The 72,089-nt window shown below is 40.5% G+C and overlaps 4 protein-coding genes across 5 annotated transcripts in view; 3 read left to right on the top strand and 1 right to left on the bottom strand.

The window, feature by feature from the left end:
• LOC123762667 (serine/threonine-protein kinase Nek3) overlaps nt 1-5,660 on the top strand; it is a 10,467-nt gene extending 4,807 nt beyond the window's left edge. For both annotated transcript variants that reach the window (XM_045749322.2, XM_045749323.2), the window contains exons 5-10: nt 1,188-1,335; nt 2,756-2,899; nt 3,337-3,463; nt 3,646-3,776; nt 4,256-4,307; nt 4,787-5,660. In XM_045749322.2, the coding sequence (XP_045605278.2) occupies nt 1,188-1,335; nt 2,756-2,899; nt 3,337-3,463; nt 3,646-3,776; nt 4,256-4,307; nt 4,787-4,945 (761 nt within the window). In that variant the 3' untranslated portion in view covers nt 4,946-5,660. The remainder of the gene's footprint in view (nt 1-1,187; nt 1,336-2,755; nt 2,900-3,336; nt 3,464-3,645; nt 3,777-4,255; nt 4,308-4,786) is intronic.
• A 2,502-nt stretch (nt 5,661-8,162) lies between these two features.
• RpLP1 (Ribosomal protein LP1) lies at nt 8,163-13,563 on the top strand. The gene is made up of 4 exons (XM_045749321.2): nt 8,163-8,342; nt 12,474-12,666; nt 13,300-13,368; nt 13,498-13,563. The coding sequence occupies exons 1-4, from the start codon at nt 8,271-8,273 to the stop codon at nt 13,509-13,511; spliced, it is 348 nt and encodes a 115-aa protein (XP_045605277.1). The 5' UTR covers nt 8,163-8,270; the 3' UTR covers nt 13,512-13,563.
• A 6,413-nt stretch (nt 13,564-19,976) lies between these two features.
• On the bottom strand, nt 19,977-31,579 carry LOC123762665 (elongation factor 1-alpha). The gene is given in 4 exon segments (XM_045749320.2): nt 19,977-20,800; nt 21,304-21,548; nt 21,551-22,089; nt 31,460-31,579. Coding segments are annotated over 3 exon segments (1,383 nt in total). The 5' UTR covers nt 22,056-22,089; nt 31,460-31,579; the 3' UTR covers nt 19,977-20,167.
• A 105-nt stretch (nt 31,580-31,684) lies between these two features.
• On the top strand, nt 31,685-45,631 carry mRpS14 (mitochondrial ribosomal protein S14). The gene is made up of 4 exons (XM_045749317.2): nt 31,685-31,840; nt 37,894-38,055; nt 40,598-40,701; nt 45,284-45,631. The coding sequence occupies exons 1-4, from the start codon at nt 31,688-31,690 to the stop codon at nt 45,360-45,362; spliced, it is 498 nt and encodes a 165-aa protein (XP_045605273.2). The 5' UTR covers nt 31,685-31,687; the 3' UTR covers nt 45,363-45,631.
• Nucleotides 45,632-72,089: the final 26,458 nt, after the last annotated feature.

Raw genomic sequence — 72,089 nt, 5'->3', positions numbered from 1 at the left:
AAGAGCCAGTTAAACCAGATTACTACACACTGTACTCGCTTCCTGAGGACTCGTATCCTCGTTGAGAGGCGTGAGTGTTATACAAAAAAATATTCCCACATTCGCAATATTAGATACTTAAATCCCCTCAATTATTTGTAGTATTCAGAATGAGTAGTGTTCCAGGGAAAATTAGTGAGTGAGGCTTACTATGAGTTACTGGAAGGGGAAGCATTCAGCCCAGCCCGTTCTCGGGGGCGTTTCAACGTCATTAAACTATATAAAAAAAAAAAAAAAACTCCCAGCTCAAAAAGCTCAACCCAAATTCTCGTACTCGTGAATTGAAACTGGGACGTCAAATTAATATTGTGAGCCGCTATGATTATTAGGTAACCGGTTTTTGGCTTAGGATACCGCACCTAATCTATAAACTTAAATAATTTCCTGAATATCTAACCGAGCCTTACCTTATCCAAAGTTTATTATAAGAATATTTTTTGTTTAGTTTCTCTCCAAAGCTTCAGAATGCATCTTATAAAATTCTCGTGCATTTTGTTTTCAGTGTTTTGGATTATCCTTCAGTTTCTCCTGATTGGTTATAAATCTGACTAATTTTTGTATACGTTGTTAAAATTCTTGAAAGTTTAATTATTGTAACTACCTTGTAGTTTATACAAAGTTTAACGTTTACGCTTGTATGCGAATACTGCACTCTTACATCTGCTGAAGGCTTAGGCTTAGTTTTAACGCGGATAAAAAATTTAAATACAAATATCTTAATGGCAATAGCATTAATAAGTCGCACAGTTACTAGTCTTGCTCCACACCCACCCAACAGCTTTATCTTCATCATAGATGTAAAGTGCCTTTTATAGTGACTGTTGAGCCTCTTGTTGAATCACTTGTGACAAGAGATTATTGATGTGTGTGTTTGTGTGGGTGATTAAATGTATGTATATATGTATACGTATGTACATGTATGCATGAGTATGTGTACATGTATATATAACATTAATAATTTTGTAACTAGCGTCAAGATTTATTTGCTTAGCTAAACGAACTAGAGGGTTCAGTTCCTGAACCGATTATGTGCCTCTGTAATCCTTTACACCACCGCCCACGGGATGGGTATGGGGTACATAATAAAGAAATTGAATTGCATTAATAACACATTTTTATATAGTGATTATTTTTCCTGGTCATTACAGATTTAAAGACGCAAAATATATTCCTGACGAAGAGCAATTTGGTGAAGGTTGGGGACTTCGGCATAGCGAGGTTCCTGAGAGGCAGACAAGACCTGGCTACGACGGCCGTGGGCACACCTTACTATCTCTCTCCTGAGATATGCCAGCGGTGAGGCTTCGTTTTCTCAGTTTTCCCTCTTCCCAAAATGTTTCTCTTCCCCCCTTTCCCTGATCTCTAACCTCCCACTATTGGTAACTGCCCATGTTATAATTGACTACTGATGACACGGTATATCAGTATGTACTGTCATGGCCAAGCTTTATATCGTGTTATTCCTCGCCTTGTCCAGCCTATCCTCGATATTGTTAGTACTTAAAGCGACTATATATTGTATGTAAAGGAAAATCTTATGCCCAAAAAAAGCAGCTAGTGCAGTACACCTTTCTTTGGCCTGGTATAGTACGAGTACTAAATTTGGCCTCACGCCTTATATTTGGCTTAAGATTTCTTATTTGGGTTGTTTTTTAGTTATTTTGTATACCAAAAGCTAATTTTTTTTTAACTATAGGAAGGATAAATGTTTGGAGGATAGATAACCACCTTGCACATGACGTCACTCTGCATTGAATGTAAACACGGGGAGCGGAAGTCTCGTTACTGTAACCGCTCTTGGTGACATACGCCCTGTACCAGCAGTTAGGCGTGGACAAGTCGCCCAACACGGTTCAGTGTCCTGGTAATTGATGGAAATGTTGTATAAAAAAATTTTTGAAAAATTCGTGTATATACTGTTGACTAATCCCCCCCCCCCCTCCCCAAGTTATTTATTACTTTGTTCGGTATTTTAAAGTTTAATTCTTGTAGCGATCCACATTCAGCACTTATATTGTGTTCATAATATATGTGCACTGAATTAGTAACGTAATCTCATTAAATATCTTTCTCATGTATAGCAGCATATTTCTATAAAAAAATTGTATATATATATATGACCACCTCGATCACTTTTCCATCCCACACCACTAATTGTTCATTAATTACAATATTTGGACGCTTTGTACCTAATCGTTCCTCGTTCACTGATGGGCGTGATGTAGCGGCACATTCTTAACGCTAAACCTAACGGTATAATATCATAATCGGCCGGTGATCACGGGTGGTACAGTCGGGTTCGTTCTCGATTCACAATCTGGAATTCTGGGTGCGGATCCCGGCCTGGACGGAACTGGTTGGGCGCATTTCCCATCACATAATGCACCTGTTCACCTAGCAGTAAATGGGTACCCAGAAGTTGGCTTGCTTTATGGTTGCATCCTGGGGAGGGTCGGTAATTCTACCTTGCGGGAGAAGGAATAGGGCCCTCGATATAAACCTAAACACCTACATACACTGGCTGGTTGTCCCCCTTACACAATGAATTAGTGAAGTTAGTGTCACGTTGGGCCCCCCTCTTCCCACCCCCCCCCCCCTCACAATGATGGCATACATTCTCGTAACTTTAGAAATTTTAATATTAAATATGGTACGTATGGGATGTGTGTTCACGTTGAAAAGTTTTGATTCTATTAATAAAGTTGCATTTTTCCAGGCAGCCGTATAACCAAAAATCTGACATGTGGGCGGTGGGCTGCGTGTTGTACGAGCTCGGCGCCCTCAGACACCCATTTGAATCTAACTGTTTTGAGGACCTCGTGATGAAGATCCTCAGAGGCAGCTACCGACCCTTGCCTCAGTGAGTCCTGCCTCGCCACCTTGCCTTTGGTAGTACCAATTATGTAGATTTTGGCTTGGCATAGTTCTTGGGTCCACCTTCTGGAAGGTTAAGGCACCACGATAGCTGGCTTGCAAACCATTAAGTATAATTTCGTCCTTAACATTGTCCAGAACTAAAGTAAACTCTGTACAACCAAACTTTGTCGCCACTTTTTATTTTTTATATATAAAAATGAAAAGACGGTATTCTCATTGGTGTTAAGTGGGCAAATCTTGTAAGACAAACTAAGCAAAAATGCTCCTCATACAAGTCTTTGAGAATAAAGTCCTCTACTAGTCCGTTTTGTTATTCATAGAACTATTTACCACTGGTTCTCTGACTAAATCTAACGATGAACGTTATTGATCCTAATGTTATTGCTTGGGGGAAATAATGCTTCATTTGTCATGGTACAGGAAGTTCTCTAGCCTAGTGCAAGACCTGGTGCAGGTGATGCTGCGGACCCAGCCCCAGCGGCGCCCCTCGGCCGACGCCCTCCTGGTGCTGCCCGCTCTCAAGCCTTATGTCGAGAACTACCTCAAGGTCGGCATCCACCTTCGCTCTGTAGTTTGTGACTTGAGTGATTCGGTATTCTTTCAGATTCTTCTCGTTTAGATTTTTTAGTTATATAGAATTTGAACTTGTTGAAACGCTGTGTATAGGCCTGTGTATAAGATTCATTTTTCCTGGTAGCTGGAGGCTGACTGATCTAATTTCCCCAGCAGCACGAGGAGGTGATCTCCCAGTGCTCCAGGCCTCACTGTGGGAGCGGTGGCACTGAGGAAAACAATAAGGACACTCTCAGAAGACAGAAACTGTCTTGCATCATTCCCAGGGTCCAGGCACTCAAGAAGAGGTGAGTGGGGGGGGGGGAGGGTGTTTGTGGCGCTGGGACTATTGACTAATCGTCCTGGTAAATGAATGGGGCGTCCCGGATCCTCAGTCATCAACGCAAGATTTTAGGAACCTGTGCATCTTTTCTCGGTCTTTGACGGCTTTGTTTACATATATTAAACAGTTTGAGTTTAAAAATCTGGGAAGCTGTTTATAACAATATTTGGCGAGTTTAGATGCTCGTAAACTGTTTAATAAATATAAACAAAGCCGGCAAAAGATGTACAGGTTCCGTAAGTTGATGCGTAAATGTTTACCGAGTCCTGGCTCTGTTTATATAGCTAAAGTATTAAACACAGCTGCATGCAAACGGTAGCCATAGTCTGCTCTAGGCATAGCGGTGTGAGCCTAATAGTGTACTAAGCAGTCTTCTAAAAGTTTTGTGCCACTGTTATATCCGTGTATTGCAAAGTCCATGTGTTTCCTTCTCTCCCGGGACAGACCGCGGGAGGGTCATGGCAGTGTTGACCTCGGCCTCCTCTGCCCCCGTCAGGTAGGTGCTGACCTCGTCTGCCAGTGTTTTATATTGAGTATACAAGCATTTGGGAAGATTTTTTTTCACAGTATTACACAGCCTTTATTAATTTGACTATTACAATGTAAATATTATTAATTACGGAAAGGTCAGTATTTTCTAGAGTTTATGCATAAGTTTCTTTAAGTTTGACTATCGAGACTAGATTTAACAACTTGAACTAACTTGCTGCCAGTGGCATACTCTAACTTTTCACTGCTCGTTACCAAGAAACTTGTATATTGCATGCTTCAACACAATTTCGCAAAGATAATTTTTTTGTTAAGCTGTTCCATAAAATTTAAATTGCATTCTTTAACATTGCAGTAACCTTAAATTCAATAATGCCAGAGACCTACTGAATTCACCTTCAGGTTACAAGCGGTTTTGAAAGATAACACTTGTAGTATTTGTGTGTTAGAATTACTTGTATACGCTAATCCTGTGTGGGGTTGCAGGAGGCAACACCAAATGAAGATGCTGAAAATTTTGCTGCTGCTGCTGCGGCGTGCATTGTACGACCACGTTGTGCCTCTGACTCGGCTGTGGGGCGGGATCCCCCACACCCACACCCACACCGACCACCGTGGCCAAGTGTGTGCCAAAGCTGGGATTAGAGGGTGACCACGTCTTCCTGACTCCCCAAAGAATTTTACCCCGAAATAAAGTTAAAAAGAGAGTGGACACACCTGTGCCTAAGGGAAACGGAAGGGACTACTACCCTTCCTGCCTGCAGCCAGAGGAACTCAACCAGCAGCAGGTGGTGGTACAGCAGCAAGAAAATCAGCAGCAGCAGCAGGTGGTGGTACAGCAGCAAGAAAATCGGCAGGTGGTGGTGCAGCTGCAGCTAGAGAGCGAGAGGGGGGAGGAACAACATTCCTACGAAAGGCGGGACAGCCTAGCATGCCTGCAGAACATTCCCTCTGAAGGTGAATGGGTTGGTGGTGGAGACGGCGTGCCAAAGTGTTCTCGTGTAGGTTTCGGCGTCACCTACGTGGTGAAGAGGTCCTGTGAAGCAGAGCCCTGCCAGTGAGGCAACACTGAAGGGTCACTTTCTGCACTGCTCACTGTGTCACGGCTTTAAACACTAATAGTCAAATTTCAATGGGATGAAAGTTAATTTTTATATGCCTGCTGTTCAGACATTTTTATTTATGAAAGGTTTTACGAAGTTTTTTAATGTTAATTTTATCCTAATTTACATATTTTATCTATACATGTTAAGTAGGCTATTGTAAGCACTCTTGACGTGTCGGTCATGTGTATACCCATGTGTCTTAATTCCCTTAAGGCAAATAAACAGTTTGATGATTAATAAACTACTACTCAATGTCTCGTTGTGTAGTCTTTACATCTATTTTTCCCTCTGACGCAGTCACGGTCTGTGACGCAGTGGTAAGCAAGCTCGGGTCCCTGGTCAAAGTCCCGTGGCAAGACAAGGTATCGCTGTGAGGCTCCCTCCCCCTCCAACAATAAAATTAGGCTGAAAATAGTACATAATCTTCCCGCCTTCGATAATTACTTAGAGCAAAATAATTCAGTGGACAATGGGGTGGCGAATTGTCAGTCCCTGCATTGTTAAAACTGCTTGAAAATAATAACTGGAGACGTTCAGTTCAACATGTAGTGAGTAATCTTTATACTCGCTCCATTATCATCTTAATGGCATAACTAATTAGCACTAACTACACAAGCTATAATCTTATCCCTAATTACCGGTAACTTCTCGCATCCTCCTATCCTAATAGAGAAAGGTGAGGGGTAGTCACCAAATATTGGGAAGCGATGTGAGAATAGACAACAGTACAATTTCCAGTCAAGAATGTAGCACTCGGCGTAGGCAGTTCTAATCGACCCCAAGACGCTACAGCTTCGACACAGAACAGGCAGCAGACTAGGACTGCATCCAGCTACAACGCTCTCCCACAGAGCTCCACGACTCTGGCCACACTCGACTCTGCTCTGCTCTAAGCTCCGTCTCAACGTCTACGACACTGCTGTATCCAGGACTACTAAATAAATATGAAATTCGCTAAACACTGTATCTAATCTACCAAACAACGTAACATAATCGTACGTTACAAACACAAGTGATTCTTTTGTTAGTACAATAAATTGTATTGGTCCCATGATCCCCCTTAATTCTTCCATGTCCCATTGGAGGGAAGGGGAAGAACATAGACTAGCTTACCGGGCTTCCTGTACCTGACAAAGGAACAGGAAGCGCGATGCCACCATAATACTTGTGGATCCCGGTAGTTCCCAGGTTTTATATATCGTTACCATATCGTAGATTAAGGAGCGCGTCTAATGCTAAGACGCTAGTTCGATCCTCTTCTTGTTCCAATGATCTCGCATATATCACGTTATTCAGACAGACTCGTACATATGAATTATACTCGGGATTTACTACCTAACAATCTTTCCTCCATAGTCTCCCCTCCCTCAACTTAAGCCCAACTAATACAGAAAACAAAAAAGTATTTCTTCTAACCATATACTAATGTAAACTCAACAAGTGGCTTGGCCCAGTTCACCTGATTTACCTGAGGGTCACTAACCATAGTGGCCTCGACGAGGAAAGGAAACCGGTGGCTTGTCGAAGGTCCTCCGACATTTGCCTTAATCTTTTCCAGGTATATTTTAAAACTCAATCTGCTGCTGCTGCTGCTGCTGCTAATCTGACCAAAACACGCCCCGTCCCCGTACAGCCAGGCATTCAGAGGGATCCGCGACTTTCTATACCATTTACATCAGCATTTCTTCTACAAATTCTTCTCGAAAAGGGATTACATCAGTCCCCCCCCCCCACGAGTCTTCTCAAAATAACAGTGATCTTTGACAGATACGCATTGGTGATGGAATGGTGTCCATGGCTGTTGAACCAAAATTCGACGTTAAACTATATTACACTTCACAAAATACTCAAAGAAACTGAACATTCTTAAAAATCATACAATTTAATGTTTTGGCATACTTTAACATCCGACGCAGCTGATGTTGAAAACGATCAACTTGATGTGGTGTTTTTTAAAAAGCACATACATGACGAACTTACAAAGCTAGACATGTAAACACTAAACATTTTACAACATACATTCGTCGAAACACTGAACTACCAATGGAAGACCTGACGCGACTTTTCAGTTACGTTACATACCGACGTATCTCATAGCAGACCTAAATAATTCCTGTTCTCGGGAAGCTTATAAATCAAGAACAGGATATTCAAAAGTTCTTTAAGCTAAGCAATTTACATTTGTAATGCATAGTTTTCTTTTACATCAAAATTAAAAGCAAAAACTTGCTGCAAGTTCACCTAATAACGAAACGCTGCGCGTACTAGTGGATTTACAAGAATGTAAATACTGTACTATCCAATGTATTCTCACAAACCCAATGTACCTTCTTGTATATATATAAATAAATAAATAAATAAATAATATCCCCATCTCTTTAGTGAGTCATACATAGGTCAGCCTGATATGTATGAGATAAATCTTATAGATATTAAGATATTATATATATAATATCTTAATATTAATATAATATAGATATTAAGATATTATATATATATAATATTTTAATATCTATAAGATATTACTAACGAGATACAGTATAATATTTGAATTATATGACTAAAGTAAACACAGCATATATACACCAATACACAGAGTACACCTCTCGGTGTATACATCTCCTCTTTATTATAATTATTATGACCTTAAATTTTACATTGCGTATAAATTATTTAGTAATTATATTAGATATATACATGAAAAGCAAAGCGTAGAGGCATGCGCATGCGCAGGTGACGTGCGGCGTGCAGGCGCGCCCGAGCGCTCTCTCCCTCCTCCCACAACCTGCTTCTCCCCGCTTAGGGATAAAGGTGGTCCAAAATCGCCGAGTTGCAGGGACATCCGTCTGTTTTCACCTCTCATCATGGCCACTAACGACGAGTTGGCGTGCGTGTATGCCGCCCTTATCCTCATGGACGACGACGTTCCCATCACGGTGAGGATATTGGTAGAAATATGTGGAGGTGTTGGACATTGTTTACATGTGAGGTCGCCATGAGTGTGTCGGAGGGGTGGATAATTTTGTTCTTATTTGTCTTGAGAATGTTACGAGAGGGATATGTATATAGGCGTTAATAATATCAAGCAGAGGAATATGAATTGTTTAGGTATGTGATGAGTTTGCGATATTAAGCTAAAAAAAAAATATATCGATGTTAATGTTAAAATATTTGCAGTTTTTTTCTTAAAATCTACGTATGGAGCCTTGTAATGACGTGTGGTGAAGTATTGGACCATAGTGGGGGAGGGAGGTTATGGTGGGGGGGCCCCCGAGGGCACGTGGGCCGCCACGTGGTTGGGGGGCCCCAGCACGTGGTGGGGCCCCGGGCCACCACCTGTGCCAGGTGACCTGCTCTTAGCTGTTGTCCTGTTTTGAAATTGGCAGTTTTGTTCCGTGTTATTCTGGTAGTGCATATTTCCCTTGGTTCGTTATGAGTAGTGTTGTGAGGTGTTGCTCGTGGGGGGGGGGGTAATGGTGAAAGTGTACACTAATATTCTAAAGCTCATTTTCTGTGTTAACATGTTCTTAGGATGTTAGTTTGATTAGGTAATTATTAAAATCTGTTGGTGGTTGTGTAATGACGTGTGCTTCAGGACGAGTATTTTCTCGTGTGGGACCTCGTCTGGCTTCTTCCAGCTCCATTATTATATTTTTGCTTTCACTGGCTTTGCCATACCTTATGTACACTATAACTTAAAAACTTTTAATTTAGAATGTAGTAACCAGTAGGGTAGTAGAAAACTCTAAACCCTCTCTTAAGTATGCTCCAGGTAACTATATATATATGATTATTAATTTTGAGTTGGGTCACATTGCAGTTTTTTAAACATGGAACTAATTTTTAGTCACATGGGGAGAATCTATCCCTTCAGGTATGTCCTTCACACACAAGGGATAAGGTTGTCCCCAATACCTGTGGAATGTCACCAATATCACCCCCCTGCTCATAGGTTTCTCATATCTTGTAGCAAGGGTAGTCCTTCTATCACCTACCCAGTTTGCACATTTTGTACACCAGGTTAATTTGTAAAGAGGGTTTCCTATCCATCAATTCATGCTGGTATGGCTGTTCTCTTAAGATTTACTTATCTAATTCTTATGGTATTTTCAATCATTTGAAGTGATTGTAGAAGAGGTCTTGTCCGCTTGATTTATTCTACTTCGGTCCCTGTGGTGCAGTAGTAAAGCACTCGCTTGGCACTTTGCGAGGGCTTTGGCCTAGATTCATATCTTGACTAGGGAGGATTTACTGGATCTACCTTTGTTTCAGCAATATTTCTAATGCTTGCTTGGAGGGTGTTGGAACAGCTGTGGATTTCTGTTTGGTGTTGTCGGTGGCACACATACTCTTCACTAGTTCTATTCTGCACTTTCTTCCGTATCTTTCATTCTAGTATGTTCTACTGTGCAAATTTGGGACCTGGTCTTTATCTTCCTTGTGTGTTATTTGGTACCTTTCTCGTCTCCTTTCCAAGGAGTACATTCTCGAGCTTCAAGGTGGTCCTAATAATTTAGCTTTGTTTCTATGCATGCTGTATATGTTCTGTATTCCCTCTAATGCACAGATCTCTCCTGCTCTGGAAGGGTGGAAGCGAGTACCGAGCATTACTCTAGACGGCACAGCCCCATTTATTTAAATAACATTAGCATTGCTGTGGGATCTCTTGATTTAAACGTTCTCATAATCCATCCTATGTAAAGTCTGTGTATACATGTGATTTTATCATATGACACAGGATCTTCCCACTCTAAATCTATGTTGTCCTGTGTTTAGTTTATTATTTTCCATAAAACTAGAAATTTGATTCCTAAATACTTTCAAAAACTTGATAGTGCAACTTATAATTTTTTGCCAAAGCTTTACTACCTCCCTTGCTATATCTGCTGGTATATCTCCTGAATTCAGGCTCTCTCCATATTACATTGAGGGCTCGTGCTACTGGTACTATACATTTCTTTGTTAAATTCGGTCAACCTGGGGATGAGTGCATATTGTCAATTTTCAGTCTTCCGTGTGTTATCGATTATGTTATCTAGAGCTTGGATGTCGTTCATAAAGAAGCTGTCTGGATTTTCAAATTTCATGTTTAACCTGCTTAATGGGGTTCTTTGAGTTTTTCTCCCCAAGCCCGGCACGAGGCCAGGCTTTACTTGAGAATTTGGTCCACCAGGCTGTTGCTTGCAGCGGCCCGCAGGCCCACATAACCACAGCCCAGTTGGTCTGGCACTCCTTGGAGAAAATTGTCTAGTTTTCTCTTGATGTCCACGGTTGTTCCAACAATATTTCTTATACTCGCTGGGAGGATGTTAAACAACCGTGGACCTCTGATGTTTATGCAGTGTTCTCTGATTGTGCCTATGGCACGCCTGCTCTGGTTCTACTGTGCCTTTTCTTCCATATCATTCACTCCAGTATGTTATTTTACTGTGCAGATTTGGGACCTGGCCTTCAGTATCTTCCACGTGTATATTATTTTATCTCCCGTCTCCTTTTTAGCGAGTACATTTAAGAGACCTTTCAGACAATCCTAATAATTAAAATCCGGTTAAATTTTAATTATTCATTAGGGTGCTAAACATGGCATCTACTGACTTAGAATTTTACATCTTTTTCCTCGGTGTATGCCTTCAGTTGTAATTAAAGGTCCAATACTGGTGGAGGTTTTTGGTTTTGCATGTGTAAAAAAGTGTATATTTTGGATTTTTCTTTTGTATAGCTTTGTTCCATTTCCAGACTCGTATGATAGCTTCAACTTCTCTATTTCTGTTAATCTCCCTGTGTTGATTTTTCCTTTCTCGAGTCTTGTCTGTTTAAGCATTTCAGTTTTTTTTCTATACAGTCTGCAATCTTTCTAATGGTCTTTGACCCCTCTTCACAGGCACATGCTTCGGCAGTCGGTTGAGCTATCCCCTGTGCAAGTTTTGTCGCTGTTTCCATTGAATGTTTGCAATGTCTTATTTAATTTTTCCCATTCGATCCTCTTATTGTTGAAGTTGAATTGATTGAAAAACCTTTCTCATTTGTTGGTTTTCTTGGACCTACTACCTTTATTAATGTTAATTTGTACTTCAATGAGCTTATGGAGCCTTTAACACCTAATGGTGTTAAAAGGCTATTGAGGCAAGTTCTCTTTAAGGGTTAAGCCAGATTATAATTTATTCCTTCATTCACCTAGCAATGAATGTACTACTACACAAATGTAAATGCATGTATATAGTATGTATGTAGTGTATTAACAGCAAAAAAAAATATGTTAGGAGGAGCTAACAAAGGTGGTGTAGTCTGCTGACTGGAGTGACTTTGTGTAGGGTGGCCACTATGCCATTTGGACACTATACCAACTTAAACACACATACCTCGCTTGACACTAGCATCATTTAATTGGATCCACATTTATTTAAATTTGAAACCTTTTTGCTTTTTTTCAATGCCCGGTTATGGGCATTGGAGTGGATTTAGACTGCAATAAAAGTGCTTCTTGGCTACAGTATCAGTAATATGGAAAGACCCTTACCATCTTTTATCTGCTTTATTCAAATTGGCCAGAATGACTAGAAAAATTCAGCTGGATTCATTTGTAATTTTAAAGTTGAATTTAAATTTTCATTTCTATTGTATAACAAATGTACAAGCTGGCATGATATAAAGGGAAACGATGAGAAACTGAGAATGTGCTGTATTTACAGCCTGACCCCTCTACTCCTCTGTACAGTTTGCATTGGGTGAGCATAACCAAGGGATTTTTTAATTTTCCTAAACCACTGGCATTTTTGTGCCAGCATAGATTGCATAAAAGATATAGTACATTCAGTAAGAATGAGTTAGTATGAGGAAAATGGGATTATGTATAAAAATTAGGAAGCCATTTTGAATCGACCAGTTGTTGTAATTTTTTGGGGGGGGGTTGAGAAGTTGTCGGTTCATTGCACAATTTTTTTATTTAAGTAAAGTCTGTGTACTTCTTGGATATATAGTTATGAAATTAAATGTGTATTGGTTATTGAAATTTGGATGGTTACTAATTGCTTTTAAAATTAAAATGCTAATACCTACTATTTTTGCAGGCCGAGAAGATCAGTTCAATTTTGAAGGCTGCCAATGTAAATGTTGAGCCATACTGGCCAGGCATGTTTGCTAAGGCATCATCTGGCCTAGACATCAGGTCAATTGTGGGCAATGTTGGCACAGGTGTTGGTGGCGGCGGCGGTGGTGTTGTAGCTGCTGGTGGCGGCGGTGCTCCTGCTGCTGCTGCGTCAGGTATGTACTTGTTAAAAAAAGACCTAAAAGTTATTGCATGGTTTAAAGAATGTAAAACTTGATGAGGTTACAGTACCCTTTTTAACGTTTGCACATTCACTCTGGTGGTTTCTCACTTCAGTTTGTTGGCTAGTTAATCTATAAACTCCCTTGCATTTTCCTAAACAGTGAGGCTGTCTCTTGGTTGCTCGGGCACTTTTAAGATTGTCACAAGTTCAAAGGAAAGTACTTTGTGATTATACTTTGTATGTTGAATGTATTCGTTTCCATGAAGCATCGAGAAGTTTTATGATTGTCGTTGGTAATTCAGGAATTAAGTTCTAGATAACAATGTTCCATTTTTCCTCCAGTATTTGTAATGTATACTTACATTTTTCCCTGCCATTCTTATGACTTGTGGATTTTATTAACTTAAAAATGTCTTGCAAGTGCATAAAAGTGGTAGTTAACAGTTTAGAAGTGCACTTGCAATGAACAAAACTAAGGCCACGACAAGATTTGTTTTATTTATTGTGATGATTACCGTGTTTCACCTGATACTTTGTGATTACACTTTATATTACTGATGGTTACACTTTTAAATAAGCGATGTAAATCTTTTATGTTAGACACTAAAGAGTTCTTTGCCCACAGCACCTGCTGCTGAGGTCAAGAAGGAAGAAGCGCCTGAGTCTGAAGAATCTGACGATGACATGGGCTTCAGTGAGTATAGTCATAGTGTTCACCCAGTTACAAGGATATATTAGTTCTAACTTGCCAATAGTAAAGATTTTAATTTGGTGTTTATTTCCCTCTTCACCTGCATTATCTAACATACATTTTCTTTTTCAGGTCTCTTCGGCTAGGTACCATATATCTTCTATTTCTGTAATTTCGGAATAAAGTTGAACTGTTAAATTATTTTATTTGCCCTGTTAAAACTATTATTTATTAAGAATAGCAACCCTTTTCATGTTTGATGTTCACTTGGGATTGATAATGGTTAAAATTGCTTTCTTTGGCAATTTCACAAGTGGAATGATTTTGTGATTTAGGATTGCAACTGAAAGATAAATTACTGATACTGTATAGTTATACATAATGTGTAGCATTTTTTGACAATTCCGTGGGCCATTTTCCTCTTGAGTTGTATTTGTAATTAAATTGTAGTAATTGGTAATTATGGTATAATCTGTATACAGAATGAAGTGTAATTTATTGAAATTGTGAATTATATTGGGGTACTCTGCTAATCTGGTGGCTTCTGAAGCCCCAACCCACCTGTTTTGCCTCAAGTGGCAAGAACCCTTGTGTGTAATGTAACTTCCTAAAAGTATAGCATTGGAAAAATTTAAAAAGAAAGATCTATGCCTTAACACTACAAATGGAATAACAAGTCAGTGAGGCTTAACAGTTTGGTCACTCAGCAGTGTCTTGGAAGCTTAAGATGGGCAGGAATGCACATACAGTGCCACTATGACCCATTGTAGGGGCAATGTCACATTGTGCAATACCATACTCTTGCACCATTTGTACAACAGCATATGGACACGTGCAAGGAAGTAACACTAACCTTTGCCTGCCCATGGTAAATCCAGACATGAATGAAATGCAAGACATGCTTAGATATTGCAGTTGTGGCAATATTTGAAATTTTGTCCATAATTTGAAGGGTGTTAAAGTCGTTGCCCCCTTAAGTTTTAATTCTTTCGGCAAGCCCATTGCACCTTTACTTTTTAATGGGTCTATTTTGCACTTTCCTGGTCTGTTAAAGAATTATTTGAACCCAGTCCCTCTTAATATTTTCAAAGTTTTCTCTAGTCTGTTACCAGGTCATAAACTTCAGCTTTACATGGGGCTGTTAATGCTAAAATATTGCAACAGTGCTAAGTGTCCCTGTATGACATTGTTTGAAGGATTTGTTCCCAGTAATTAAAAAACATACAGCTTTCAGCTGTAATTAGCTTTGTGCATTTCTGCACTTTTTTATGTAAATTTAAAGATTGAGTTTTTAAAACTTCATTGTTACGTTCTGTGCACCTTCTCTTGTAATGTTTGATTTTTCAGGATCCAATTGTATTTTCCAATGTACCTTTTGGCATTTGTCCCTCGATAAAAATCTGATATTTAACTTTGCTCGTCTTGCCTTACATGGAGTGGGGTTGGATCAAGCTCGCCAAGCTTGTTCCAACAGACTTGCTTGGAGTGGTCTGCAAGCTCACGTCTACAACTGTTTGTGGCTCATCTTGCAGGAGACTAATTTTTAAAAGGTCCACTTTTTTGTTCAGCCATATTTATTCCACTTGCTGGGAGAATATTGAACGTCGGTGGACCTCTAATGTTTAGTGTTCGTAATTGTGCCTACCATATTCACCTCGGTATGTTATTTTACTGTGCAAAGTATCTGCAGATAGTTTTGCAATGTTCTCAAGATTTTTTTTCTTTTTTCTACAATGCATGATATTGAAGTTGACTTGTATTTTTGGTTGTCATAATGAGAACAGAGGTAAGCAAGTACTGCCCTAAGGTACAGAGCATTTCACTCACTACTTGATCTATTTGATCTCATTTTATGGTCCATCGCTGATCGTTTTATCAAATGCCTTTGCCAAGTCTGCATACATACGCATTTTGTTTTGTCATGCTTATTTTGTCGTACTGCTATCTAGGATTTTTGTATCGTGATGCAGATGTTAAGTTTCCTAGGCTTTCAAAATTTGTTTCTGATCCCAGGGCTTATATAATATACTGAAATCATTATTCTCATTTAACTTATAATTTCCATGTACTGCATTAAATGTCATGCTCCCTCCCATTTGGTTGTGGTAGATTCCCAAGCGAGGTACTTGGGTAAGCTTTTTGTGACAGGGATAGGGAAAACAGGTTAAGGGTTTGCTATCTGGGTGAAGGAATTGATGATAGTGTAAATAACATTAATGATATTATAGTTGGAAATTGGAACAACACCATTATATTTGTATCGATGCCGGTGGAAATGACGTAGGACGAGTTAGGTGTGAGGCACTGATCCACAGGTTTAAGACTGCCAGAGAATGTTATGATCGGAATTGCTCCTATGTGCCATTCTTCCAAGAAATGGCGTTTGAAATGAATGGTTGTCGAGGTCACTTGTAATTGTCCACTGGACAGTATTGTACATAAAATGCAATATCATTTGTTGATTACTGCAAACGCGTATGATAGAGATGGGGTTCATTTATCTAGGGCTGGAGTTGTTGCTGTTGCCAATTCATTTTAATCTGGTTGGAAGAGATTGGGTTTAAACTGCCAGTGGTATGTGGAGAAAGAAGGCAATAAGTGTTTGTGTGGGGGGGGGGATATTGCAAATGGAACAGGGAAGAATGGCCTCATAATAGCAATACTTAATATATATTACAGGAACAGTAGAAGACTTTGGAACAAAATAAACGATCTAGGTGCTCTTGTCTGCACAGAAACAATATATATTATTGCACTTAGTGAAGCATGATTGTAGAAAAACTTAGCCGAATATCAAATAAACCCAGTTAACATATTTCACACAAGTTAGACGGGGGGGGGAGTAGCCATACATGTTAAGGAAAATTTGAAATTTAGTCCCAGAACGAATAAAAAAAAAACGAATTCAATGAAAAAGTTAATCTTGGTAGTTATATACAGGCTGACAGAATGGAAGCATAGCAAGTGCTCCCACTTCCCAATGGATAAATATTATAACAAGTAAATGAATTCAAAGTAAAATATTTAAAATGGTTGACAATTTCACATTCAAATTAACTAGACTAATTTAAAATTTATCTAATTTAAAAATTTATCTAATTTAAAAATTAAAAAAAATTTCAACTTATGGGTTTATGAATAAGACAGCAATGAAATCTTGGAACTTAGAACGTTGCACATATGTAAAAATGGAGAGAATCTGTTTTTCTCATAGATGACATTCCTGTTCATGCCTAAAAATTTCGTTCTCGACAATGAAAGAGTTCCAATTTATGATATCTTGTAAGATTTATTATATATTGCTAAGCATTCGTATTAGTGTGAAAACTGTGGGTCAGTGTGTGTTGAAATGAGGTAAAGAATCCCCCCCCCCCTACAAAGAAAAGGGTTAGGGGATATACAAGTGGTAAAGCCCTCATTTGGTCCCCATTCAGCAAAAACAACCTAGACAAAATAGTTTGAAATCTGTATAACTAAGACAAAAGTAAAGTTCTACCACTGATGGCTGCATTGAATGTTGACAAAGAGGGCATAAAGGTATTAAAGTCTCTGGTAAGGTTTGTGACGTATTGGACCTTGACTTTAGCAAAGCTTTAGATAGTCCCACATGGAAAAAATTCATTAAAAATACAAGAGGCTCACGGTATTTGAGGTGGGGGGGGGAGGCTATATTAAGTTGGATTAGGGCATGGCTATACACAAAGAAAACGGTATAAATGGGGTTAGGTCAGTGAGAAAATGTAAGTGGAGTACCTCAAGGCTCTGTCCTGGGACCTCTGTTATTCATAATATAAATAAATGATTTGGATTCAGGTTTGAGCAGCAAATTTTGCCGATAATACACAAATCGGGAGGGAAATAAACGATAAGACTCGCTATCGCTTAAAGATGATCTAAATAGGGGTTTGAAATGGTTAAAAAATTGGCAGATGCAGTTTAATGCTGACAAATGTAAGGTTTTGAGGCTAGGTGTTAAATATCAACACGAGCTAAATGGTGTTGAGATTGCGAATGGGATATGGAAATAGGACACTGGGATTTATTAATCGAAGCGTTAATAATAAAACACCTGGTGGTGGTCATCTATATCGTGCTCTTATTAGGCCCCCATTTGGATTTTGCAGTTCAGTTTTGATCGCCATGCTATAGAATGGATATAAATTCACTAGAACGCATTCAGCGTAGGATGACTAAATTAATCCAGCAAATTAGGAAGAGTGACAAAGCTTAAATTACATTATCTAGAAAGGCGAAGAATTAAGGTTGACATGATTGTGGTGTACAAGTGGATGAATGGACATAACAAAAAGGATATTAATAAGGTATTAGAAGTATCAACACGAAACAATGGTATAAATTGGATACATTTAGATTTACGAAATACCTGGATAAATACTGGTTCGGTAACAGGGTTGTTGATTTGTGGAACCAATTACCCCGTAACGTGATTGAAGTAGGAACCCTTCATTGTTTCAAGCGTTGGTTAGACATTATATATGAATGAGATTGTGTGGATATAAATAGTTGCTGCCTCGTATGGGCTAGTAAGCCTCCTGCAGTTACCGCCATTCTTAGGTTTCCCCTTATTTGCTCTTTCCCCATTACAATGAAAGGAGTTTTTCCTAGTCTCTTACTTAGTACTTACATGTGTACTATAGTGGAGCGTGTTGGCCATAAGTAAAGTGAGGTAGTTAAGATGACAAAGCGTTAAGCCAGTATGACTATGTAGCACTTGGAAGGGAATTTGAGAACTAAACTGGAATATGTGGAATCGAACGCCATCCTTGCAAGAAGCGTGGCCCCTCGTTCTAGTCAAAGTATCACATTTTGTCAGATGCACGTATTCTCTAGGTAATATGCTTTTGCACAGTCGGGTTTGAAGCAAGATTTGGACAGTGCTGAAACGCTTAGTGTTAGTCAATTTGGTTAATGAGAGCTATTGTTTTTGTCTTGTTTATTAACTAGGTATGTTGTGCGTGTTATAACCTCGTTCATTAGTCTAGATAGTACAAAGCATCAGAATTAGTATACAGTTGAGTAAATTTTGCATGCCAATACAAGTACTGTGGGTGTATATACGTGTATATATATATCCTGTACATGAATATATATGATTACCAACAGCAAATACTGTCATCCAGTTTTAATGAGGCACAGGAAATGTCACTCCATGCTCCATGTCACTCCATGAGGCTATGTGAAATATCAAGCAAGTGTGGGTAATCATAAATTTGCTTATTGTTAAATCTACACTAAATATCAGTTCCTGTAAATCGGTTGAAACTCCACACACACATTCCATTACAGCTTTATATAATTGCACGAGTTATTTTGTAATTGATTTTTCATTTTAAATTATTGGTTAACATTATATAGTATTATATATATAGGACAGGTATTGCTATGGTTAGTAATACAAAGGAGAAATTGTTATTAATGGAATGCACTCTGAAGAGTTAAGTAGCTTTTGTTAGGGCCTTCGGAATTTATTCCGGATACAACTATACAGTATCACCAGCTGCAGGTCATATTTTGTTTATTTAGAAACTAAGAAGAATGCATGCAAGGTCCGATTTTATTTTGCGGAACTCCTTTAATCCATTGTTCTCGAGTCGGGACAAACTTATACAAATGCTCTCTGTCGGCTGTTCTGTTGACGGTTGCGTAATGGATTTAAATTTTAATTATAATCTACTTTAATAACATTCAACTTTAATACTTAAATGTTAGGCATATTATACCTGCTTACATGAGTAGTTGACATTCACATTGGCATAATTTATAATTGTTGAACGAGTAGAGATCTGCATACTGAGTACTTAATTTATTTTACTTCTAGTAGTTTTCACTGTGATAGCCATCCATGCATGGTATTTTTACCTGTAGCAGCTTTCTACCAAATCTTTAAATTTTGTGAAAACATTTAATGCATACAAGTATAAGAAAGATGGGGACAAAATTATTCATAGGCTACTGTAATCTCGAGTGCAAACCATGTGAGGTAAACCGTGGTAAACTTCAGCCTTGCTGTAGCAACAAGCTTTGTATTAAGATATTACGAATACATCAACACGTCTACAACACCATTTGTAACTTTTAAATATTTTTCGGTAGACTAACATGGCCGCAGAAGAAACATAAATATTTTTCTAATTTAAAATGGTATACATAAATATATAAACTTTTAAAATATTATAAACGTTTTGAATAGAGTATAGAGCCTACACACAGTTTATGACATTACTGTGAAGAGATTCATAACTGGGACCAGCATATGGGTCATAATTAAATTTTTGTCATAATTTTATTACAAAATATAGTGGACAAAATCTCATTAATATGTATATTTTTGTATATGTTTTTGGCACATTATATTGACTTTTCCCAAATAATATTCTTCAAATGTAAATCACTGAATACCATCACAGATATGTTGTACAGGTTTGCCTGTGTTAGTAAAGTTAAAGCAGTTATAATGTAAGCTCAAATTATCTTGCAATTTATGTTTATAAAAGTGTGTTAAAAATAAAAATAATTAAAAGAGGGTATTTTGTTTTTAACAGAGGAGAAATAAAGGCAAGAAGTACCATCAATTTAAATTAAAGTTGGTGTATATTATCAATGATAATTTATTCATAAAATGCCACATGGTACAGCAAGAAATAATAAAAAATGCCCTAGTCTGAAGGGCATCTTTCCTCCTGACGACTTTCCTGTGGCATATAAGAGTATTGGGTGAACCAAGCAGGGAGCTCCTCGTGCCCTCTGCACGCACCAGGCCCTGGCGGCCCTCCACAGATAGTTACTTCTTCTTGAGTGCCTTTTCACCTGCCTTTGTGGTCTTACCAGAGCCTTCTTTCTTTGTTACCTCCCTAATTACGCCCACAGCAACCGTCTGCTTCATGTCGCGTACCGCAAAACGTCCAAGTGGAGCATATTGCTGGAAGGTTTCTACGCACATCGGTTTGCTGGGTACCATTTTTACAACGCATGAATCTCCGGATTTTATGCTCTTGGGAGATTGCTCTAAGACCTTACCAGTACGTCTGTCAATCTTTTCCAGCAGTTCGAAGAACTTGCAGGCAATGTGAGCAGTGTGGCAGTCGAGCACAGGCGTGTACCCAGCATTGATCTGGCCGGGGTGGTTCAAGACGATCACCTGGGCAGTGAAGTCTTGGGCCTCCTTGGCTGGATCATTCTTTGAGTCAGAAGCAACAAAACCACGTTTCAGATCTTTAACGGAAACGTTCTTCACGTTGAAGCCAACGTTGTCACCTGGGACAGCTTCCACTAGGGCTTCGTGGTGCATCTCAACAGACTTGACTTCAGTGGTGGGGCCATTTGGAGCAAAAGTAACTACCATGCCAGGTTTGAGGATGCCAGTCTCTACACGTCCTACGGGCACTGTACCAATACCACCGATCTTGTAGACATCCTGCAGGAGGAATTAACCATGGTTATGTTGTGCTTTGTGATGAAGGAATGCAATTGAAACTTTCAATTAATTTTAATAATACTCCAAGCCTTGGTAATAGAACAAAAATTTGGTCTGTAAAACAATATTGTAAGTATCGATAATAATGGTAAGTATCGGCACTGGCAGCCTGCACAGGCAGCCAGTGCATATATACATACTATAGGCTTATCTTGAAGTCCCCCCTAAGCTAAGGGCGAATATTATGTTCATAACATCACTCTCCCTTCAACCCGTGGTCTCGAATTGTACATCGCATTTTGTATATACACCCCTAAGGCCAAAAACTGATGTATCAAAAATCAATTAAAAAGGATAATATAATGGCATGAGTACTGTAGTTGGAATGGCAAGGCGCACTGTTTCATGCATGACTCCCTTAATTCATGAAGAAGAATTCATAACTCGAAGCGGTCAGCAATTTTATTTATTCTATAATTGAAAGAAACACATTGATACGGTACCTGCAGGGGCAGACGAAGAGGCTTTTCCGTTGGTCTTGCAGGAGGCTCGATGTTGTCCAGAGCATCAAAGAGGGTCAGGTACTCGTAGGATCCACTCTTACGCTCAATCTTCTTCGATTTCCACCAGGGCATGTTGTCTGAGGGTTCCAGCATGTTGTCACCATTAAAGCCAGAAATAGGGAGGATGGGTACAATAGCTGGATTATATCCGACCTTCTTCACGTAATTCCCTACTTCTTTTTTATTTCCTCAAAGCGAGCCTCTGAATACTTTGGCTCAGTGCTGTCCATCTTGTTGATGGCAACTACTAGTTGTTTGACACCCAGAGTGAAGCACAGCAGTACGTGCTCTCGGGTCTGACCGTGCTTGGAGATGCCAGCCTCGAACTCTCCCGTTCCTGCAGCCACAATCAGCACGGCACAATCTGCCTGGGATGTTCCAGTGATCATGTTCTTTATGAAATCACGATGGCCGGGAGCGTCGATGATTGTTACATAGAACCTCTTGGTCTCAAACTTCCAGAGAGCGATGTCGATGGTGATGCCACGCTCACGCTCGGCCTTCAGCTTGTCCAACACCCAGGCATACTTGAAGGATCCCTTACCCATCTCTGTAGACTCCTTCTCGAACTTTTCGATGGTTCGCTTGTCAATGCCACCGCATTTGTAGATGAGATGGCCAGTAGTGGTAGACTTGCCAGAGTCTACGTGGCCCACCACCACGATGTTAATGTGGACCTTCTCCTTACCCATGTTGGCTGGGACTTGGTTCACCAAAGCTTACAAGCTGAAAGAAATAAGACAACATCAGAACAACTTTACACATAATTGTATTATTCAGTAAATTGTGGAATGATGAATCGAGTTGTTCATGAGAGGCAGTCGTGCCCATCTACACGATGTACAGCCTTCATTGCTTAATGAGTAATGTCATACTGCAATTAGGAAATTACTGTGGATCTTTTGGTTCAACAGTTGATTAGTGAAATATACGTTGTTTACTGTATGTACTTCCACGATGGCATGACTATTCAAAAGCTAACTGTGGGTTGTGCCTACCGTTTGTCCCGCATGCGCGAGCCAGAGAACATTGGTAAGTTGGAGGTATAGAAAATCAATGAAATTATAATTACTGAAGAAGGCAACTTAAAGGAATGGAGTTTCCTGAAGCACTGAGGGGAAGGAATTTGAAGCATTGAGGAGAGGTTAACTGGAGCACTGAAAGGAAGTTATCTGAAGCATTTATTGAAGCTGCTTGAATTAATGAGGGTAATGTCACTTTACTGAAGCTTCAAATGGAAGTCCCTTGAAACATTAATGGAATGAACAAATCCACAAGAGCCGTGACGAGGGTTCGAACCATGTGGATTTGTTAATTTTATGCATCACGCCATTGTGATTTCTGTGTTTAACATTAATGGGATGTTACTTACGGTATTGGGGAAATTACTTAAGACATTGAGGTTACGTAACGTGAATGGGGAAGCATCAATGGGAAAGTGCTTGAAGCTTTAATAACAAGCTTATTTCAGTTATCTTAAAATAATAATATATGACTCATTGCAGGGCTTCATTTGGAAACCCTGCTATATTTAGAGGAGCGAACAAGGGTAAAAAATCGTTATACAGCATTTGCAGGCGATGAGTCACATCGCCTGCAAATGCATCGCCATCGCATACAGCATTATTTATCTTGACCTTAGCTAGACTTTTGACACTTTCATATGAGTGATTAACTGGTAAAGATGAGGCACGTGGCAATGATTTCAAAATATTTATTTCAGGAGTAGTACAGTATACAGGGATATACAGTGGAAGTAAAGCAACAACTCTCCGAGCCTGGTAAACTCACGCAGAGTTCACGTCTCTCTCAGTGCCTGGTAAACCAAACTAAACTCCCCAGCGGACACAACACACGGTGTATGGTAAGTGTCGAGGCTGGCTGGAAGAGGTGTGTAAGGAGGGAGTGAATGTATTTGTGTATAATGTATATGACACTTTAGGACTTCAGGACCGGCGGTATCCACCTGACCACGTGAAGCTGTGAACACACCTGACCACGTGAAGCTGTGAACACACCTAACCACGTGAAGCGGTGTACACCTGACCACATGAAGCGGTGTGTTCTGTTGCTGCACATAACTGCTGGACGTGGCAGTGCCTGCTCATCACTGTTATTAAATCTTGTATTGTAAATTATATGGCTACACATTGTTAGAGGAATGGGAAGCCTCTTCCACTTATCGAGGACCCCATCCCCCCCCCCCCCCGGCGAACGACTGACCTTTCCCATATACAAACTACAACAAGGGAACTTAATGCCAAATGAACAGAGCCATTACGTGTAAGTAAATTCGCTCACAAGTCTCGCCCAGCCCGTGTTTAGTCGGCCGTTTGCCAACTGCGCTAACCACTGCACCACTGGTATATTGTTTATTACTTTAATATATATATATATATATATATATATATATATATATATATATATATATATGTCGTACCTAGTAGCCAGAACTCACTTCTCAGCCTACAATTCAAGGCCCGATTTGCCTAATAAGCCAAGTTTTCCTGAATTAATATATTTACTATAATTTTTTTCTTATGAAATGATAAAGCTACCCTTTTCACTATGTATGAGGTCATTTTTTTTTTATTGGAGTTAAAATTAACGTAGATATATGACCGAACCTAACCAACCCTACCTAACCTAACCTAACATATATATATAGGTAAGGTTAGGTTAGGTAGCCAAAAAAAGCTAGGTTAGGTTAGGTTAGGTAGGTTAGGTAGACGAAAAAACATTAATTCATGAAAACTTGGCTTATTAGGCAAATCGGGCCTTGAATAGTAGGCTGAGAAGTGCGTTCTGGCTATTAGGTACGACATATATATATATATATATATATATATATATATATATATGTCGTACCTAGTAGCCAGAACTCACTTCTCAGCCTACTATTCAAGGCCCGATTTGCCTAATAAGCCAAGTTTTCCTGAATTAATATATTTACTATAATTTTTTTCTTATTAAATGATAAAGCAACCCTTTTCTCTATGTATGAGGTAAATTTTTTGTTATTGGAGTTAAAATTAACGTAGATATATGACCGAACCTAACCAACCCTACCTAACCTAACCTAACCTATATTTATAGGTAAGGTTAGGTTAGGTAGCCAAAAAAAGCTAGGTTAGGTTAGGTTAGGTAGGTTAGGTAGACGAAAAAACATTAATTCATGAAAACTTGGCTTATTAGGCAAATCGGGCCTTGAATAGTAGGCTGAGAAGTGAGTTCTGGCTATTAGGTACGACATATATATATATATATATATATTTATATATATATATATATATGTCGTACCTAGTACCCAGAACGCACTTCTCAGCCTAATATGCAAGGCCCCATTTGCCTAATAAGCCAAGTTTTCATTAATTAATGTTTTCTCGACTACCTAACCTAACCTAACCTAACTTTTTCGGCTACCTAACCTAACCTAGCCTATAAAGATAGGTTAGATTGGGTTAGGTAGGGTTGGTTAGGTTCGGTCATATATCTACGTTAATTTTAACTCCAATAAAATAAAATTGACCTCATACATTGACCTGTTGGGGCCTCGTAGCCTGGTGAATAGCGCGCAGGACTCGTAATTCTGTGGCGCGGGTTCGATTCCCGCACGAGGCAGAAACAAATGGGCAAAGTTTCTTTTACCCTGAATGCCCCTGTTACCTAGCAGTAAATAGGTACCTGGGAGTTAGTCAGCTGTCACGGGCTGCTTCCTGGGGGTGGAGGCCTGGTCTAGGACCGGACCGCGGGGGCACTAAAGCCCCGAAATCATCTCAAGATAACCTCAAGATAACCTCAAGATACATAATGAAATGGGTAGCTTTATCATTTCATAAGAAAAAAATTAGAGAAAATATATTAATTCAGGAAAACTTGGCTTATTAGGCAAATCTTGTCTTGCATAGTAGGCCGAGAAGTGCGTTCTGGCTACTAGGTACGACATATATATATATATATATATATATATATATATATATATATATATATATATATATATATGTCGTACCTAGTAGCCAGAACTCACTTCTCAGCCTACTATGCAAGGCCCGATTTGCCTAATAAGCCAAGTTTTCATGATATAATGTTTTTTCGTCTACCTAACCTACCTAACCTAACCTAACCTAGCTTTTTTTGGCTACCTAACCTAACCTTACCTATATATATAGGTTAGGTTAGGTTAGGTAGGGTTGGTTAGGTTCGGTCATATATCTACGTTAATTTTAACTCCAATAAAAAAAAATTGACCTCATACATAGTGAAAAGGGTAGCTTTATCATTTCATAAGAAAAAAATTATAGTAAATAAATTAATTCAGGAAAACTTGGCTTATTAGGCAAATCGGGCCTTGAATAGTTGGCTGAGAAGTGAGTTCTGGCTACTAGGTACGACATATATATATATATATATATATATATATATATATATATATATATATATATACACGGGCAACCCGGCGGTGCCCGTGTCTCGCTCTTTCCTCCCACTCCCCCCCCTCTCTTCCCCTTTTCCCACCCCCCTTCCATCTCTATTCCTCCCTTCTCTCTTCTCTCCCGTCTACTCCCTTACTTCCCTCTTTCCCATCTCCCCCTCCCTCTCCCTCCACCTTTCTCCCCTCTCCTTTAGCTTTCCTTTTCTCCTTCCTCTCTCTCTCTCTCTCTCTCTCTCTCTCTCTCTCTCTCTCTCTCTCTCTCTCTCTCTCTCTCTCTCTCTCTCTCTCTCTCTCTCTGTCCTAGGACAGGGGTTCGATCCCGCCATCCTGTTCCAAAAATGTTATCACTGTAAATATGTTCACAGCCTCTCCATCTCCTCCCCAACACATATCTTCCCGTTCACCCAACACACCCTTACATCTCCCGCCAAACCCTTCCCCATCTGCCCTCCACTCATCTTCCCCATCTGCTCCCCACACACGCTCCCCGTGTCCTCCCCACACTCCTTCCTTCCCCCCTTTGAAGTGGCCACTACCCCTTGAAGTAGTGGGGTAGGGTTCGGGCATAGGCCCGAACCCTCATGACACCCCATAAAATCACGATTAATCCTATAAACTTTAATGAAGCTAACCCCAAGCGTCTGGCCTCCAACCTTGGACAGACAAACAGAGACACAAGCAGACATTCTCTCTTACTCAAATGGTACACTAAAGTGTGACCTCTTTTTGCGTGTTTTGCTGGTGGAAAATATTGATTGTCGCAGCCCAGGTTATCTTAAAGCTGCCGGGTTCACGCGACTAGGCTACTCCCTGCCTCGCACTACCCTAATTTACGAGGTCTGCTTATATTACTAGCGTTATTAACGAATATTATTATAAAAGAGTTAATGTGTGCGTTTACTGTCAAACCAAATACATAGAGCCATTTTCTCAATGTGTAGAGGCCCATTTGTTCGTCTGGGCTCCCCACTCAAAATAAGAGCCATTGTCAACCACTACCTACTTCTGATCAGAATTACATTTCACTATTGTAAATTCACATTAATGCATTCTTAAATCTATGTATCTATGTATTTACGTATGTAGCTTAGCCTAACATTTTAAAAGCACTACGATCTGAACTGTATGTTTGACAAATCTCTCAACCTGTCCATGGAGGACAGAAGAAAATGTATATATGCTGGTTAGCATTGTAAATGTGTGGCCACGTCTGTGGTAGAAAATAATAATAATAAAAAAAACTGCCTACTTCATGGATGGGTGCGTGTGGGTTACATACATTATAGGCAAATTAAAATGGAATGTATAATTGGTTCGTTTTAACAAACACTCACACTTTGTGTTAAGGTTCCTTGAGATGGTGATAGTTTGATAAACTGTGATGATACAGTTGATTTATTTATGTTGACAAATTACACGTATTTATTTTATTTATGTATAACAAATTATTATCAAATTATGTCAGGGCGCCTGACAGCTGGGTAGACAGCATTTCGAATTCGTAGTCCTGAGGTTCCGGGTTCGATCCCCGGTGGAAGCGGAGACAAATGGGCAAAATGTTTCTTTCACCCTGATACCCCTGTTACTTAGCAGTAAATAGGCACCTGGGAATTAGACAGCTGCTTCCTGGGGGTGAAGGCTTGGTCGAGGACCGGGCCGCGGCGACACTGAGTCCCGAAATCATCTCAAGAAAACCTCTAGATACACGTGTACGAGCTGGGAGACGTATGTGAGCTTGAGCGATAATGGGCCTTAATTTACCTCGATTTGTTTTAGTTTTTTCTATTATATGGTTTCTTTCTGGACAATGCTATTTTAAATATTTTGTTATAAACTGAATTGTTTTTTAATCATACACGTAAGTGTAAAGGGTTATCGCTAGCCCAATATATATTTAATACATAATATTGTCACTAGGGCAATTATTTATATTTTCAAAATAGGCGATTTTTAGTTTAATTTTAGAATAAATTGGTTACAATTACTGTACGAGTTTCGCTTAGTGCAGGAATCTATACTGAAATAGGGACGGTTCGGTAATTCTTCACTCTTCAGTATAAGTATTGAAATACACTTGTTTTTGCACTAAAATATTAGCCCGATGGTAAGGTTAGAGAAAATGGGTTCGTATCCTGGCCGGGGAGGATTTACTGGACGCAAATCCTTAACTGTAGCCTCTGTTTAACTCAACAGTAAAATGTGTACTTGGTTGTAACAACGATTCTTCGCGGCGGGGATCGTATTTCAGGGACCTGCCCGAAACGCTACGCGTACTAGTGGCTCTACAAGAATGTAACAACTCTTGTATATATCTAAAAAAAAAAAAAAAAGACATTGCAAAGTCAAAAAAAGGCTATTTGGATTTCATTTTAAGTTTAAAAAATTTATTTTATTTTATGTTATATTCTTTCTGTTGTAAAAATAATTAATAGTCATAAAGATGTTGGACGTATAGTATGTTAAAGCTTATATTAAAACTTTTAAATGAAGGTTAGAGTTTAATATGATAATTGTGGAACGAGGGGTAAACATCCCTTAGAATGTATTACAAGTGAACTGAGAATGTATCGGGTTGATGATCTCTGTCAGTAAAGACCACACTTGCTTGCATGGTGGGAGGTCACCCCCTTCCACATTACACCATCCCTTCCATACCACTCAAGAAGGTATTTAAAGAACAACACATGCTTCTATTTGAGGCAAATTGCAATGCCTTAAGCCAGATTGATAATCTGGTCATAGAGCACACGATTGATTGATTGATTGATTGATCAATTAAGCTACCCCAAGAGGTGGCACGGGCGTGAATAGCCCGTAAATGGAGGCCGTTAGGAGCCATGACCAGTACCAAGGGCTGATACTGTAGATCTGTGGAGGGACGTGGTCGATGGCCTTCTTAGGACATCGTCTTCTTATTGGGCTTCCTCTTCGATAGAGCACACCCTTGTTGTCGTTGTTGTTTTAAATTCAGCTATTGGGAACAATACGTTCCAAGTAGCACGGGCTATGGTGAGCCTGTAGTGGACTTACCTGGCACAGGAGCGGGGCTGTATCCCCTGTAAAGTAGAGCGCACACCCTCTCCCAAACTTTTGACACTGATGGTTCCCCTACACCACACCACTGGTGATACCGAAAGTGCACTAGTTGTCACAACGAGAGATGGCTCTTATTCAGAACGGAGAAGTTCCCATAAATAACTGGACCTCCACTCTTCAGACAAAGTTGTCTGTCATACTTCTCGCTCTAAACCGACTCTATATGTAACCCCAAGCTGACACGTCATGTAAGTGACTGTCAACCTTGACTCCAATCAACTCTTCAAGACATACGGTGATGTGTCTGAAGTAGGACTCGGATTTAATAAAATAATAAATGATGGAGTCAGAGTCTGCCTCCTATAGATCCCATCCCATATTGGCCTCCAAATGCATGATAGAACTGATCAGTTAGCCAAAGCATGTGTTGTTAAGGGAGTATATTACCACTCTGTGTCAATAAATTTGCGGTTTATAGATGCCACATCACCATCTAAACTCAAAGCTACGTAGGGGCAGAGGTTGTGTAACCGATACAGTCGAAAAACTAGAGTAAAATATGAGATGATTCTCTTGTCTCAGTTCATGGTTGTGCGGCGGTGATGGTGTTGGGGGAGAGAGAGAAAGAGATCGGAGCGGGGGCGGCGCTCCTGGCACCGCAACCTACCCCCCTCTCCCCCCTCCCCCTCTGTGCCTGGCACTATACTTGTTGATGCGGTCGATCATCCAACGCCCTGCAAATGCACCACGAAAACTAATCCATAATATTAACATTATAACAGTTCATATGAAACCCTCGTATTGTTCTGTATCTTAAATATATATATATATCATACGCAGGTGCAAGTGTGATGGAAGTTGAATGACTGGTATTTTGAGGACTCGGGGAGGATATACAAGGGGAAAGTATGCAGGTTAGGCTGCTTGCCGGAACCGGTCTCCGCCGGTATCATGGAAGCTTCTGGGGGACTGTTCGCACACCTTCTCACCCACTAATTATGCCCGAAACGCTTTGCGTAATAGTGGCTTTAGGCATTGTATGTACTAGCTCTACCTATAAGTCAACCAATCTTTGTAAAAATTTATTGTATGTATGTACCTTACCTAAATAAAAATTATTATTATTATTATTATTATTATTATAATAATAATCAACGACTCACATTAATCAACTATATCACCCGCTATATAAGCAAACAGGTATGACAATACATATTTCTGGGTCTTAATATTTTAGATATAGTATTAACGAAGTAGCCTTTGGCATATGGCAGATAATGGTCGCTACTAATTACATATGCCACCCTGAAAATTAAAGAAAACGGAAACAGGTACTCTGACTCATATCATGAGGTTTCAGCGATTTTCTTGATACATAAAATAATGTATCGAATAGATGACAATCTATATAGGGAATAAGACTATATTTGCGGCAAGAGACAAAAAATGTAAATAATAAATTCAGACTGATGAAATAGAAATATAAGAAATTTCAGTTATACAGGTTGAGGATTAATAATTATGATAGGAAGAGGAAATATATATTTTAATACAAATAGGAATGAAAATATAACATTAGAAATCAATATTATTTGGGTACAAAAACAGAACGATTAGAGTAGCGTAAAAGGACTAGTAAAACATGAAAAAAACGGAAATATCGATTATATTTACTTAAAAACGAGAGATCATTAATGAGTAGAAAGCAAAATAAAAGAAAATAATATCTAAAAAATGAACTTTATTAGAGATGTGGAGTGTGGGAGACATTTAGTACGTGAGAGTGGAGGTGTCTGATCTTGGCAGTTGCATTCCCCTCAGCTAAAAATACTATTGAGGACCACCACCATGCAGAGTTCCCCAGAGCACGTGTTCTTGCCAAAATCACCGCCTAACATGGCCGCCTAACATAAAAAAATCTTAAACTCTAGTCCTACCTTCTATGCAGCAGTCTATAGTGGGAGTTGGGTCAAATCTTTAATTCCAGTAGCATCGTATTACTTTTATTTTTCCTATTTCTCGTTTTCTATTGTCTCCCTTCTCTTTAACGTGGGAGATAGCGTCTTAGAGAAGTTTTATTTTTTTTATTAATTTAATAATATGCCTGCCTTTGTATGTGTTAAATATTATTGAACTTGGAATTTATACTCTGCATTGTTCCTCTAATATTTTACACTTCAATGCCAACTATATATTATATATATATTTTTAAATATTTCTTAGCTTGGTTACAAATTAATATTTAGCCGTCATTATCGATTTAAATTGTATGATGTTCCAACAGAACGTTTCACTCACACTGCCCGCTCATCCCTGGCGAGAAAGTCGGCAATATATGAAGCGAGAGAAGGAGTATTTATTTTCATAACAGTACTTATACCAACATCATTATATTTATCATCATTTTGCCGAGATAGATGCGTACGAGTCGCCTGGATTGATCGATCTATCTCCCGGCTCGTCGACAACCATGTTGCGAGCCTCCTGCATAATTTCCCAACTGCAGTATAATGCCATTTTGAGCGGAATTTGCACAATTCTGCAGCACAAGTACCACAGTTCACAGTCACAAGCGGAAAATCCACTTTGGTTGGAGAGTTTGGTGCGGTGGAGGGGAAGCAGTCGTACCTGGTGGCCGGCTTGGCAGAGAGAGAGGCCGTTGACAGGTCCGGGCTGAGGGGATATTGCAATCCCGTGTTAAAGGGTACGGCCATTACTTCCCCTCACCCTCCCCCACCCGTTCTTCTCTTATACCTCGAATTAACCGACCAAACGGTTATTTTGACAGCGGAAAATGAATTGATAATATATAAAATAATTTTTGCGATGTTGGTGTGATGAGTAAGGTGTATAATAATGGTTGGGAGGGATGGGGGAATAAATATGGCGGGGGTGATGGGCAGGGAAGAGCCACAGTGGACGAGTCCCAAGATGGCCGCCGCCGCCTCATCTCCTGTGTTGACACTCTCTCGCCTCTCACTACCCCAGGCCGCCCCGGCCCTCCTTCAGGTGACTCACATTACCCCTCATAGTTTATGAATATGCTTCCTAGTCACAGGTGTGGGCGTGGGAGTGTTGTTGTGGGGGTTGGTGGTGGTCTGGGACACGAGGTGTGTGACCTAAAATAGATCAGGGCAGAGAGGAGCTTGACTGACTATATAATCCCAGTTTATATCCCATATATGGTATATATCCCATACATCATGTATATATCCCATATATCATGTATATTATCCCAGCCAGCTGTATAGTCTCCGTCACCACACTGGTCACAATTCATCTCTAATTTATGAGATTTATTGTTTAAAACAGCTTACTAGGGGCATAGGGATGACATGCCTTTACTTTGCTTGTAATACACTACTGTCCAAATAATTTATTGTCAAATTATTCATTAATTCATTGTGTCGGGGGACAGGCAGCCAGTGTATTTATACTTAGGCTTATATTGAGGTCCCCATTTCCCTGCCTCTAGGTTCAAATTACTTAACCCCCCCCCCCCCCCCAAGGATGCAACACCAACAAGCTGAATAATGTCTGGGTACCTACTTACTGCTAGGTGAACAGAGGCATTAGGTGATAGGAAATGCGCCCAGTTATTTCTGTCCCGCCCGGGATTCTAAGCTCCAGGAATTCTTTATTGTGAAATGAGAACAAACTCGACTGACAACTTGATTAATCTGAAATTTAATGTGATATTGCAGTACGTTTTCTTGCACGTAATTTGTTACATATTACCTATGCTGAATTCTGGAATTTAAGCCTAGGCCTAGCTTAGGCTCATGTTGAGTTATAAATTAGATGTTCATTGAACAGCCTTGCTTTTAGCGCGTTGGTAATTTTTGCATCGGGTGAGATATAGATTCGGCATCCTTTATTCGATCTAAGTAATTGCGCAAGCTGTGTTTGCTGGACAAGTTTTCTGCCACGAAAACCTGGAACTTGTGCTGATGAGACGAATGGTGAAATCGTGAAATCGTACACATAAATTTTTACAAAGTTCATTTTCTAATTGTTTAAAACCACATATAATTAGATTATCATCTCTTTCATTTCCAGTTTGGCACACTTCTTGATTTTCCAGCTGAGTTAGGTTAGCCTAAAGTTGTTTTGTGTTAAGGCCAGGACAAGTTAGGTTAGGATGGTTGGTTAGCTTGTGATGGCTCGTTTGGGGGTAGAAGTAGCCTAAGTACCTATCTGAATAAAAAATCTAATCTACTCTATCCCTTTGATATGTATTTTCTTGTTTCAATAAACACACTTGAACTTAATGGCTCGTTTAACAGAGGAGAGTTGAAAATACGACGGCTGTACCTAATGTGAAATAGGTACGAGTGACATCATAACAAAGACGGTTCACCAATGGATTTTAACACTTAATCTTGCCCAAACTCTACCATATCCATCTTAACCCAACCTATCCTAACAGTACTGTATATGGTTTTGGAAATTAGAAAACAAGTCCAAAATGTCTGTACAGTATATGATTTAATCCTACTCCCATGAAACTATGCTGGATGACTTGGTTAATAGAGGTCAAATTGTTAATACAGTACTGGTATACAGTGACTTTTTTACCGTCAAATTCTAGGGCTAAATAGTTTGGCCATTGCTGTGCCATTTGAGTACATTAAACCTTGTTTTCTGCAGTGCAAGAACCCCAAAAATATATTTGGTATGCTGTACTGCATGTTAACTCTCTTGAGTTTTTATGTCACCAATGTAGTACTGTTCCATCATTCAGCACACGCTTTATTAATTCTTATTTGTTAAGTTAATCTTGTGTTTTACACGTCTTTAAGAAAGGATCATATCAAAGACGAGACAGCAGTCCTCATGGCACAGTGGTAAAACACTCGCCCGGCGCTTGGCAAGCGCTTTGGCCTGGGTTCAGTATCCTGGCCGGGGAGGATTTACTGGGCGGCAATCCTTAACTGTAGCCTTTGTTCACCCAGCAGTGAATGGGTACCTGGTGGTTAAAACAATCTGACGAGAAAAAAATATTCTGAGGAAAAATAAATTATTACACAAAGCTTCCTAGCATTATGTAAGTAATGTAGAACTATGATATATTTACTCACTATAATGTTGGTGTTGAATGTAGAAATATGGAAAAAACATATTTTTACTCTGAAATAATATAATTTTATAATGAAATTGTAAATTATTACAGTACCATCTAATTACCCAAAGCCACAACATTTATACACAACACCACAACAACATTTATACTGTAACAGTCTCCGTGGTGTAGTGGTAAGACACTCGCCTGGCGTTCCACGAGCGCTATGTCATGGGTTCGTATCCTGGCCGGGGAGGATTTACTGGGCGCAATTCCTTAACTGTAGCCTCTGTTTAACGCAACAGTAAAATGTGTACTTGGATGAAAAAACGATTCTTCGCGGCAGGGGATCGTATTCCAGGGACCTGCCCGAAACGCTACGCGTACTAGTGGCTTGTACAAGAATGTAACAACTCTTGTGTATATCTCAAAAAAAAAAAAAAAAAAAAAAAAAAAAATGTCGCTTGGACTGTCAACTTTGTGTGGTGTCACCCGACAATTAGTTTCATCTACTTTCATTATAAAATTATATTATTTCAGAGTAAAAATAAGTTTTTTTTTTCATGTTCTACATTCAGCACCAATATTATAGTGAGTAAATATATCATACGTCTTCATTACTTACGTAATGCTAGGAAGCTTTGGATAATTTGACGGACCCATTAGAAGTGGTTCAGTGCCTTTTCAGGAGCAGTTAGACAGTACAATGGTCTTGTATAGAAACTCCTCTGGGGGTTCTGTGGTACAGTATTTGAATATAGGTCTGTGGAATGCCGCATTATAGTACTGCACAGTATTTGGATATACTGTACATTAAAAACTGATTACAAAGATCTGATCAGTGATATTCACAAAAAACGTTTTTCAAAGCGAACCAGGCAGCTGGCGGTATTGCAGATATTAATACAGTAGTGGTACTCGGTGGGTATGCTATGGCTAAGCATGCACAATACTGTATATCATGAGCCTTTACTTAGAAAGTGCAGTAATGAGCCTTAGAAATGGTAATGTATAATACTCTTATCAATTGATGAGCATCTTTAGATTATCTTCAGATGATTTTGGCGCTTAGTGTCCTGGTCCTTGACTTGTCCTCCTTTTTGTTACATATCCCCAGGAAGCAGGCCAGGAGCAGCTGTCTAACTCCAAGGTACCTATTTACTGCTAGGTGATCAGGGTGAAAGAATCTCTGTCCACTGGGAATCGAACCCAGAACCTCAGGACTACGAATCTGAAACGCTGCCCACTCAGGCTGTCAGGGCCCCACTAACCTCTCTGCATGGTTAACCCTTAGACCACGCAATACATAAATATATGATTTGACAAAAATAATTTAACATAAGTTTTTAAAACTTGCACAAACACCTTCCAATTTTTTTTTGCATAATCGACTCGGCAAATGCTCCAACTTTGTCTTAATGATCACAGCGTAACTTGAAAAACAGGAGAAAATTAATTTTAAAATTGAATATTGAAAACTTCAGATTTTCATTTCAGAATAAAAAATATGAACTATCACCAATTGTTTATTTAATGTTGTTATTATCTCAGAATAACACATGATCTTCATTTTCATCAAATTAGAATACCTGTATAGGTTTTCATTACAGTTTACGGTAAAAAAAAATCGTCAATAGGGCATTTGAAATACAGTACTGTATGTGGTAAATTTAGACAAAAAAAAATTATAACTTCAAATGTATAAAGTTTATGAAAAATTCATTCTGAAGGGATTGTAAAACATACAGCTGAGCACACAATATGTCAATAGTGAGAATCGGTCAAAAACTAAAATTTTAGAAGCCACTCAAAGTTGGAACTCGTAGTTTCAGAGATATAATTGAAGTTGAAGTTATCAACCATGAATAAAGGTAGTTTTAATTTGTTAATTTAATTGTATGTTTTAATAAACATTGTTTGGCATTCGTACTCGAATATGGGAAAGTTGTAGGTCAATGTGTTGAAATAGTCAAGAAAAAATAACCCCCAAAAAACACAAATTATAGGGATAATTATAATAATTTAAGGGATATATTTAGGGGTATACTTTATATAAGTGAAAAAGCCCTAATATGGTCCCTAATTATCAAAACAACCTAGAGAGACAAAGAAAATAGTTTGAAATCGGAGAAAAAATCAGCCCAAAAAATTAAAAGTCCCAAGTTTTGTGAGTTGTGACTGATTTATTTGTTGACCAATTTCATTCTACATAGGTATCTTCACATTGGTAGGGAAACATATGCATTCTCCAGGATGTAAAGGTTACAACATACAGATAATAAACAAAGGAGAAAAAACTAAAATCTTAAAAAAAATTTGGGACTGATGAAAGTAACATATATTAACTTTGGACAATGTATTTATATGATATATAACAAAATAGAGCATATTAACATAGTCATTCATTATTATTTGAGTTATTATATATTACTCAGCAATGATATAAAGGCACCAACTGCATATCCACTTTGTGAACACTTCTTACTACTGTTCTTTGAGCTTTGGACAGGTGCCTGCATCTCTTTATTATTGCATAATCCTTCAGTTCCAGTTATTAGGAGTTGTTCTCCTTATCAACAAAACGTTCTTATTTTTTTTAAATTTGTCTAAAATCAATTTCTGAAAATATTTTGATGAAAGTTTCATGACACAGAAGCCAATAAATTGGAGATTTGTTTAACATTTTTTAGTTATTTTTACATATTTCAATATTTTTCGCTACCAGGCCCCCAATATGCACGGTAATATATGCGGTCTAAGGGTTAATCTTTAAAAAAAAAAAATCGGTAATGCTTTTAAAATTTGGGCTATGTTTTCCTCTTCAAATACAGTGGAATCTCAATTTTGCTAATCTCTGGTTGGAACACACTTTCCATGCTGGATTTACTCACCCGATTCAATGAACAAGAGTTTGCGAAGCAGGGGATATGTGATTATTTTGATGTTGAGACCGAGTTCACAAAGTGCAATCCGGGGTGAATATGCACAGACTGCTGTTATAACAGTGTTCACTATTCAGCCAATTTTATGTTTAAAATGGCTCGGCTCACAATTTGTATTCTCATGCTTACTCATGGTTTAGGGCTAGCAAGTTAAATGTCTTGCTTCTGTGTTAAGGGATTTCTTGCTGTTTGTTTAGTTTCCTTCATTTATCAATCCCTATCTAAGTTTCCTTTCACATGGGGCCTTTCATCTTTCAGACTTAGCTTTTGTCCTTTGTGTTGTATCACTGTTTTGTTGCTGCACTTCTGGCCTTAATATCCTTACTTTAGGAACTAAGTAGAATAGCTCAGAAATAAGGCTTTCATTGTATTATACATACAGTACTGTATATGAAAAATGCCTTTCTGCACAGGACATTTGGTTGCTTCTGCTCCCTCTATTTTGTCCTTGCTTCTCCAGTGCACTGAGTTTTTCTGTGTCAGTGTAGGAGGAGACTTGGGGCAGACAATGGAATGGCTGTTAGTTAACCGTTGTGAGTCTCTTTCAAAGGAATGGCCAAATACTCTTCAAATTTTAGAAAACTTTGAATTTCCCTCACATATTCTAACTAGAAATTAGATATGTTGGTGCCTCATAGTGGTAGTTTTGGTAGGTGGTAGTTATTAGGAATGCTCTATTGGTGGCCATGTGTGATGCCAACAAGGGCTTGAAAGGACTTTTAAGTTTCTAAGAATAGTTTTGTAGGTCATTCCTAGCTGAAATGAGTATTTTTCAGTCCTCTCTTAACACCATTATGACTGCAGTGACTATTTTAACTGTTTCTTATAGTGCCAGTTCCAGACTGTCACTCCAGTCTGACTGTCCACTATACTGTTCTAGACACAACAGATCTTACCTTGTGGAGCAACAGTATATCCTTCTTAAAAGCTTTATTTTACCAGTCTGATTATATTCCATCTAGTATGAATCTGTTTTTGGATGTTTTAACTGTTGGTTTTATCCATTCCCAAATCTTGCCAGTTATTTTATGCCTTATGTTCACTTTAAACTTTTTCAGTTTGCAACATGCGGCTTCCACACAACCAGCATTACATACAAATATCCAAACTGGAAAATGATTAAGGAAGTGAAGCATCGGAAAGCTGTGAAGGAATTTGCATTTGAAAGGCTGAACATAAATGCACTAAGAAAGAACAAAATCATTCCACCAGCAATTCAGGTTTGAATTATTCCTCTTAAACAGTTGTCACAGAGCAAATTATATTTTTTGAATTCATTAAACATGGTGTCTATATAAAGTATTCAGATGTATGCTTTACATAACTGTTCTGTATATTAGTGGCTTTATATTGTGTACATTTTTTCCCATGAATTCTCCACTGTATCATGTATCAGTTGTATGTGCAGTACTTTTATAAATATAAAAGTAATCATTGTTGTATAGTGTTAATTAGAAGTAGGGAATTGAGAAAACGGGTCATTGTACAGGTCTTTAATAAGTAAGAAAAGGAATTATGTTAGATCTTCTGTAAAGAACACTGCGCTTGATTTTATACTGGAATTATTCAGATACGGTAGTCAAAATGAACCATGACAACCATGAAAATTAAATTTTTTGTATATATACTTGTACAAGAGTTCTTACATTTTTGTAAAGCCAGTATCACGCAAAGCATTTTGGGCAGGTCATTAATCCTAATTTTCCCCAGAATACGACCCGTCAAGTCGATTAACAACCAGGTACCCATTCGTTGCTGGGTGAACAGAGGCTATAGTAAGGATTGGTGCCCAGTCAATCCTCCCCATCCAAGATATGAACACAGGCCAGGGCACTAGCAAAGTGCCGGGCGAGTGCTTTACCACTGCGCTTCAGGCACTATTATTTTGGTGTGCTATTCTTGGTAGGAAAACATTATTTCCCTGCAATTATTATTATTATTATTATTTTTTTTTTTTTTTTTTTTTTTTTTAGGGGGAGGGGAGAGCTCGTGCAATACAATATCCAGAGAATGCCTTTGCATATCAGCTTTAAAGTGTCATCACTTGCATATGCTACTGCAGGGAAACTACTAGTCTCATTGGCTGGAGGAAATTTTAGGTGCAGGTAAAGCGTATTGGGTACGCCCGATAAGAGTTCTAATAGCAGGCCCAGCATATGTGGCGATATCATCATCACTTCCCTCACTTTCAATTTCATGCTCACCTACTGTTTCAGTTTTAACCACCTCACTAGCTACATCACTGTCACTTTTGGCACTTTTGAGATCAAGCTCAGAAAATTCTTCAACTAAAGCCTGGAATTTTATTGGTGCAAGTTTCACTGCTGTATTTTTGGCGAACACTACTTAGCTTCTCCCACAAACGTGTTTCTTTCCCTGCTTTAGTCCTAGAATGGGTCTGTTCTTGATCATTATCCATCTTGGAGTAAATGTAGTGTGTTTATAAAAGCAGTAACAAAGATAGCTGGAGCGGGCACGAGTGATGGACGCGTGGGGAGGCTGTAGCAGTCAGGAGAGTAGACACGATAACAATGGGCCTACCTATTTTGTGCCTGGTATTTACCTAAGATAAGACAGTTCTCTGCCTCCGATGCATAGCTTTAGGTAGTCGGTCTATTTTAAGTATAAAGCCTACTCATTGTGAGGTAATCGGTGCATTCTTCCTTCCCCTTTCCATACATATTGTTCACAGATTTGTCCATTAAGTTTAGCTGCAAGGGGTATCTATACATACAGTATTCCATATGAGTACGGTCAAATCATATACAGGAATTTTGACTAAACTTTCTTCTAATTGTAGGAACAATTTACTGTATTGTCAGATTAGGCTGTGTTAGGCTAGGTTGAGTTAGGTTCAGTTGAGAAAAATTGTGTTGGGTTAGATTAGGATGGGTAAAATTAGGTAGATTTTACAGTCTGTTGGCAAACTACCTCTGGTATGATGTGACTTATACCCAATATACACACGAGTGGTAGGATGATCATATTAGAAACTATAATCTGATCTTGTGAAAAGCTCATTTCTTTGTGTATTTTTGTTGCCATTACCACTCCATCCTGTTCTGCCCAACCACTTGGGCTAGACAGTAGAGCAATGGTCTCACTTCATGCAGGTCGGTGTTCAATCCCTGACCAAGCAAGTGGTTAGGCACCATTCCTTTCCCCTATCCCATCCCAAATCCTGATCCCTTCTCAGTGCTTTCTAGTCATAATGGCTTTGTGCTTTTACCTGATAGTTTCCTTTCCTTCTATCCTGTTCTCTCCCCTCTTAATACTTTTAAAGGTGTGGCCGCTCAGTGCACGCTCGACTGTAAAGGTTCCAGGCTTCTCAAAACCCAGTTCAACATAACTCATATTTTTTTCAGAAGGTAATTTTCACAGTACAATACTGTACTGTATTATGAAAATACTTGCAAACCGAGCAGTTGTCATCTTGAGTGATGAGTGGTTGGCCAGGGTAATCTCTGGATGGCCCTCTGATACTCTGATTGATCCCATAAATTATTTTCGGTAATTCTAAGATGGACGATGCATTTTGACGTTACCAAAATATTTACTGTCGAAGTACAGATGATGTATTTTTAGTGTGATCCGAATTTAGGGTGCGGAATTAGGAGATTAAGCGATGACTTTTCATTACTTTTTCACATGTATCCATAAACCCAGCTTTACCTTTTTTTTTTTTTTTTTTTTTTTAACAGTATGCTCAACACTTCACATCTTAACCATTGCAGCCAAAGCTAATGAATTTTGCCTCAACAGGAAATAGCTGACAAAGAAATAGATGCGTTGCCACGTAAATCTAGCATCTCTCAGCTACACAAGCGATGTATGCTCACTTCTAGACCCCGAGGCCTTGTTGCCAGGTGCGTACTTTTGATGATTTATGCTGCTTTGATTTTTTCTAACACTTGCATGAATGAATACATATAGAAAAGACAATGGTAAGTATAGTACCTCTTTACGGATCAACAACAGGTGGGCAACATGGGTTTCAATAGTAGGCAATATACTAATGGCATGCAGCCAGTCTTCCTAAGGCTTCCCAATGTCAAAAAACTGTCCTTACTAAGATGCCCTTATCCTAACCCACCTGAGGTCCCAAAACAGAAAACGGCACTGTATGTAAATCCCGTCTCCGAGTCACGTCTCGCTTCGTGTGAGTCTAAAGGTTGCTCTGTCCCCTTGTCACGGCGTGACACTCATCGTCTTTACCTCCATCATGCTGCCTGTTGGGTCAATGACACCTTTGACCCAGTCTCTTGCCAGTGGTATTTCTTTCTTGTACTCCAGTTACCCAGGCCACTGCTATTGATAGTCGAGTGTTACATGTGCAATTTAGGTTGCTACAATGTGTTAGGTTAGTTGCCTTTCTGGATGCCCACGGCTGCCCCACTTTGGTTATAGGGACCTGGACTTGGGGGCATTAGTTGCCTCGACTTTGGTTTCATCCACGACCTCTTGTTCTTTCTCTGCTGTGGTTCATCATGCTCCCCCCCCCCTCCCTTTCCCTGGTTCTGGCTCCCAAATGTCTGAGGATTTCTGAGTTGGGGCAGAGCTTTCTTGGTGGCAAGACTTGGGTGGCTTTTGAGACTGCCCCTTCCGGATTGGTGGCAGAGGCTTTCGGGTCATGCTAGCAGGCCCCCTTTGTCCCTGCTTTTCCAGTGGACTCTGCCTTTTCTCCAGAGGCAGAGGGTTTAGAGGACGTCTCGGCCCCGGGTCCTGCCGTTGAGGATCCCGGGGCTGGAAAGGAGTTGACTTGGGGGGGGGGGAGCTTTAGCCTTGTTTGACCTTGCTTGTGTGTTGGTACCCTCGGCATAGGGCTTATTGTTACAGGGGGAAAGGGTTTTCCCATCCTGTCTCTCTGTACGAGTTTGATATGGGTTCGGCTCCTCTGACCCAGGCCTGGTCGACGACTGGGCCGCGGGGTCGCTAAGCCTCGAAATCACCTCAAGGTTAGGTTCCTTGGTTCCCTTGGGTTCCTTGGTTCCCGCCGAGGGAGGTGCGGGAGGCTCTTGTGGCTTACCTCCTGCGAGACCCGCATTACAACTCGATAATGGATCCTTTGTCTTTTGAGTTTGGCTCCTCTTTCCTTACTGGGTTTGTCATGAGGTGCCGGAATCTTCCTGACTGGCAGACTGCCCTTTCTTTTCTTTAGGGGCATAGCATGCGTTCTGTCAGACGTGCACCCCTTGCATGGCGGGAGTTTTTTTTTTTTTTTTTCCCTCCAGGGAAACTCCTGACGGGCTATAAGCCTCTGGCTAGGCCATTAAGTGTTACTTGTTTCTGTTTTACTTTGGCAGAGTATGAATATTTGACTCATCTGGTCACTTCAGTAAGATTTTGCCCCATGTGTTTAACAACTTCTTATGCTCTGTTGAATCTAAGTTGAAATCTTACTGGGTTTGTAATTGTACACTGTGTTAGATAATGTTCCAGTGGTCTGTCGGGCATTTCTCAACAATGCTGACATTTCCTCTTAGGCTTATAGGTTCCAGAAGATATTTCCCATGCACTTGGGTATCCAAGCCTGATGCGATGTAAGTTTACTTCTGTGTTTCTACTGTTCCCTTTCATCAAAATAATTGGTTCTTAGTTGGTTGAATTCTTGTACCATCCCCGCAGATCCTGATGTTACAACTGCTGTGTTGTGATCACTGTACATCTTTTGCATTGCTTTATTTCTAATTACTTTCTGAATCTGTGATAGACTCTGTGGTATGTAAATGTCGACTTTTATTCTCTTAGTTGCAAGTTTTGCAGCTTTGTCTGGCGGGGGTTGACTATGGTCATGCAGGTTTACCTGGAGGGTGAGTTAGAGCACCTTAGTGCTTGCTTGTTCGCCTCAATGCTTGCTTCCTTACAATATTGGCCAGGTGCAGCTTTATGTGAAGGTTCCCTCCTTTTCGGTGTCCCTAGTAGTCGAGGATTTGTGCGCCTGTGGGCATTTGGCTTCGGTTTTGTGCTTCTTTTCCCTCCTGGGGCTGTCTTAAGGAGGATGTGGAAGAGCTGGGTTCTGGGCCGGTGTCTGGTAATCAGTGCTTACCAGGCTGGCCAGGGTCAGTGGGATCCATCCTTCCATCGGGCTCACAGCACGATACAGGAGTTTGCGTGGCTTTCGCTTCAGAGGGTTCATGTCTCTTGCAGTTTGATGATTCAGCTCCATTCGGACTGCTCCCCAGTGGTTCATTGCCTGAACTGAGGGAGTTTGATGCAGTCCTTGGCTCTTTGGGGCTGGTCGCTTTGGTTGACTCGTCTGCTGAGTTCTCAGGAGTTTGGCTCTCCTTCCTGGTAGTTCATATCCAGGGGGTCTAATGTCCTGGCGGGGACGGCCTGCCCCATTTCATCCCCCTGTCCATGGAATGGACGGTCATCAACAACGCCTTGTTCCTTTGGCTCTGCCGGACGTTCGGGCACCCGGAAGTGGACCTCTTCACATCGGCGTGATCGCGTCGTCTCCTGGTTTATGTGGCTACCTTCGCCTGGACTGGTCGAGGTGGGGTTACCTGTACCTTCCCCCCCCCCCCCCCCTCCCAGTTCGGTTGTTGCTCCAGGTCCTTACTCGCTTGGAGACTTTCCAGGAGAGTAGGCCCGTTGACCCCTTGGTTGCCGGCCCAGCCTTGGTTCCAGGCGCTGCTTGCCCAGTGTCCGAACCCGAGGGTCTTCCTGCAGCTCCGCCTCTCTCAGCAAATCGGTCCAGTCCAGTATGGTACGTGGCTGGCTTGATCTTCTCCGATCTTCGTGTCTGGTCTTTTTGCTGCGGGTTTCTCACCACTTGTATGGTGATCAGGTGGCTCCGTTGATGGTGTCCCACCTTTGAGTCTCATCTCAGTGCCAATATGAAGTTTCCTGAGGGTCTTTTCAGCACTTCTTGACTCTTCGAAGGTTGTCTTCGATTTCTGATTGGGTTGTTTTGTCCTTTCTCTCTTGGTTGTTTCAGGACCGTCATCGTATGCTGGATACTGTCACTTCGTATCGTGCGGATTCTGGCAGAGCTGCTTCAGCTTGCGTTCGGGGTGGATGCCACTTCTGCTCCGTTCCGCAAGCATTCTCTGGCATTATTTCACCTCTGGCCTGCTTGCTCATGTGCCGCCTGAGCCATCCTGGTCTTTGGACCGGGTACTCTCTTTTCTCTCTCCTCCTTAGTTTGTGGTGGCCCCTTCGGTTCAAGACTGTTTTTCTAAGGATGTTTTTCTTGTTGGCATTGGCCTCTGGAGGTCGGGTCGGGGAGCTTCATGCTCTCCTCCGGCATAGTGGTTTCTGCTCTTTCGGTCCTGGTGGTCGTTTTGTTCCTTTGCAGCTGTCTTCTTCTTTTCTGGCAAAGAATGAGACTGCTGCTTCCTGGAGGGGTCCTTGGGTTGTTGATGCATGGTTGGTTCGGCCGGGGATGCATCATGTTTTGTGTCCAGTTGCGGCTCTTTGCCTTTACTTGCACACCACGACCTGAGTGGCAGGGTTGACCAGGTTTCCCTTCTCCTGTTCCAGGGTGCGAGTCTCCCAAGTCGTCTGCAGGACTATTTGGTCCATTAAGCCTGCTGCCTTTCCATGTGCCCATGGCATTCATAAGTTCACAGCTTTGGCTGCTGTTTTTGGTAATGTGTCCTGGGCTGACATTCAGGCACGTGGCTTTTGGAGGTCGAACATGGTCCTGGCTGCATGGTACCTCGTTAATGTTCCAAGCCCTTCTCAGGCAAGTGTAACCTTGGATCGCAGGTTGCAGTCCGTTGTCTCGACTTCGAGTTGAGGAGCGAGTGATGGCTGCCTTCCGGGTAAGTCTCTCTTTTCCTTTAGCTTTGGTAAGGTAACACAGCAAACCAGCATTGAGTGTAATGAAATACCATTTTCTGGGTGAGACCCGGCCAACCCTCTCTCCCTCCGGTTGGCAGTTTTTCGCGTTTTTGACATTCGGCCTCTGAACTGGGGTTGGGTAGCTGGTGTGGGAGGGCTGTGACCTTCCCTTCCTCCCCTTCTTCCAGGGAGGGATGAATTGCTAAGACAGTGGTGCGGTCATGCTTGTTTGCTTGTTTTCTGATTGGGGAGTTCTGCTTGCTCATTCGGCTTTTGGATATTATTCAAGAAATCTTTGCCTGTGATATTGGGTGTATAGTATTTATAATGGTAATCCCTATATGTCTTGAGAAAATATAAATACTGTACCAAGGGTTTTTAGTTACTTGGCCTACAATATATTAAAACTATTGGAAAGTGAAGACTAAATATTGTTATTTTCAACTGCATTGTAGGAAAAAGCTGGGTTTTATCTTACTAGACATGTAACAGAAAAATGAAATTTAAAAAATAGTTTTAAACAATTTTGTGGAATTTTGAATTTATATGTATCTGTAGTATATTGAAATATTATGGTACAGTACTGTATATACAATACATTTGTGCATCTCATCCATTTAAGAAGATTTTTGTCTTTGATGTAGTGTGGTTTCCTTGCAGGTGGAGATTATCGCGTATAGTATGGCGTCATGAGGCTGATTACAATAAGTTATCTGGGGTCCAGCGAGCCATGTGGTGAAGTTTCAGGTATTGGTGAATAGGAATGGGTTATTTCTTAATACATGTGTGAAACATTAAGTGCAATTTGAGTATGTTACTCTGCATTATAGATATCGAACCAAGAATTGAGTATTACTTGTTTAATACATAAAACATACCACATCAGTTCTTTTCAGGGGTTTCTATAATTTAGCATAACAGCAAAAATAACGAGTTGCTGTAAATACATTTTCATGTATATACTGGAGATTTCTTTTTCTATTAAATTTTAAATTGATTAAAAGTTAATCATGACGTGTTTTGATTTCTACCTTAAAGTATCTTAGATATAATTTGTAATGTTCATACTTCAAAATATTTCAAAATAGACTTAAACATTTATGGAGCATATATTGCAGGTACCTATAGACCATATATCTGTAACAGTTGCACATACATTTTGTTTTACTATGTGCAGTGAGAGAGAAGTTTTCAGTCAAGTATAAATTAACTGAGTTACTGCTTTATGGCATTCGTGAACTATTTCAATACATAAAGACTTTACACTATTTACATTAGCAGTTATGATTAGTCCCGTATAATGCTTAATATAATATAATCAAACTTTGAGGAGTATGGTTAGTTTATCTTGCAGGCAGAGTATACACAGCCATCATAAATCTACATTGGAATGATTGTAACTAGTGCAAAAGTCAATGTTAAATATAAAACATTTTATTATTGACAATGTAGTCCAATTTAACGTTCTCTCCAAACTGCATTGTACCATTTACAGTCCCGCATCTCCTCGTAGACTGTCCTGATTTTGAAGATGATGGGAAGTTTTGTTTTCCCTGTTCCTCTGCACAAAATGTTCAATAAAATATTTGTGTTCACATCCTTTGACATTAACTGTCTTGTCTGTCTTTGCTCTCATATTGGCATCCTAAATAATATCTGGAAACTTGAATACAGTATTCTGTAAATTAGTATTATTTAGCCCTCCGGGCTTTGCATTTTCTTTTCATAATTACTAACTTATTGGTTATCTTTAGCCAAAACTAATCGGGTTGTTGACCTGGTTCTAATTCACTGTTCAATAGAACTGTTGGGTGGCCTTTTACTTTATTTTTGCTGTGACCTTCCAAGCTAATCATCTGGGGCCAGATTCACGAAAGCACTTACGCAAGCACTTACGAATGTGTACATCTTTCGTCAATTTTTGATGGCTTTAGTTACACTTATTAAACAGTTTACAAGCATGAAAACTTGCCAATCAACTGTTGTTATTGTTATAAACAGCCTCCTGGTGCGTCGGAGCTCATTAACTGTTTAATAATTGGAAACAAGGCCGCCAAAGATTGAGAAAAGATGTACAGGTTCGTAAGTGCTTGTGTAAGTTCTTTCGTGAATCTGGCCCCTGGCAATTAAGCATTAATACAAAATAAATCTGAGTGAATGCCATTTGTTAAAAGGGGTCAATTACTATAAAAAAAATTATGGATAAAAGTTTTGAAGGTATGATGTCACTGTTCTGCATAATGATCTTAAGTGTGGCAATCATAATGAATGGGTGAGCAACATTGGGTCTCCTCAGTAACAATACCCTTTACCTTTCATTTCATTACCGGTATTTTTTTGTTTTTAAATTTGCTGTTGCCTTTGCGATATATAGAGAACACCTTCGCACATTGGCTTAAAACATTTAAGGCTTGTGTAGGGTGGTGCATGGAAGATTTCTAGTGTTGTTGGGCAGCGTAGCTCACTGCTACACTGGTGGCAGATTTTAGAACGTGTTTTAAAATTATCAGGTGTTGTGGGGAGATTATTAATCTTTTGATATTTAGAAGAAAAAAATGTAGTTGTACCAAAATTTAGGCACAAGTGTCCTGATGCCATGAGATAATCTCAGTTTCTTGGTTGCAATGATACCTCTAGGAAGTCATTTTTTATGTAGTGTATATCACAAGTAGTTAAAGATAGTAGATTCAGGTTTGAATATTACAGTATATGTTTTAGAACCATACCATGATCGTAACTAATAGTTTTAAAAGTTGCAAATTCTTCATAAAAGCTGGGAATGAATACATCATCCTCTGGTTAATATCTTGGAATTTGATTTACCAAATTACTTCAAAATAGTTATGAATCTCACTTAAGTGCTGTATACAGTAATTAAATAATTGAATTTTCAGCTATTTGGCTAGCTTTGGTAATTTGAATTTTAGTCATAAATAAATAACTGGCATCCTTTCTTCTCGCCAGTAGGCAGCCCCTCCTGTAATCTTATGTCTCCAGGCCTATCATTCCCCTCCTACCACCACCACCACCTTTCTTTTGTCCTTTCCTCCTCCTCCATTCCTCCCTCTTTTCTCCCTCCATTCGTTCATCCACCACTCCTCTTGCCACCTGCGCCTTCTCCACCCACCTCAGTCTGCCCACTCCTCCCCAAACTTAAGCTCTGCCCACCTCCTTTGTTAGCTTGTGATGATTTCGGAGCTTAGCGTCCCGGTGGCCCGGTCCTTAACCACGCCTCCTGGTCGAGGACCTCCACTACAGCCTCGTCACCCATCAAAACCTCCTCTGTCTAATCAGTCTTTTACCAGCCTATGCATATTGTACTTACAGAATGCATTATAGTCCTTGAAATCCTTGTACGCATTATACTCCCTTCAGTATATATTCTCCCTTCAGCATTATACTCCCTCCTGCTCCTTATACTCTGTTCTCGTTATTCTTTACTCGTATAATTTTTATATTCTTTACCATCTCTCATTATACTCTTTCTGTTCATATAAAAAGATATGCCAGCCCAGGAGTGCCACTTTTGATTGGCTATGATAAAAATGCTGTACATCTAATTTTAAATATTTTTATCTTATAATAATACTGCTGTCCTATCTACTCTGTAGCCACAAAAGTGGGAGACGGTGATGATAGGAATTTTTTAACAGATTAAGCAGGATGGAAATTTGGCATTACTTCATGACTTAAAGCGAGAACATCAAGATTTTTAGGCCTTTAAATACTGGACTGCAAATGAATAACACTGGAATCTCTCTTTATCATTCTGATCCCCGTTTTCTGGATTATCTGGATGTGCTGTATATATTTGTTGTCCTTCCCACATTAAATAGATCTTGACCAGTTAATTGGGGGTTAACCTCATTGTCTATGAAGTCGTGGCAGTGGTTAAATGCATTTCTACTAAACACAAAAATTTATTTTGTTTCCTACATATTCATTAGTACTGTGCTGTCCTATTATTCCTATTAAAATAAGTTTAGAGGTATTTTTAGCTTTTGTGTTCATTAAAATTAATCTAAATTGTCAAAGATTGTCTCAATCCTTGATTTGTTTCTCTGGATTTTAGTTATCTGGTCACCATACCTTGCGATGATTTCGGGGCTTAGCGTCCCCGTGGCTCGGTCCTCGGCCAGACCTCCTGGTTGGTGGACTGGTCAACCAGGCTGTTGGATGCGGCTGCTTGCAGCCTGACGTATGAATCATAGCCTGGTTGATCAGGTATTCTTTGGAGGTGTTTATCAAGTTCTCTCTTGAACACTGCAAGGGGTTGGCCAGTTATGCCCCTTATGTTTAGTGGAAGCATGTTGAACTGTCTCGGGCCTCTGATGTTGATAGAGTTCTCTCTCATGAGTACCTATTGTTCCTTTGCTTTTCAACGGGTGGTATTCTGCACATCCTGCTATGCCTTCTGGTCTTATGTGGTGCTATTTCTTTCTGTGTGCAGATTTGGGACCAGCCCCACTAATATTTTCCACGTGTAAATTATTATGTATCTCTCCCGCCTACACTCAAGAAAATACATATTTAGGCATTTTAGTCGATCCCAATAGTTTACATGTTTTACTGAGTGAATTCTTTAGCTTTGATGTCCACAGGGAATGGAAAAGATGGGGGAGGTAGAGGGATGGGGAGATGAAATTCAGGAAGAGGATGCGGGTGTAGAGAGAGAGGAGGTTTGAAAGTTCGGTGGCCTGTCCACCATGGGTTGACATTTTTGTATGCGTTGTTTGTTTGCGTATGTGTTATGTTGGGTTGTCAGTACATTGGCTGGGGGGGCTAGTATTTGTGACCTTGTTGGTGTCCTAAAGCACTAGAGCCGATGGAGTTGGCTGAAGGAGGTTAATCTTAGCAACATCAGGGAAGTTACACTTCTGATGCCACGACAAATGGTTTTTTGGTTTTATATTTTTTTGTAGGAGTTTTATTTATTTATTATTTTTATTTATTTATTTTTTTTTTTTTTTATTTTTTTTTTATTTTTTTTTTTTTTATTTATTTTTTTTTTATTTAGAATTCATCAATAAATTCATAAATTTATTTAGACTCATCTGGGTCGTCTGGCAGGCCGCTTAGTATTTGAGGTCTTGGGAAGGCCTCATCATGGATGTGTCTGATCACTTTTTGTTGGAGAGTGATTCTTCTGGTTCTGTGTGGTGGTTCGTGGATCTCGTAGTTGCTGGTGGTGTTTTCTGCTACGTAGGGATCTTCGGGGTCTGGGACATACATGTTCTTCATGCGGTACAGCTGTCTTCTGGCCAGGTAGCTGAACCTGATGTTCATTGGCTTCATGTTGAGCGTCTCATGGATTTGGTCAGTTCTTACCCTGTCCATCAGAGTCAGGCCCTCCGCAAAGCGAAGTGCTTTGTTTTGCAATGAGTGGATACTAGCAGTAAAGGATCTTTGTACGTTCTCCCAGTCGGCAGTTTCTTCAGCTCTGAAAGGGGCTGTCATTGTGCAACGATGACAGCATAACGATTCCACTCTAGAGAGCACTAGCATCTTGACAAGTATGTATCATCATTAGTATAGCATCTCTAGTTTGAAAAGTTCTTGTTATCCAACCAGTCATTTTTCTTGCAGTTGTGACGGCTACTTAATTGTGTTCTTTAAAGGTAAAGTCTTCCAACGTGAGTACTGTACACCCAAATCCTTTACATTGCTATTTCGTGTTGTGTGATGATTTGACTGTTTTATACGTGGTTTGTTTTTATATTTTAATTTTTTCCGTAGTGCACTAGCTGGAGCTTATCTTCATTAAATACCATGTTATTTTCTGTAGCCCATTGAAAAACCTGATTTTTTATCTGATTGGAGGTTTGCTGTTATCTATCTGTTGTGTACTCATAAAAATCCTAGTGTCATCTGCAAAAGGATGATACAGTACCATAATTTGTGTCCTTGTCTATGTCTGATATGAGGATGAGAAAAATTACTGGAGCAAGCACAGTACCCTGGGGGACTGAACTCTTCACGGTTGATGGGCCAAATTTTATTTTATTGACTATTACACATTGAATTCTGTTAGTCGGGAAATTGTAGATCTGTCTGCCTATTTTTCCAGTAATTCCTCTTGAATGCATTTTGTGTGCAATAACACCATGGTTACATTTGTCGAAGGCTTTTGCGAAATCTGTGTAAATTACATCAGCGTTTTGCTTGTCTTCTATGGCATCCAAGGCCACGTCATAGTGGTCCAACAACTGTGATAGGCAAGAGTGCCCTGTTCTGAAACCATGTTGTCCAGGTTATGGAGATGCTGTGATTCCATGTACAGTATTTTGTGGTCTTACTTCTTAGTACTCTTTCAAAGAATTAAATAGATCAGTGTGCGATGTTAGTGCTATCAGTCTGTAATTTTTTGCCTCTGCTTTTTCTCCTGCATGGAGTGATCACTCGGTGGGACAAACTGGTTCGGATTTTATTTTATTTTTTTTTATTTTTTTTTTTTATTTTTTTTTTATTTTTTTTTTTATTTTTTTTCAGGGAAATTCCTGCATGGGCCCTAAGCCTCTGGCTGGCCCACTAAGTGTTGCTTGTTTCTGTTTTACTTAGGCAAAGTTTGAGTATTTATGACTCGTATGGTCGCTTCAGCAAGATTTTGCCCCATGTGTTTAACAACTACTATTGCTCTGTTGAATCTAAGTTGAAATCTTATTGGGTTTGTAACGGTGCACTGTGTTAGATAATGTTCCAGTGGTCTGTCAGGCATGTCTCCACACTGCTGACATTTCCTCTCATAATCGAGGTCACATTGTAATGCCGTATTTCTTTATACATAAATGATTCTACAGTACATTACTAAGTGAATTCTAAGTTTAATCTCTAAGTTACATTTTCTCTACATCATCCATTACATTAGATAGCACTGATACCTTTGGTTACAGTTGTACCAGTAATAACATAGTACAGTATTATAATGACACTGTTTAATGATAATGACAATATGGTCAACAGCAATAATGATTCTAATATATACATTAAAAATTATGACGAACATTACTTAGTTATGTTCCATCACCTTAACCACAGCAAGTGTCAGTTTTCAGTGTTACTAGTTGAGATTTGAGTTGTTCTTTACCCATGTATGGTACATGATTTATTAAGAATGTTTTTAAAGCTAAACTATTTAGTTATTCTAATACTGTATTTAGTTATTCTAATACAGTACTGTACTGTATTTGTTTACGATCATCAAGTGACTGATCCTTGCACTTTAGATTCCATACCATGTAGCCAAATAAACCATGACATTAACTTTAAACTACACTGTTTCAATCTGTCTTCAATCTGTCCTTATCCCAGCTCCTAGTCTGTCTTCATAGCCTTTCCAAGTGCTACCTGTATACCAACAGTCATATTAGCCTAGTGCTTTATCTTGATAATTATTTTACCGTGTTAAATAATATATAATTACAGTATGTTGAACACATTGGGGATTTTGTCCTACAGAAAACATGTGCCTATAAAGGTCAAGTCAGTATGTTTAACAATTAGTGTAATTAAATCCTGGTCCTGCCTCAAAACGGTTGTAAAATTCTGTCAAACATTGCCTTATAAAACCACTTCTGAGTCTGTGCCTTGATAATGTAAAGGCACTACAGTATGTGATCGGTTGATAACAAAGTTGTCAGCAGCCCTGTGGTTCTATTGCTAGATTCAATAATTATATACAGTAATAATTAAATATAACATGTCTTTGGGGAACCAAGGAGAACTATTGTGGCAAATGCTTTCATAATTTATGCTAACTGTATGTACTACTACAGTTAATATTACTTACAAAAAAGTAATGTGAGAAGTTAGTTTTGTAGTGTACTTTCAGATTCACTGTCAGGCTCACCTAACCCAACCATTAAGTGATGTTGCTTATACAGGTAAACCTCATTTAATGTTAGGGTTAGGTTCCTGAAACTTTGCTACTTCAACTGAAATGATGTCAAGTGAAACCAAAACTTCTAATTTAGTTTCTTATGATATTGTTATTTTCAATAAACAAGTTATGGTCTTTGTATAAATGCAGTGTTCATAGGCACTATTCAAGTTAGACCTTATACACAGTACTGTGTTTTCTATAAGTACCAATGGTTTTCCACACAGTTTTTTGTAACCTGTGTTGGGGAACATAAGAAAACGACTGCCTAGCCTGATGCCATAGGGTTTTAATTTATTTTGGCTTGACCTAATTATGAAATAACTGTGGAGCAAAGTTAAACTAGATTCACCTGTATTTTCTTTTAATTATTATCATTTATTTCCATGCTTTACTCACTTCTCAAATTGATAAAACATTTGGTTAGACAAGAAATTGAGTATGTTAAGGATATACTCTCCGACAGGATGATGAACTAGCACTAGGGTATGTATGGTATGCAGGGATATTTGGATGTGTTTGATAATAGGAGTACAGTGCTGGGATGTGTTTAGTAATAGAAGTTCTAGGTTAGTAACAGAAGTACTAGGATGAATTTAGTAATGGCAGTACTAGGATGAGTTTAGTAATTGAAGTGCTGTACTAGGTTGTGTGTAGTAATAGAATTACTGTATTAAGATGTGCATAGTGACAAATACTAGAATGTTTAGTAATAGAATACTAGTTTGTGTTTAGTAATAGATACTGTACTATGTTGTGAGTAGTAATAGAATTATTAGTACTGTATAGGTATGTGTTTACTAATAGAAGCACTGTATAGTACCATTTTGTTAGTTTCAACATTTTACTTATGAAACATTGCCAAGAGGCTTCCCATTTCCTTACCACATCTTCGGTAAGATTAATTTGATAACATATCCAAGCTTTTCTCATTACAATTAACCTCTCCACTGCAGATATCTCGTAGGGCAGTGGTCCTCTCCCTGTGTCTGTAAACCCCCCAAAAAAGTATCTTCCAATACATATCCAATGTACATGGAGAACTACAAAGCTATTCCAATTATGAGTATGCTTATGTTTGGTAATCATAAAGAAAGTGGGTACAATAGGTGGCCGTTAGTGTGTAGCGCATGATGGAGTTTTGGTGGGCATTCATATTTGTGTGCTGTGTAATACGTTTTCTACACTAAATACAATATATATGGTCAGTGCTCTCTAAATATTAATGAACTGACAGACAATTTTTTCAACATATTCTTCCGCATTACACCGCAACTTTTATCATTAATTTGTTTTTCCAGCTACAGATTATTCTTGATGACTAAGAAGTAGTAAAATGCAGTTATAGTACTACTGTATGTTATGATGACTTAAATTGTCTACAGCCACCAAAAACTGGCCTTCAAGTCCTCGATAATCATACTTAATGCCATTTCAGCCACTTACTCTGTATACCATCAACAATTAGTCTCTGGTACACTGGGACTGACTGTTGGTACACTTTATAAATCATTGGTAAACAGTATCATCCAAATCCTCGTGCTTAAAAGCTTGTGCTTTTGTTGCTTCTTGTTCCACCTCTTCTCTCCATTTTATTCACAAACTATATGATCTAGTGCCTTAGATTTCTTGTCAGAAATAATACTGTTACCAATGCCATGCTCTGCTAGCTGCTTTCACCCATAGCCACTAACACATTTTTCTACTAACTGTGCCTTATTATCCATATTAAGGAAGTTCCTCCTATCCCCGTCTAGTGTATCCATACTACTCTTGCTCCAACACATGGCTTCAACTGAGAATAATGGTACAATACTTCAGAATAAAACCCAGTGGAAATGCTTGAGTAACAAGTGGTAAGACTGCACTCATACACAAGGAAAACATACGGTAGGCACATGGGCCCAACAACAGGTCTGGAGTCTCGAAAAAAACACATTACACAAACTCGTTTGTACTGTACGATTTATAGAATAGTACAAGCTTTGCAAAATGTTTCTAAAATATAAATGCATTATTTTAAAGACTAACCCCGCACCAGATGATGAAACAACTCATCTTCTGGTGTGTGGTGGTGCTTTTTCATATCTTCAGCCACGTTATTGTTACTCATCGTCTGCATTACAGTACTATATTTTTATTAATATTTAACTAGAAAAACAAGATTAGCAAAATTAAGAAAACTATTTTGATTGAAATTACATGATAACCAACACTCTGACTTTCACCACATTCCTCTCCAGAATTTGGATTTCATTGAGAAATTCAAATTTCAGAGAGAAAATCTAGTAGAGGGGTGTAATTTGTTATGTGAACATTTGAATTTTGAAGGATGCAGTGTACAGTCCTGTACCAGAATTACTCACCAACAAGAAGTTGATCAACCATTCCGATCTGGACTCGCGACATGATGAGTTTCTGGTTGTCCTCTAGTAGTCCTGGTGCTATATTATGCTGTGTGGCTCTGCCTCCAATACCCATTCCACTACACTTGCCTTGACTTTTGTTGTGATTTTCCAGCTTATACAAGCCACGTTGTTAGGAAGCAATTCTCATTGTTGATGATATTCGTGAAAATGTGTATACAGTAATATCCTTTTCTCTGAACTACCAAAGGTTACAAGGCTTGTGGGAGGTCGATTTATATGCATTATCCATGATGGTTTGACAGTATGATCACAGAGAAAATTGTATTTCTGGGAGGGCTCCCATGGTGGCTTTTCATTACTGTACTTGTTTCCATGCAAGCTTCACCCAGTTAAATTTGAGAGGCATATTTAAGCCTACAAAGGCCACAACCTGGCCCCCTCTGAAGAGGTGCAAGGAGTGGGGGATTGTAGATCATGCTAACCAAGAAAAAGCCACCAGGAAAGTGGGTGATTCAAAACAAAGTAAACAAAGCATAGAAAACAAAACAAGGAAGCCCTGAGATTCACAACCCACTCGGTGGTGAAACAAGTCTCGTGTTCATCCTGTGCACCTTCCTCGATCTACCAACCATGAAACTTTCGTCATGTCACGTTTGCTGTTACACTGCTCTTCCCACCCCAGTGCCCTTTGGATCTGGGTTTTCAGATAAGTGCTTGCCATTTTGGACACTGTCCTACAGCAGCCATTTGCTTGTGTACTGTACTTATTTTGCATTTGTTTCATGATGTGTGTATATTTGTGCTTCACTTCTTGTGAGGGCTCTGCCTCAAACTGCTTGTACCTAGAGTTCTTGTCTAGGTGTTCACTGTGCCTCGTAAAGAGTTTCATTCTCTGGGGGCTGTTTGGGTGGCTATCTCTGAGATGGCTTCCTGTTGGAAGGTATCTCACCTTTGACAGTGTACAGATCTTTGACCCTTCAGTAAGGTCTTGTGAATGGGGGCATCCTGGTTTTCATATAAGTGTCACACAGGTTGCATGAGGAAGGTCCTCATACCTCCTCTGAGAAAGGGTTGTACAGTATTTGATTAATGGGAATGATGTGTTATGTCCCCCCTCTATTATTTCAGATGGATTCCACAGTGGCTTCCTTCACCCAATCCCCATTGTTGTGCATTTAGGGTTCGAGTAGAAGTCCCAAATTCTCTTCTTTCACCCTCAGCCCTCAGTGGCAAGTTCTGCTCCTTTCCCCCCCTTTTTTTTTTTTTTTTTTATTTCTCCTTCAAAATCAGGACTTCGGCTCTTTGATGGACATGTCTCCTTTTGAATTTGGGTTGACTGCTGCTTATTAGGTGCAATATTAGATTTTGATTAATTCTGGCTTGTGTTTTTCTTTTCTCTCTCTCTCTCTCTCCCTTGGATTTCTGGGCTTGCTGTCATGGACGATCATAGGGACTCGTATACACTAGGCTGCAGTTTTGTGTGTTTGGGCTGTAATGGATCTGTTCTCCAGTTCTCCTGTCAGGTCTGTGGCAGCTTGGATGCCTTACCTTGTATGCAAGCAGTTATGTGGCCTTGTTACCTGCAGTTAGGACATCAGAGGCACTTCGCAAGTTGGCTGCTGCTCTCCTTCAGGAAGCAGTGGCAGGTGTCTATTCTGCTCATCTGTTTTGCCAGCGGGCTGTGCCTTAAATGGGACAAGGACCTAGCAGAATCTATCTTGCTCTTCTTTTTTTTTTCTTTTTTTTTTGAGGATGCTGGGTTTTCAGTACTTTCAGTACAGCAGTGGTGCATTGCTGTACAGTATTAAGATACGTGCCCATTGTGCATTGCTGTATTAAGATACGTGCCCATTGTGCATTGCTGTATTAAGATACATGCCCATTGTGCATTGCTGTATTAAGATACGTGCCCATTGTGCATTGCTGTATTAAGATACTCATTGTGCATTGCTGTATTTAGATACGTGCCCGTTGTGCATTTGCTGTATTTAGATATAGGTCCATGGTGTACTGCTGTATTTAGATATAGGTCCATGTTGCATTGCTGTATTTAGATATAGGTCCATGGTGCACTGTTGTATTTAGATACAAGCCCTTTGTGCACTGCTGTATTTAGATACATGCTCATGGTGCAGTGCTCTATTTAGATACAAGTAAATGATACACTGCTGTATTTTGATGTAGGTCAATAGTGCACTGCTGTATTTAAATACAGGCCCATGGTGCAGTGCTCTATTTAGATAGGTGGTCATATTTGACATGGATTTATGATAAACTAGTTACCCAATGTATATATCAGTAGTCTTTTTGTAGCACAATTGGTTCAAGAACTGGACCGAAAACAAGTCTCGAGTACTGTCAATAAAGCCACGTGGTGGAGCGATGTCACGTGTACAGTACAATCAAATACAAAAATCAAGTAGAATAGAGCAGAGGGTGGCTCTAGAATTGTTCCTAAACCATGCCTTTGTGTAGTTATTCCCACATACAAATAACGACAAGTATCTGGTGAGCGTGCATGGCATGCATGCATGTCGGGGGAATAATGCAGGTGGCAGCAGTGACGCGAAGGGTATTGGGAGCTGCCACTGCATGCATAGTTGGCACTCGGCGCTCTTTGTCAATGGCTTAATTACGCTTGGTTTTTCCTCGTTGTTTCCTTTTCTTACTCCCTTTTAATTTTACTAACAAATTGCTTTGCTTCTAGTTCCTAAGTGTTCATTTTTTTCTTACTTTCTCTTTTTTTGTTCATAGTTCAGCCGTTTTTATTTTTGCCTTTTTTCATCATTATCCCATTTTTCTCTAATTTAGCTAGGCTATTACAGTTTGTATTTCGTGTTGTATGTAAGAATCTCTTGAGAATTTCTGGTTGGCTATTTATAATTTTCTCCATCTGTCCAAGATCGGGTATTTCAACAGCTAACAATTGCAATATCAATTACGTAGCAGAGGTCTGGCTAATCTTTAGGAGAATGTCAGTCGAGGCCAGACGCTTAGGGTTAGCCTCGCCCAGCTTTGTAGGGGGAATGGTCTGGTGTATGGGATGTAGAGGTGGCTTCAACAGTTATTTCTTTCAATGCATTCCACTTGTTGACGACCCTGTACTAAGTACGAGAATTTTACACTTCACTTGCTTACACTTTCAGCTTCTATTTGTCGTCTCGGCCTACTTTACCACTTTTAAAGTGCGTTGAAATAACGTTGTACGGTCGAAAGTCAATTCGCACAATTTTTTATAAGCCAGCTTAAACATTATAAGTAAAATCTCTTAAACTACAGTTAATTAAATTTGTAAACCAAGCGTAGTTACATGGCCTAGTTGTTCCTGAGTGGCACGTGCAGACACACCATACTAACAGTATAGTGTGTCTGCACGTTAATTCTGTTTCTGAAGTGTGTTTGGATCAGTTATTGATGTGTGAAGACAAATTCAGATCTTGTAATTTCTGTTTCTTATATAAATGGCGCGAGAGTATTATTCAGCCCGTCCTCCTAAGGTTTCCCAACGTCAAGAAATTGTCGTCCTAACATGCCCCTTATCCTAACCTACCAGAGGACCCAAAACGGAATAACATTCAATTTCGCGAGCCGCTACCTTTTTCTAGTACGACCATTTTGGGCCTTGGGTAGAGTATACGTCAAAATGCGACGCTCTATTAGGTTGATACTTTTGCAATGTACCCCCGCGCTCATACTTGTCACCTGCACCACACATCTTCCTCAGTGTGAGACAAATATGTCTGTTAAAGCGCGGGCACCCTGGCGGGAAGTGACTAAAGTACAATGAGCAGGTCAAAAGAGAGAGGCGCAGGCAAAAGCAAGAGACGAGCACATTGCATTCAATTCAAAATCCAGATGGAGAAAATCCTCGGGAACAATAGGGAACTTTTGACAAGCCACGGGCTTGCTGTTCTCGTCGAGGCCATTAGAGATATGGTGGTCCTCGGGTAAAATGACATACAGACAATTCGAAAAAATCAAATAAGTGCGGATAAGCAAAAATACATGAGTGCAAACAAGCAAACACAGACAAACCGTCTGTGTTGACAGGGGCCGGTGGCTGACTGGACAGCACGCTGGACGCATGATCCTGTGGTCCCGGGTTCGATTCCCAGCGCCGGCTAGAAACAATGGGCAGAGTTTCTTTCAACCTGATGCCCCTGTTACCTAGCAGTAAATAAGTACCTGGGAGTTAGTCAGCTGTCACGGGCTGCTTCCTGGGGGTTTGGGGGGAAAAGTAGTAGTTAGCAAACAGTTAATGACAGTTGAGAGGTGGGCCGAAAGAGCAGAGCTCAACCTCCGCAAGCAAGGTGAATATAAACATAATAGATATAAGAGATACACTGGTACTATCTTCACAGAAGTAGTCCCAGGTTTGGTTTAGTTAGATCCGTGTTGTTACACAAGCTGTGTTTACACACACTTGTCTCTAAATCCCCTGACGATGCAAAACTGGGCACGAAGTTAAATGTTTAAAAATCAAGTATTGTAGTAGTAGAACAGCTGCAGCAGTTGTAGTAAAAGGGCTGCATCACTAGTATCGAACACCTGCATCAGTGGTAGTAGAACATTAGCAGTAGAGTAGTTGTAGAAGTAGAACAGCTGCAGGAGCAACGTAGTAGTACAATGGCTTGAGCAGTAGTAGTAGCAAGACAACTGCAGCAATGGTTGTAGAAGAGATGTGCAGCAGTTGTAGAATCAGAAGCAGGATAAATACTGTAGGATAAAGCAGGATAAATGTGAGAAAAATTTAAAGAATAGATATCAATAAATAAATATATAAATAAATGTTTATTTAGGTAAGGTACATACAAGAAATTTTTACAAAGATTGGTGGACTTATAGATAGAGCTAGTACATACAATGCCTAAAACCACTATTACGCAAAGCGTTTCGGGCATATCTGAGGAATGAGATAATTTGAAGTTTAAAATGAAAAGGTCGAATAAAGTTTGGAAATGTGTAGGAGGAGCAACTGCATACATACATAAAGAAAGCCATACATAACACTGACATTTGATAATGAGGTTCCATATATAATATAACGCCGCCATTATTATGGGATGAAACACAAGTGCAGTACTTTTATATAAAATGCCGTTTCCTGTAATTTTGTTGCTGGTTCTGTTGCCATAATGTTTCTGCTCCTGTTGTTGTTGTTCCGTTGTTACAGTGATGAAGATGATGATGGTATTTATTTAGTTTTGCCGTCTTATGGTAATGTTTCTTTAATTACTGATGTTCTTTACGCATTGTTATTGCTGCTCTTGTTGCTATAATGGTGTTGGTGTTGTTGTTACCACAATGGTGGTGTTGATGCTGCTGGTATTACCATTATCATGGGTTATTTTGCCTTTTATTATTCTAGGTTTGCCATCATGTTGTAAACAAAATAATCAGATTGATGGAAGACCACGAGGAAAATAAGATACATACATAACACATTATCTTCTAGAGGAAATTATCCCTAATAATTGGGATAGATCTATGGGAAATTATCCCATAGATCTGTGGAACAGATCTATGGCTTCTGTGGTAAATTTTAGGTAAAATATATATGGCCCGAAAAATAAAACTCTCCAATCGATCCCTTGATTCATCAGCTGACTAGGAGGCGAGGGGCGGGGTTGCCAGATTTGACGAGATTTGTCAATTATTTATCTTCAGAAATTGGTGATGCCATTTATGTACTGGTTGCAGAGCTTGTTATATAATAATGATGTGTCTTTTTCTGCTTTTGTGGGGAGTTATGTTTTATTCGTCATTTGAATTTACAAGAAACGGCATAAAAATGAAGATAAGTGGCAGCGTGTAGTTTCATTGACTGTTGCCGACCATCAATCCTCTTCATACTTTTTTATCTTTTGATATATACTTTAATATAAGGTCCAGCGAGCACATACACTGTGGAACACCAGTCGCAACTAATAGCAAGTGTTCTATTTTATTTCAGTGTTCACATATGTACCAACTTACATATTTCTATAAATAGCCGTAATCTAACGAATATTGTCTTGTTAATGGCATTATTTATTACGAGAGCAAAATTACGTTTATTTTTCTCTAGCTCTTTAATAAACGTTTAACATAAATGCTTCTTTAATTTCACAAGTGACAGTATACACATTCCTTGTATAAGGAAATACCACATGAACAAAGAAATTTCTTTCATACCATATGTGACACTGTTTCCACACGTATGTAGCGCATCTTTAAATTAATTAGTAGTGTGAAATATCGTTGGCCCAGCTGTGCAAACTGTGCGTTGGTGTTATTGATAAAGATGGTGCAATAGTTGTGTGTGAAGTTGGTCTGGTGTGTATAGGCTACAGGTCTGTCGGGGAGATGTGGCACCGCCGCTCTGTCATGAACCAGTCACGGTGGGGGGAGTAAATGTGGCACCACCGCGTCGCCTCCCACTTGCGCGCGCTTCTCCTGGAATTTTGTTTTGCGCAACGACGGTGTTTAAGAATTATTAGTCCCGTTGGCGTTGTAACACGTTTCCCGCTTTTTTTCGTAAACTAGGCGATGGACAATAAGACCCGAAGATAATTGCGGTTCTTCCTCGCGTCTTATATTTGGGCTCAATTATGATGAGAGGAATCATTTGGGGAAGATAGAGGGCTATTGATTTCGAAACGTTTAGCTCGGCAGCCGCCTTCAAGTCACACATCCCTGGCGCACATTGAACTCCAGGCCCGCCAACCTCTCCGAACCCCCCCTCTCCCCCCCCCCCCTCACACACACACACACACACCCGGCATTCACAAGTATTTTTGCAGATTTTTCGATGAAATAGAATTTGCCGGCATCACCAAGATGCGTACCCTGAGAGCGCCACAACAAACAGGTTGACCGACAAAGACACTTTATATAGTTGTTTGATGGCTTCTGCTCTCCGAGTCTTTGACACTCGCGCCCATATATGAGAGGAGGAGGAATGTTGCCCCACGCAACTGCACCAAGCCTTGGCGTGATTATTGCATGCGCCCACTCACTCTGTGTGTCAAGAGCTCAAGGAGAAAACTACCATGAATGAATGATCATAGCGTAAAAGTAATAACAAAAAAATGAGGGGCCTAGTATGTATGTATGTACCAAGCCTTGAACTCGTATCTCCCGAGAGGCCTCTATAGGCTCCCAGATCTCCTAAGAGGCCTCTATAGACTCCCACAACTAAGACAGATCTCCTAAGAGGCCTCTATAGGTTCTCACAACTAAGACGGATCTCCCAAGAGGCCTCTATAGGCTTCCACAACTGAGACGGTCTCCTAAGAGGTCTCTATATATAAGCTCTCACAACTGAGACGCCATAGCTGTCATAATTTGTAACAGGTCTAGGTACATGAATTTTGGGGTTCCTGAGCCCATTATGTGCCTCCCTCCAAGGTAATAGAAAGTGTTCTCCGCTCTCTCCCAAGACCCATTTCTGGCGGGCACCTACCACGCACGCACACACATACACGCACGCACGCACACCCACACACATCCACCCCACCAGGTACCTGACGGCTGAGTTGATAGGGCTCGGGGTTCGTAGTCATAAGGGATCGGGTTCGATCCCCGGCGGAGGCAGAAACAAATGCGCAGTTTCTTTCTCCCTGATGCTCCTGTTCACCCTAACATTAAATAGGTACCTGGGAGTTAGACAACTGCTACGGACTGCTTCCTGTGTGCGTGTGTGTGAATCAGTTGATTGATAGTTGAGCGGGCCCACAGAGCCAGAGCTCAACCTCCGCAAGCACAATTAGGTGAGTAAATACACACGCACACACCTGGACAAACTGAAGGTATGATCCAACAAATGGTCGTTAGAATTTAACCCCCAAAAATGTAATATAATGCAGACAGGTGTAGGAAGCAGGAGGCCAGATACAAGGTATCATTTGGGAGATGAAATTCCTGAATTTCATGAAGGCACTAGGGGACACAGGTAGAAATTGAGTGCCCAATGCTTTAGGAAGTGATGTGGTGGCAGACTCTATACACAGTTTCAAGTAGATATGATAGAGCCCAATAGAAACCTGTACATTAGTTGATTGACAGTTGAGAGGCGGGACCAAAGAGCCAGAGCTCAACCCCCGCAAGCACAACTAGACCTACAGCCATCCTGGCTGATTGTTTTCACAATTACAGATCTTATCAACAGATTACCTTCACTTTTTACTAATCTAAATGATTTTTTTCTAGTTATAGATAATTGTATCAGCTTTTCGTCAAATTTGACAAGAAATAAGTGACTGAAAGATACATTTGATTAAGAGATTACATATTTGAAGTAAACAAAATATTATAGTAATCTATTATTCCTTATATTTCCGTTTAACCGCATCAGCAAAAATAAATATTAACGTTTGAGTAGCCTATGAGTTGCTTCTTGTATTACTTATATCAGGAAGAGTGTAAAGTAGGTCCTATTACTGACGTTTGGGGTCCTCAATTTGTGATCTCCCTCCACTCTGAGGTCTTTAATTGTAACTCTGTTGCCAATCAGAGCTGTACTCTTTCTTTTCTAATTTAGCACCCTCCTAGTTACCTTCTGTTTAAAAAGTGTGTATAGGAGTCTCGTGTAGAACTGTATCAAACAGTCCAGGAACACTACCCATCCTTCCCTTTCCTGCTGTATCACTGTTGCTTTGTCATAATACTCCAGTAACTTCGTTAGACAGGTCTTCCCTGCTCTGAAGACATGATTCACTAATCTTCTCTTGTACTTTGCAAGAAATGCATTTGAGTGACACTGATTTGTAGTTTAGGGGCTCTTATGAGTCCCCATTATTCAATATAGGTACAACACTGACGGTTTATCATTCATTTGGGATGTTACCTTTGTCTGTGTAGGTATTGTAGATCATTGTCAGCCGGTAGTGGGCCAGCCAGAGACTTTAAACGAAACCAAACAATAAAACTGCTAGTGGCTGAGCATTTCGTTAGGAGATGGAAAGTCGTGAAGGGTAGGGAAGGTGTTTCAACGGGTATGAGAGGTGGAGAAGGGTAGGGATTATAGTGCGAAGGGTAGGAAAGATCGTGAAGGGTAGAGAAAGATTGCAGACTCCCAAGGTGTAGATGGTTACCGGATTGCAGGTTACGATAAATGAAGATGGGTACTGTGATGATAGTTGTGCAGAAGTTCAGATAGGAAGATAGTGCGTAGTAAAGATGATTAGTGACCATGATCGTTTGTAATGTAGTTGGATATAATGCTGATGATGGTTGTGTAGTAAAGATGGTTACATTGATAAGGATAGTGTACAAGAAAGTGACGATGAGGAAGAAGTAAGGAGGTGGAAGAGAGGAGAGAAGGGGGGGGGGGGGATTGAGCGTAGCGGCAGCACCAAAACATTGAACCCAAGGTTGGGGGGGTTCGGACCCCATCAACCATCTTCACTTGCCTCCGATTCCCTCAACACCATTTCTTTCTCCACAATTCTCACTCTTTAGTTCATCCCATACTGAGGTATGCACTAACTCAAGTGCTTAAACTACTGAATTAATGGTAAGATTTACAGGTTAATGATGAAGACGGATCAACTTACACCGGTGATAGCATGTTGTTTGGGAGATCAAGGTGAGCAATGCAGAGAAACGGAGGCAAGACATCCTGCAGTCTCTCCCTTCCTTGCACGTGTATGTGTTCCTTGTTGAACTCCATTCTATTTGCTTGCTGTTCTGCCTACTTAATCGTTCGCAGAAGTTTAAGCATGAGTTTTCCCATAACAAAAAGTTACTCAATAATAACCTCGAACACAACCAATAGTTTAGAGCAAGTCTGAGTTTTCGCATAACACGAATTGCGCAGAATATTTTCGAAGTGAAATGCTTTCACATCATCTTCCCCGTTACGAGAGACAGGCGTGGGTTCAGGCCAGGTCGTGTTCAGATAAATTTGTCTGTAGGTGTAAGCAATTTATTAATCGAAAGATAAAATCGACGTGGAAAAGGAATCCATTAGTATGCTCAAGTTATATCAGTTACCTGACTTAGGAACACTGCAGGTGGGTGCATGGAAGCTAATGCAAGGATACAGCGCCATCCATTATGACTATATAGCACTGGGATGGGATCTGGATAAGGATTTGGGATGGAACGGGGGGAAGGAATGGTGCCCAACTACTTGGACGGTCGGGGATTGAACGGCGACTTGCATGAAGCGAGACCATCGCTCTACCGTCCAGCACAAGTGGTTGAATGGATGGGAGTTATTTCGTGTGGCCAAACATGATTGAGTCTTCAAACCTATATGTTTCGGGTTGAGATACATATTTCTATGTATCTCAAGTTTCTACTGTATCTCTTTTTTTTCTACATATTTTAATCCGAGACCAATCTAGGATTTATGAGCTAGTACCTTCGATATTTTAAAGTACAACTTTAAATATACACGTTTGAACCTAAGCTATATATATATATATATATATATATATATATATATGTCGTACCTAGTAGCCAGAACGCACTTCTCAGCCTACTATGCAAGGCCCGATTTGCCTAATAAGCCAAGTTTTCCTGAAATAATATATTTTCTCTAATTTTTTTCTTATGAAATGATAAAGCTACCCATTTCATTATGTATGAGGTCATTTTTTTTATTGGCATTAAAATTAACTTAGATATATGACCGAACCTAACCAACCCTACCTAACCTAACCTAACCTGTCTTTATAGGTTAGGTTAGGTTAGGTAGCAGAAAAAGTTAGGTTAGGTTAGGTTAGGTAGGTTAGGTAGTCGAAAAACAATTAATTCATGAAAACTTGGCTTATTAGGCAAATTGGGCCTTGCATAGTAGGCTGAGAAGTGCGTTCTGGCTACTAGGTACGACATATATATATATATATATATATATATATATATATATATATATATATATATATATATATATATATATATATATATATATATATAACTGAAAACTCACACCCCAGAAGTGACTCGAACCCATACTCCCAGAAGCAACGCAACTGGTATGTACAAGACGCCTTAATCCACTTGACCATCACGACCGGACAAAATGAGGTGATAGCCGAGGCTATTTGAACCACCCCAATCAGTTGCATATTGTCCTGGGGACCATTCAGGCTTGTTCGCATATATATATATATATAAGTGGGATATTTCGAGCCTTGACGTTTCGGCCTGCCTCCTTTGACATCTTCAGCAGCCTATATTTTAATAAGCTTTAATTTTTAGATTAAACTATTTGGTTACCGATTGCAGAATTTTAATCTATATTCAAAGGCTCGTTTAATTCATTGTGTCGGATGCAACCCCACAACCATTCGCCTGGGATTCAAACCCGGAATTCTCGAGTGTGAATCGAGAACTATGACGCGCTGACTTGCGACACTTCAACTTTCTATATTACATAATCTTCCGGCTTGGTGGTTTCTTTTGATAATTACTTTCTGTATTCACTAACAATTCAAAATATATATATTAAATCTGTTTCATAGACAAAGTTGACCACGTGTATTCCACATGTATAGCGTGTGATTCCACATGTGTAGGTTGAGAAGGTCTTCCAATGTCCAGACCAGAGGACCCAAAACAGAAAACGGGACAGTACGTCACTTTCGCCAGCCGCTTCCATTTTCTAGTACGACAATTTATGGCCTTATGTAACGCTTACGAGCGAAAAGCGACGTTCTTTGTAGGAGGACAGGTTGAAAATCAGAGGTGCAATAGGTATGCAATCCTATCAACATCAAGGTGCCAAGACTTCATCACTCTAGACTGTAATTCATACGTCAGATTGCGAGCGGCAGCGTCACACAGCCTGGCTGACCAGAACACCAACTAGGCCTGGCCAGAGACCGAGCCGCGAGGACATTGATCCCCGGAACCATCACAAGGTAGACACACAACGTAGGGCCTGTCTCCGTAGCTCCTGTAGTACAATAGTCTACGTCCTCGACTCGCACTCTAGGATCCAGAGTTTGATCCCTGGGATGGGACAGAAATGGTTGGGCATGTTTCCTTTTACCTGATGCCTCTCTTCGCCTAGCAGTACATAGGTAACTACTGTTGTGGGTTCCATCCTGAGGAAGGTCAGCTGACACTTATCACATGCTGTAGTGAAATGAGCTCAGCTGATAAGCTCATGACACCAGTTTATCAGCTGATCATAGGGGCCTGCTTCCTGCCCCCCGTCGAGGCCACTAAAGATGGCGGCCCGCAGGTAAATATATACACATGAACCCGTCCTCAGGTCAGGCTGTGGCCGACCCCCAAAGATGCATTTATCAAAATTTAACTTATTGTTTATTAAAAATCGGCATTTTCTGAAATATAGTTAGGCATAGACCATTCTGGGTGTTTATGATCCATCGTCCATCTGGATCCATCACCATCCATTCTGATCCATTGGGATGGATCAGAAGCCAGGGCAGAAAAAATAACGCGATTTAATTCGGCGTCCAAAACGCTGTAGGCGAGGACATGAATGGTCGAAACTGTCCTTCTATATGAAAACATTGTAGGAGCGTGAGGCGTGGAGCGCCAAGGGCTAGGAGGGCGAGGGTGTGGGAGCTGGGCGGCTGGCTAGGAGCATCTGGTGATGCAGGTTACCTAGCAACCCGCGCCACCCAGCCCCCGCCATCCTCCGCCCCGCCCTGGCCATGCTGCCAAACCTATACCATCTCCTCACACTGTCAGCCATCACCTCATTTACTCTCTCTCTCTCTCTCTCTCTCTCTCTCTCTCTCTCTCTCTCTCTCTCTCTCTCTCTCTCTCTCTCTCTCTCTCTCTCTCTCTCTCTCTCTCTCTCTCTCTCTCTCTCTCTCTCTCTCTCTCTCTCTCTCTCTCTCTCTCTCTCTCTCTCTCTCTCTCTCTCTCTCTCTCTCTCTCTCTCTCTCTCTCTCTCTCTCTCTCTCTCTCTCTCTCTCTCTCTCTCTCTCTCTCTCTCTCTCTCTCTCTCTCTCTCTCTCTCTCTCTCTCTCTCTCTCTCTCTCTCTCTCTCTCTCTCTCTCTCTCTCTCTCTCTCTCTCTCTCTCTCTCTCTCTCTCTCTCTCTCTCTCTCTCTCTCTCTCTCTCTCTCTCTCTCTCTCTCTCTCTCTCTCTCTCTCTCTCTCTCTCTCTCTCTCTCTCTCTCTCTCTCTCTCTCTCTCTCTCTCTCTCTCTCTCTCTCTCTCTCTCTCTCTCTCTCTCTCTCTCTCTCTCTCTCTCTCTCTCTCTCTCTCTCTCTCTCTCTCTCTCTCTCTCTCTCTCTCTCTCTCTCTCTCTCTCTCTCTCTCTCTCTCTCTCTCTCTCTCTCTCTCTCTCTCTCTCTCTCTCTCTCTCTCTCTCTCTCTCTCTCTCTCTCTCCTCTCTCTCTCTCTCTCTCTCTCTCTCTCTCTCTCTCTCTCTCTCTCTCTCTCTCTCTCTCTCTCTCTCTCTCTCTCCTCTCTCTCTCTCTCTCTCTCTCTCTCTCTCTCTCTCTCTCTCTCTCTCTCTCTCTCTCTCTCTCTTCATTTCTCTCTCTCTCTCTCTCTCTCTCTCTCTCTCTCTCTCTCTCTCTCTCTCTCTCTCTCTCTCTCTCTCTCTCTCTCTCTCTCTCTCTCTTTCATTTACTCTCTCTCTCTCTCTCTCTCTCTCTCTCTCTCTCTCTCTCTCTCTCTCTCTCTCTCTCTCTCTCTCTCTCTCTCTCTCTCTCTCTCTCTCTCTCTCTCTCTCTCTCTCTCTCTCTCTCTCTCTCTCTCTCTCTCTCTCTCTCTCTCTCTCTCTCTCTCTCTCTTTCATTACTCTCTCTCTCTCTCTCTCTCTCTCTCTCTCTCTCTCTCTCTCTCTCTCTCTCTCTCTCTCTCTCTCTCTCTCTCTCTCTCTTTCATTTACTCTCTCTCTCTCTCTCTCTCTCTCTCTCTCTCTCTCTCTCTCTCTCTCTCTCTCTCTCTCTCTCTCTCTCATGCCTCGAAGGAGCCTTAAACACCACTTTTAGAAAAGAAGAGCTAGGTGCTTGAACTGGTGAGGCGAGGGAGACCAGCGGGCATGTGCCCATCATGGTACACTGGCCAGCATCACGTGGGCCACTCGGGCTGGTTGACAGGGGCCCCCCAAGGGAAGGCGTCGGGCTGGGAGGAAACACAGTGTATATGTGGGCCAGCTCACCTTATGGATCCTTTTTCTGTGTCGCCAGCCGCAGCGCCGCCGCCAATCTCCGCCTCTTCTTCGTCTTCCGCCTCTAAACTCCTTTTCTCGCTCCTTCTGTTCTTGGTGGTTAAAGTTAGTATCACTCACGCTCATTCTGTGAGTGAACATACCAACATAGTGGGCAGTATTGGGCAGCGTCACTCATCCTGTGAGTGAACACACCGCCATAGTGGGCAGCGTCACTCATCCTGTGAGTGAACACACCGCCATAGGGGGCAGAATTGGGCAGCAGTGGGCAGTATTGGGCAGCGTCACTCATCCTGTGGTGATCATGTACAACACTTACCAGTCCGCAGAACATTCATTCCCTGAGTTGTTTAAAATTTGTTTACAATTCCTCGAGTCTTCCGTAGGGTCCAATTGAGGTCAAACTGAGGCCTTGGGTTCAGGTGTTGTTGTTATAGCCATTGTTGACAAATTGTCCTTGATGGATTACAGTCTCCACCGTGTCGGAAACTTGAGTGCCATGTTCCAATACTCTTCCTGAGAATGGTGGTGGACCCCATACCCTTCCTGAGAGTGGTAGTGGACCCCATACCCTTCCTGAGAGTGGTAGTGGACCCCATACTCTTCCTGAGAGCCTGTGGTAGTGGACCCCATACCCTTCCTGAGAGTGGTAGTGGACCCCATACCCTTCCTGAGAGTGGTGGTGGACCCCGTACCCTTCCTGAGAGTGGTAGTGGACCCCATACCCTTCCTGAGAGTGGTGGTGGACCCCATACCCTTCCTGAGAGTGGTAGTGGACCCCATACCCTTCCTGAGAGCCTGTGGTAGTGGACCCCATACCCTTCCTGAGAGTGGTAGTGGACCCCGTACCCTTCCTGAGAGTGGTAGTGGACCCCATACCCTTCCTGAGAGCCTGTGGTAGTGGACCCCATACCCTTCCTGAGAGTGGTAGTGGACCCCGTACCCTTCCTGAGAGTGGTAGTGGACCCCATACCCTTCCTGAGAGCCTGTGGTAGTGGACCCCATACCCTTCCTGAGAGTGGTGGTGGACCCCATACCCTTCCTGAGAGTGGTGGTGGACCCCATACCCTTCCTGAGAGTGGTGGTGGACTCCATACCCTTCCTGAGAGTGGTGGTGGACCCCATACCCTTCCTGAGAGTGGTAGTGGACCCCATACCCTTCCTGAGAGTCTGTGGTAGTGGACCCCATGCCCTTCCTGAGAGCCTGTGGTAGTGGACCCCGTACCCTTCCTGAGAGTGGCTAACCAAGTTATCTTGAGGTTATCTTGAGATGATTTCGGGGCTATTTAGTGTCCCCGCGGCCCGGTCCTCGACCAGGCCTCCACCCCCAGGAAGCAGCTTGTGACAGCTGACTAACACCCAGGTACCTATTTTTACTGCTAGGTAACAGGGGCATAGGGTGAAAGAAACTCTGCCCAATGTTTCTCGCCGGCACCTGGGATCGAACCCAGGACCACAGGATCACAAGTCCAGCGTGCTGTCCGCTCGGCCGACCGGCTCCCTAGACAGCATTGACGAGCTAAATATCACGTTGACACCAAAATATCTTGCTTGTCATTTTTATAATATGCGTTCCACCTTCTCAGGATTTATAAGGGGGGGAGGGGAAAAGAGTTTCTTCAGAAGAGGAAATAAAAGTGTGTCCCCTTGAAGAAAACGAGTGGCAGCAAGCCTGTGGTAAATCAATACAGCAGTCAGCTGATGTGTGATCATGAGTCGCCACTGGCTGTGACTGCGAGAGGTAGACAATATTTACTCATTAATGCATTATAAATCATCTCTGAACAAAAGTCAGTAAAAGTTGACGGGGAGGAGGAGGGTGGCGGGCAACATTTAGAAACTTCAAGATGATTTAATTTTGTTGTTAACTTTGCCCAGAGGGGTGAGTTTATTGGGCCAAATTGGCGAGAACCTAACACAATGGTTAACATACTACTTGTGAAGGAGGAAATGTATATGTTTATTTCTCAGAATGTTTGGTAATATGTTTATTTGTGATGTGTGTCTATGTATATATTAACACGTTGTACTGAACGGGGTGCGAATAGCTTGAGCTACCTCATCCCTTTGTGTGTATTTTACTTCAATAAACTTATTTCAATTTCAATTTCAATTTCAACACAATGGTGTGTGTGGCAGAGCTCAACCCCTCAACTAGGCGAGTACGTGCGGGGACATGATGAGAGGCGGGACCAAAGAGTCACAGCTCAACCCCCGCAAGCACAACTTTTTTTTTATCTTTATTTAAAAAAATACAATAACTAGATGAGTATATGTATACCTTTATTTTAGTAATAAAGAAGAAAACGTCACAGACGTTCCTACTACAACAATTACGTGTACCTCTACATTGTTCTGTAGCACAGTAGGCCACGTCTTCGGCTCATAACCGAGGGACGCATTGATAATCACCCCTAGCAGGAAAAATAACTACTGGGCTCGTTTTCTTTCACCTGATGCTTCTCTTCGCCTAGCAGTTAAAGTAGGTACCTGGTAAGGTGAGCAAGTGTTGGGGTGTTGCATCCTGGGGAATAACAGATAAAAGCCGCTGGGTTCCCTTCAAAGTTGTGTGAGGAGAGATGGAATAGCTTGTGTTGGGGAAAGTTATTCTTCATGTTGAGGTCCTTCCTTACTGTGGGCATCCATACCCTTACCTGGTCGGTAAGACAATGGTCTGGTAGTATGAGGCCTGATTTCGTCATTACTCATTGATTCTATCCGAATTTAGATGTCTGTGTGTGGCAGTTATATCTGTGACCGATAAAATCACTTATGTGACCCCCTCCCCCCCCCCTCAAGATTACCTGGCGCCCACTGTCAAACATGCACCTCCACCACCACCAGTGGGAGCGGGTAGGTCCACTGATAAACACCCGCTGGGTTACTTGTTTCTGGGAAGACGGAACTGTCCTGTGATGTTCTTTGGCTTACCGTGTGCCGCCAGCAGGTCCCCAGCAGGTCCCCAGCCGGTCCCCAGCAGGTCCCCCAGCAAGGGGGAGTTGTTTGTGTACTCACACTTGGGGTCCTGCCAGTTGTTTTCCTCTTGATGTGGTTGTGAAGCAACTTGAATTGATGAATCTTTTCTTTTCTTTATTTAAGAAAATACAATATAAATCATATATACATAAGTTTT

This window comes from Procambarus clarkii, chromosome 27, assembly GCF_040958095.1.
Source record: "Procambarus clarkii isolate CNS0578487 chromosome 27, FALCON_Pclarkii_2.0, whole genome shotgun sequence".
In the NCBI taxonomy this organism is placed as follows: domain Eukaryota; kingdom Metazoa; phylum Arthropoda; class Malacostraca; order Decapoda; family Cambaridae; genus Procambarus; species Procambarus clarkii.
The sequence above is the reverse complement of the archived record's forward strand: the minus strand, read 5'-3'. Positions and strand labels throughout refer to the sequence as shown.

Coding starts and splice junctions, on each gene's coding strand:
- RpLP1 (XM_045749321.2), top strand. CDS start 8,271: ATGGCCACTAACGACGAGTTGGCGTGCGTGTATGCCGCCCTTATCCTC. Junction 8,343..12,473: donor ACGACGACGTTCCCATCACG/GTGAGGATATTG, acceptor CTATTTTTGCAG/GCCGAGAAGATCAGTTCAAT. Junction 12,667..13,299: donor TCCTGCTGCTGCTGCGTCAG/GTATGTACTTGT, acceptor CTTTGCCCACAG/CACCTGCTGCTGAGGTCAAG.
- mRpS14 (XM_045749317.2), top strand. CDS start 31,688: ATGGTTGGGAGGGATGGGGGAATAAATATGGCGGGGGTGATGGGCAGG. Junction 38,056..40,597: donor TCATTCCACCAGCAATTCAG/GTTTGAATTATT, acceptor TTGCCTCAACAG/GAAATAGCTGACAAAGAAAT. Junction 40,702..45,283: donor CCCCGAGGCCTTGTTGCCAG/GTGCGTACTTTT, acceptor GTTTCCTTGCAG/GTGGAGATTATCGCGTATAG.